The sequence below is a fragment of the Elephas maximus genome, chromosome 10 (assembly GCF_024166365.1).
Source record: "Elephas maximus indicus isolate mEleMax1 chromosome 10, mEleMax1 primary haplotype, whole genome shotgun sequence".
NCBI classification, from domain to species: Eukaryota; Metazoa; Chordata; class Mammalia; order Proboscidea; family Elephantidae; genus Elephas; species Elephas maximus.
The window spans coordinates 81,964,904-82,036,089 of record NC_064828.1 but is presented as its reverse complement, the minus strand read 5'-3'; the positions used below and the strand labels follow the sequence as shown (position 1 = coordinate 82,036,089).

Genomic DNA, 71,186 nt, shown 5'->3' with positions numbered 1-71,186 from the left:
AACAGGGGCAGTGTATGCACTGCATAACAAGCAAATCTCTTGCCAGTTGGGTTTTGAGCAGAGTTGGGAAAAGGCAGTGGTGCCCCACTCAAAGATGGTGGCTGACCACACTGCTTTGAATGTGTGTGGCTCTCCACAGTCCTGCCAATAATCCGATCTCACGCACCAGGCTCCTGAAAGGGTTCACTGCGTCTCTTCTGAATCTCCCATTCCAGGGCTTTGACCCATAATTTTTCTCGTTCTGTTATGGTTCCAGATCACCCAAATTATAAAAATTTGGATCTGTTTAGGTTTCGCTTCATTGGCCACGACTGAACCGGTTTGAATGGATTCAAAGCCCTGTGAAAAATCCTCATGCTTAGAAAAGAGAGAATGTGAAGTGGGATGAGGAGAAGGCATGGGAACGGTTGGAAGAAGCTTTTGTTTGCTGTGTTACCGAGGAAATGAGCAGGACAAAACCATTTCAGATGGAATCACCAGCAAAGCTAGTCCATCCAGGGTTGTGCTCAGGCAGTAACCAATGCCTATGTCATGTCTGATCGAGAAGATGGAAGTTTCCCTTGGAAACACTCAGACTGAGTCTTCAATGGGAGTGGCAACTAGGATTTGCCAAAGATGAAGAGCCTGGGCAATGAAGATATATGAGGGTGTGGTTTGTGCTCATTTGTAAAGTCCATCATTCATCAATCCCTCCTCTGAAAAAGATAGTTGGAACAGAGGTGAATTCACCTAAGTGGCTACATTGAATTTACCACTGAATCCCCTGTATCCCATGGTTTAGCACCTCACATGTGGTAAGCACATAAACACTGAGTGGAGAGGGGTAGACGAGTGATGCATGGAGGACAAATGGATGGTGAATGATCAGAGGATATCTGTACTACATAGATCAGGTGGGTAGACCTCCATCCATTCAATAAAACTTTATTGAGCACCTGCTATATCCCAGGTATGGTTCTTGGTGCTGGGGAGATAGAGCCTGATTATTGGACCTGGGAATCACTTATACTACAGTATCATGAGCCGACTCCTTGATTTCCCCTATTGAGCTTAACTACCTCCCCACCTCAGTATCCATCCACAGGCTGACCTAATGGTCCCTCAAAGCACTGACTTCAAGATTTCACTTTCCTGGAGACAAGCCATCCACCCAAACAGTCATTACCTGGTCACTGTTGCTCTCCTTCCCTCTGAGGAGCCTTGACTAATCAGTTCAAATTTGTAAGACCATGCACTTAATCAGCTTTAAGTTACTGTAAAAAGAGAGAGATGTTAAATCATTTTCAAGGGCAATATCTGTCATACCTTTCACAATGGCAGCATAATGATTGTTGATCTATACAACTGAACCTGAGGCCCTGCAGAGTCCTAGGTCCCCAAACAGGGAACAGTTCCATCACTCCATTGTTGTTGCTGAGGCAAGAAGGTCAGTGTTGCAGAAGCATTTCCAATTTAAAAGCCCTGACAAAAAGAGGTTGCTGGTCAATACTGAATTGATGAGAAAGTTTGGTGAAACAGAATATCCCACTTCTTAGGCCTTCCAGTAATTGAAGTGACCCTTATACTGATATGACTACATCCCTACCCTGCATGTCCTAGGGAAACATCTGGCAGAGAAATGTAAGGAAGACTGGCACTTCTGGGCACAGCCTGGAAAGGGCCTTTCAGGGACTCAGCAAACAACTCTCAGTTCCAGAAATGTTGCTTAGACCCTATATGTAGCACATTTGGCTTTGGAGGTCTGACATGGCAGTCCCTGCAGTATTACACCTGATCATGGGCTTTGGTTACATGTCTGTTTACAGAGAGCACCTCGTGGGCTCACATATGTGTTTGTGCTCTGTTGGCATGGAGCTCTGGCTCTCTCTACCTGTGCTTTCTCCCAGCCCCATGTGCCACCACCCCAGCCAAAAACAAAAGCCCAGCCCTTCACTACTATCTCAGGTGCTGCTTTGGCTTCACATAGGTCAGGGCTGGGACAGGTGCTAGAATACGGATATGAGGTGGTTTCCTTCTGAGGAACACCAATAACATCATCAATTGAAGCGTTGTTACTTCCAGTTCACCAAATACTGTCATGTCCCAACATGAGCACAAAAACCGAGTGCAAAAAGAATTTTAAATTAACTGTTATTTTGAAGTGTTCGTGCCTTTCTTCTTCTCCACTAGTGCAGTGTTGATAACATAGTTTTGTGTCACTTTCACAATTCTCTGGACCGTTAGATGATCCATATCCACTCCTGTGTTTGCACGCACACACACACACAGCACACACATACCCAATACAAGGATTAGCATTCTTGCTGACAGAGAGAACCTGTAGCCATCTTATTCTTCCAGGAAAGGGTAGCTCTGGGGAAACTGAGATGCCCCTCTGTGGAGGTCTATTGCTTCCACCCATCTCCAGCCACAAGGCTGCTTCAGGCTGTGGCCTGTAAGCATGGTGTTCCTATTTCCCAAATCCATCACTGGGCCACATGGCTGACAAAGGATTTTGATGTTGCTACTACTCTCCTTCCCCCCACTCAGTGTTAGAGTTTGAATTTGAAGGCCAAAATGTTGACATTCAGAGAAATCTTAATGGGGCAGAATGATTGACACCTAGCTAGCTCCGAAAACCCAGTCCATGTGGTTACCATATCTGCAAGGCAAAGAGTTGGGCAAAGCAGCAGTGTCTTGACTTGTTCAAACTATTACATAGTCTTCTATGTGTCCCTCTTGTTTGTCTTGTTCATTGGAGCCCTGGTGATGTAGTGGTTAGGAGCTGGCCTGCTAACCAAAAAGTTGGCAGTTGGAATCCACCAGCCACTCCTTGGAAACTCTATGCGGCAGTTCTACTCTGTCCTATAGGGTCATTATGAGTCAAAAGTGACTTGACAGCAATGGGTTTTGTTTTTTTTTTGTTGTTGTTGTTTACTCATCTGTAAAATGGGGACAACAGGTCCTACTTAGTAGTTAACAAGTAGGTGCATTGTTAAATGGGTTAATGCTTAGAAAACATTTGGCACATGCAATTCATTGTTACTGGTATTCTAAACTGGGATGGATGGTGAAAGAAAAAATGAACGGAGTAAGCTGAGCTTAAGCCAGGTAGTGGGGATGCCTCAGCTGGACTGGTTAACATTAAGCTTGGATAGCAGCCCTTTGGGGACTATTTGTATATCTTATTATGTGTTAATCTCCCTGTCATTCCAAAGGAAAGTGCTCTGGAATAACTGTTCCCCCAGTGATGTGTAGTGGTTTTGGGACTGGGGTTGGGAATTACCTTGTTTACCCAATTTTTTTTGCAATAAAACTGACACCCAATGATAACTCTGAAACTTTTATTTTAAGACTTTATAATTGGTGACTAAAATAACAGAATGCTTTAAATTTTATGTCTTTGTTGGGGAAAGAGGGTGTGCTTCTGTCCTGGTAAGACCCAAATTCTGTGATAGCATCTTTGGCAGAGCCAGGTACAAGAGGTTGCAGGAGAACTACTGTTCTGGGAGCCCATGATATCTCAGGATGTGGCAATACCTGGCCGGGATTCCAGGACATGAAGCCATCTCTGCTATGGCCACATGGGAGAGAGGATAAGGGTCTGGGACAAGCCCACCCTGGGTGTGTGTGCTGATCGGTTCATGGTAGGGGCAGATGTTGGAGCAGGTGGAATGGATTTGGATGCTGCCACTGCTCTCTGCCTCCCATACTCAGTACTAGAGATTGACTGGGAAACAGAATTTAGATACCACAATGTTGGCATTCAGGGGAATCTCAATGGGGTAGAATGACTGACATCTGGGTAGCTCTGAAAAACCCAGTCCATGTGATTTCCATACCTGCAAGGCAAAGATCTTGGCAAAGGTGTACATTAGCATTGCTTCTGGAAAGGGAAGCCGTGGTGCTCCCCTGGTGCATTCTCAAAAAATGCCTTCCTCTAAGAAACCTCAACAAATGCCCTGATATCCTTTCTTGCCCCCGGCCCTGCAGGATAAGGTTTGCAGAAGTTCATTACTCCCTCCGGATGCAGCTCAGTGCACAAAGGCACAAATCACTGTGCACAGGGAAGTGAGGACCAGGAGAGTGTGGCAAGCTGCCGGGAGCTCTGCTGCTTCATCACCTTTCTTCTGCCCTTGAGGGAGGCCTCAGTGGACCTCAGAGGCCTCCTGAGCTCAGAGGAAAATAGTGGAGTAGGCAGAGTATACCTCCCAGGAGCACCTGCTTGTTGAAAGAGAACCAGCAAGGTGAGCAAAAGGCATAGCCAAAACCAAAAATCCCAAACCCGTTGCCATGGAGTTGATTCTAACTCATAGCGACCCTATAGGACAGAGTAGAACTACCCCGTAGAGTTTCCAAGGAACACCTGGTGGATTCAAACTGCCAACCTTTTGGTTAGCAGCCATAGCACTTAGCCACTACACCATGAGGGTTTCCGCATATAATATATATATATATTATATATATATATATAAATTTAAAAAAACAAAAGCATACTGTTTTAAGCAATGTTGACAGTTTTAAGCACTTAATCCTTACAAATTTCTCTATGGGGTAGGTACTAATATCATTTTACAGATGAAAAAATTGAGGTACTGAGTTCAAGTGACTTGCCCAGGGTCACACAGCTAGTATTGGGCAGAGCTGGACTTAGACCCGATTAGTCTGGCTGTCCAGCAAATGCTTTTTACTAGTGTGTTCTGCTGCCTCTTGGGAATCAGTGGGAAAGACTTTTTTTTTTTTTAAAACAAACAGGGCCTCTGGAAACTCCCAATGCCAGCCATTAGAATGACTGCCCACTCTGCCCACGTGTAAAGGCTCTGGGAAGAAAACCAAGACCTCCGATAGACCAGGTCCCACTGGCACTGGTGGTGGACAGGAGGCTCAGTGCCTGGAGAAAAGATGAGAGACTCTTGTGCTGATCCCAAAGCCCACCACATCTAGGATGGTACATGCTCTAGAGAGCAAAGGTTTTCAGAGGATAGCCCCTGGGCCAGCAGCATCAGCTTCAGAAATTCTGGTGTTTAACAAGCCCTGCAGGTGATTCTGATGTGGAATTAAGTTTGAGAACTTCGGCTCTAGAACTGTGCTTTCCAATTCAGTAGCCACTAGCCAGCCACATGTTGTTGTAGGTGCCGTTGAATCGGCTCCAACTCATAGTGACCCTATGTACAGCTGAACAAAACACTGCCCAGTCCTGCACCATCCTCACAACCGTTATGCTTAAACCCATTGTTGCAGCTGGTATGTCAATCCATCTCGTTAAGGATCTTCTGCTTTTTAGCTGACCCTCTAGCAAACATGATATCCTTCTCCAGGGACTGATTCCTCCTGATAACACGTCCCAAGTATGTGAGACGGAGTCTCGCCATCCTTGCTTCTGAGGAGCATTCTGGTTGTATTTCTTCCAAGACAGATTTGTTCGTTCTTTTGGCAGTCCATGGTATATTCAATAATTCTTCCCCAACACCACAATTCAAAGGCACCAATTCTTCTTCGGTCTTCCTTATTCATCCAGCTTTCACATGTATATGAAGCAATTGAAAACACCATGGCTTGGCTAAGGCGCACCTTAGTCTTCAAGGTGACAATTTCGCTTTTCAACATTTTAAAGAGGTCTTTTGCAGCATATTTGCTCAATGCATCTTTTGATTTCTTGACGGCTGCCAGCCAAAGGCCTAGTGGCCACCGTATTGGACAGCATAAATACAGAAAGTTCTATTAGGTAGCGCTCCTCTAGATAGAACCTTGCTATTCCAAAGTAGTCCACAGAGTAGCAGCATTGACATCACCTAGAAGTTTGTTAGAAATGAAGACTCTCAGGCCCACCCCAGACCTTCTGAATCAGAGTCTGCGTTTTGTAAGATCCCCAGGTCATTTGTAGGCACATTAAAGGCTGAGAAGCATTTCTCTAGAAGGCAAGTCCAATTCACATTTATTTGCATGTGTAATTAACTCCCATTAGTAAATTCTCCCTCCCTCCTTGTTCCTTGGCAACTCTTTCCTTCCTGGCAGACTTGTGCTGTTTTGGGGCTAGGCTTCAACTTTCTAGGCCACCAGATGACGATATCTTAGAGCTGAAAGGGAAATTGGATGCCATCCTTCCATGTATCCATTTGACTGATAGGTATAAGGCTCCTCCTCTGGCCATTTTTTTTTTCTGGCCAGGCATGGTCTTGGGGGCTCCCAGTCTAGACACAGCACTCATCCTGAACTTTTGGGGGTGGCTTTAGGTGTCCAGGACTTGGCTTCCCAATTATCCCTAGATATGTAGTTTCCTGGAAGACTTCCTCCTGTTGAAGGCAGGGGGCAAAAAAAAAAAAAAAAAGCTTATCTGCTTGAGTGCTTTATCCATTACAGCAGTTTAATAAAAATATTCTCTTTGTCCTCTCTACCACTGGGCTGCTGTTTCCTTTGCAGAACGTTGCTCGTATTCAGTATTCCTTATTGTAATCACTTGTAATGGTTACCCCTTCTTCATACCTAGGTTGGTGCTTGTTTTAATTACTACATGAAGCCAGGGGTTTATGTGAGAAAGTCTGGGGGTCACCTGCTTCCTTCCTGCAAAGAGGGCTCCACTGGAATGGACTTAATCTCACCTGATACATAGGTGTCACCAGACCAACTCTTCCTGCCTCTTGCTTAAGATTCACAACAAAAGGATTTTAGACAGGAGGGGAGCAGTTTAATCATTTCATATGGGCCTGGCCAAAAGCTCTGGGCCTAGTTTTCACAGTCGGCCTCTACTCCCATAGGTGGGTGGAGAATTCAACCTGGCCTCCCATGACAGGCTCTGCAGCCACTAAAAGTCCCATGAGAAGAGAGATGCCCCACAAGGAGCTGGCACAGACAAGTCAAGGGCACGTTGCTGGCATGCATGGGACCAGGGCAGCTGTCCTGCCAGTGTGAAGCACAAATTTATATCAGTGCATCTAAATGTCCAAGAGCCCAGTTGGTCTCTCCCCACAGGTTGGGCTATATGGCAATTCATTTCCCTAGAATCTGCAAACTTCCGGCAGAGGCTGTGCCCTTCTGTCTGACGCAGGCTCCCAGGAGTCCTGCAGGAGCCAGAGGGAGCAGCACGTTGCTGCCTGCCCGGAATACCAAACAGCACACAGCATTGCAGGCTCCTGCCCTCCGCTGCAGCCGGCTTCCCTGGCACAGCTCCGCCCTCCAAGAGCCCTCTCTCTCCCTTCATTGTTGCTTTTCTACAAACCCACTCGTTTCCAGGTGGCAGAAATACTCCCGCAGCCCAACAATATGCTTCTAAAACCTTCTCCATGACAACGCAGGGTGGTGAGCAGGCTGCCAGCTCTGAGCTAGCCAGAGAGAGGCCCTGGGGGCAGGCAGTGTAGGGCCAGCACACGGCAGCCAGGATGTGGAAATTCTCCTTAGCAGTAAGGCAGTTGGGGTGAACACATGCCGAGTTTGGGGAAGTGGTCTGAGTAGAACAGAGAAGCAATGAGCACATGTCTACAGATTCCCAACAATGGTAAATCATAAAACTTTATGATAACACAGAAGCCACATTGTCCAGTTCACCTCGAACTTCTTATTAAAAGATCGTTTACAGTTGACCAAAACCAAACCCACTGCCGTCAAGTCGATTCTGACTCATAGTGACCCTATAGGACGGAGTAGAACTGCCCCATAGGGTTTCCAAGGAGCACCTGGTGGATTTGAACTGCCGACCTTTTGGTTAGCAGCTGTAGCTCTTAAACACTACACCACCAGGGTTTCCCATAGTTGACCAAGAGAAGAGAAATTATGAGAACCCAGCAAAGAAGGCTTTTAAATGGACTGCTGGTGCTTGTTTTGTTTTGGATGAATTCATTATAGATCTAAAGTGTTTATCCATATAGTGTGACTCACAGATGTCCCCCCACACACACACATACACACACTCATGCACACACATTGCCCCTAGTCCCAGCTGAGCTCACAGTGGCTGGAGCCTAAGAACCAGGTTTCCTACTTTTCCTCCCTCTTGAATATTTGATGCCCAGATTAATCCCTAGGTCAGAATGCCTGGGCATAGCAGGGATGGCTGCTTGCGACCCAACCACCGCAGGGAGGCTATCTAGGAGGATGCTTATAGTTAGGGGAAGGGGTCATCAAGAAAAACTATAAACAAATGAGAAAGACAAAAGAACGCGTTGGGGGCACATTTGTGAGATGAAAAAAGGGAGAAGATTGGAATCCAACTAGGTGGCACCAATTCTTCCCAATTATGCCCTTCAATTTAGTTCTTTAGGAGCTCTGGTGGCCCAACGGTTAAGTGCTTGGCTACTAACTAAAAGGTTGGTGGTTCAACACCCCCCCAGCAGCTCTGCAGGAGAAAGACCTGGCAATCTGCTTCTGAAAAGATTACAGCTTAGGAAACCCTATGGAGCAGTTCTAGTCTGTCACACGGAGTCATTATGAGTTGAAATCAACTCAAAGGTACCTAACAACGATGTGACTAAAGCAGAGGCAAGTTCTCCAGGCCTCCAGGTAGGCCTTTAGTGGGGAGCCAGGTGCATTCTCTGGCAACTTCCTGTGTTTTGCTCATGCTGCACCCCTCCTCACACTGGTCTTCACCCCACCTGCTTAAGCAGAGCCCTCTTCAATGGTTTGGTGGCCTCCCCTTTCAAAACAGGAGGTACCAAAGGCTCTAAGCTCCAACCTGGGGTCAGGAGGACATATTCACCTCAGAGAAATCCAAATCAGACCATTTGTCACTAGTCCAGGTATCCGGCAAACTCAGGGAGCCTTGAACCACCTATTGCCATTCTTCTGAGATTTTCAAGTAGGATCAGGCCTCCCTCCATCTCTGCGCCCTTCTACTCTTCTGATAGGTTCAGTGTTGAGCTCCACCTCTGCCTCCAATACCCGCTCTCTCTGCAGGGAAGAGTGAGTGGACAACTCCTTGGGGTTGCTTCCTATAGTCACTTACTGTCTATACACAGAGAGTGACTTGACAAGGAGGGATGGTCCACAGGCATGTCAGCTTTGGCTCTGGAGTAGACCATGGCTGCAGCTACTCTATGTCATAGCTAATGATTTTTATTACCTAAACTGCAGGACCACCTATATAACCTGTAGGGCCTAGTGCAAATAATGAAAATTCAGGGCCCTTTGTTCAAAAATTATTAAGACTTTCAAGATGGTGGCAGATGGTCATCTAAGTGTAGGGCCCTATGTGACTACACAAGTTGCACCTCAGTGAAGCCACCCCTGCCAGATTGTTATACCTGGTAGAAGATGCTGTAGTCCAATCAGGAAATGAAATGTTCAGAGTTTTTAACTTTGAGAGTGATTAGGATTTTTACAGTTGCAAAACCAGGCTTACACTGGACAAAAGAAAGACATTCAGACACCCCCATTTTATCTTTTTCTTTATCTGGTTCTGTCAGATCTTTCCCTACACAGGAGTACAAGTGTTAGGGAGTGTTTTCTGGGACCATCAGGCATGGGTGGTAGGACATACCGTTTCCCAAAGTGGGAGAACCTGGTTTCTGCCCATCTCTTTGAGAATTTTTCTCTTGCCAAGTTGCTTAGTGTTTAGAACTATAGAGTCAGGCACACCTAGCCTTTGGGTTACCTTTGGCCAGTTACATAATTCCTCTGAGCCTCAGTTTCCTCATCTGCAAAGTGGGGACAATAAAGGTACCTACCCACACGTTGTTGTGAGGATTTAATGAGATAAAGCAGGCAGAGAGAAGAGCACAGTGCCTGGCATGTCATGTGCTCAACAAAGAGCTTTTATTATTAATATCCTGATTTTTAAAAGTAGGTGGTTCTGAAAGTTGAGCTCTGTTGAAATAGAGGTAACCATGAGCTAAACTACTTCCTTTAGCTTTACTCTATGAAGAAAGTGCTGGAAGAGGTACAGAGAGGCTGGCTTGGGGTGTCCACGTTCATCCCAGATTACAGACCCTAATAGTCCATTAGGTGGGATTGCTGACTCTCAGTTATGTTCCAATAAGTGTGCTAACCTCAGATGTCTGCCCCAAAGCTGAATAAACAGTTCCCTTCCCAATTCACAGACCAAATTTTTTAATTTTAGATTTTCCCCCATGATGTTTTTTCTTAAGACCTTGGTGGGTGCTGCGGCAAATCCATACTAGAATGTGGTATAAAATGATGACTGTTTAGAACCAACGTATGTTCAGGATTTGTTTCTGTTTTTAAGTTTAGGAGCACAAAAATATGACTTCCACATGCATTGTCACCTAAACAAGTTCAAGATGAACATGAACTTTGGAACAGTGAACTTGCCTTTGCATCACCTTAGCTAATGTGAACCCATGAGGAGTCAGCAGAGGGGACTAGTGGCTCCTGAGGGCACCCCTGTTTGATGAGATTATTTGAGGTGGCCTCCCTTTCCCTCCTACCCCACCCTGTGCTCCACAAGGGAGGGAAACCGAGTTTGACCCCTTAAGGGCAGAACTGCAGGGCTCCTGCTCTAGGAAGCTCAGCCCTTTAGAAGGAGAAGAGGGGGTGATTAGTGTGTCCACAGATGTGTGGAATTCTTGTTCTAACACCAGGAACAATTAAATCACAGTAACCGCCTGGTCACTGTAGAGGCCTGAGGTGAATGTGGGTTCTGAATCCCTGGCTCTGAGATGGCTCTCTCCTTGTTCTCAAAAGCACAAATTACTTTCTTTTTAGGCAAGAGAATACAGCCCCCTGCTCTGGGACAAACTCAACCCCTAAAGCCCTGCTGATGCCCTTCCTGAGGGCTCCTGGGCTGCAGGTGACCCGCTCCACTGAGCAACTGGGAGACATGGTTTCCAACCCCAGGGTGGTAGCATCTTAACTGCATGTGTTTGGAAGGAGGGTTCTCCTCAGGGCAGTTTAAGAGCGTGGATGTGCATTTGGTCGTGCGGCAGGCATACTGTGCTCTTCTGAACTCTCAGGCTGTACTGAGAACCTCTGTCTGCAGAAAGAACCCCAAATAAGGGTCTGGCATAAGAGAAGGAAGCGCCAATACAAAGCAGTGGCATCTGGCTGCTGCCAAAGCCAATACTCTTGGGCAGTGTCTCAAGGAAGGGTTGGCCCTGAGCCTGTGCCCTGGTTTCCAGGTCAGCTGTCAGCCTTTGGTCTATTGGATGGTGCATAATTTCCTCTACACACTGGCCAGAGAAATCCACGAGGACTGCCCGGTCCCAGATTTGTAAACAGACCTCCAAGCCTCTACACAAATTGAAAACAAATTATAAAAGAGTTTGTACAATTTTTCCAATTAAATTTGATGTATGGATTTTTCCCTTTTATCAATGTTGTTGTTGTTGGGTACCATCTAGTCAGCTCTGACTCATAGTGACCCTACGTACAATAGAATGAAACACTGCAAGATCCTGCACCATCCTCACAATTGTTGCTATGTTTGAGCCCATTGTTACAGCCACTGTGTCAGTCCGTCTCATTGAGAGTCTTCTGCTTTTTCGCTGACCTACTTTACCAAGCATGATGTCATTCTCCAGGGACTGGTCCTTCCTGATAACACATCAAAAGTATATAAGATGAAGTCCCTCCATCCTTCTTTCTAAGAAGCATTCTGCTGTACTTCTTCCAAGAGAGATTTGTTTGTTTTTCTGGTAGTCCATGATATATTCAATATTCTTCACCAAACACCATAATTCAAAGGCATCAATTATTCTTTGGTCTTCTTTATTCATTGTCCAGCTTTTGCTTATGTATAAGGCAATTGGAAATACCATGGCTTGGGTCAGCTGCACCTTAGTCCTCAAATGACATCTTTGCTTTTTAACACTAGAAAGAGGTCTTTTGCAGCAGATTTGCCCAGTGAAATCCATTGTTTGGTTTCTTGACAGCTGCTTCCATGGGCGTTGATTGTAGATCCAAGTAAAATGAAATCCTTGACAACTTCAATCTTTTCTTTTTCTTTAATTGTACTTTAGATGAAGGTTTACAAGACAAATTAGTTCTCATTAAACAATTAATACATATATTGTTTTGTGACATTGGTTGCCAAACTCACAACATGTCAACACTCTCCCCTTCTCGACCTTGGGTTCCCCATTACCGGCTTTTCTGTCCCCTCCAGCCTTCTCATCCTTGCCCCTGAGGTGGTGTGCCCTTTAATCCCATTTTGTTTTGTAGGCCTGTCTAACCTTTGACTGAAGGGTGAACTTCTGGAGTGATGTCAGTACTGACTTAGAAGGGAGTCTGGGGGCCATATTCTCCGGGTTTCTCCAGTCTCTGTCAGACCTGTACACCTGGTCTTCTTTTGTGAGTTAGGATTTTGTTCTACGTTTTTCTCCAGCTCTGTCTGGGACCCTCTATTCTGATCCTTGTCAGAGCAGTCAGTGGTGGTAGCCAAGCACAATCTAGTTGTGTTAGACTCAGTCTGGTGCAGGCTGTGGTAGTTGTGGTCATTAGGCCTTTGGACTAATCTTTCTCTGTGTCTTTGGTTTTCTTCATTCTCCCTTGCTCCGGATGGGGTGGTACCAGTGGAGTGTCTTAGATGGCCACTAATAGGTTTTTAAGACCTCAGATGCTACTCACCAAAGTAGGATGTAGAACATTTTCTTTATAAACTATGTTATGCCAATTGAGTTAGATGTCCCCTTAAACCATGATCCCCAGCCCTCAGACCAGTAATTTGATTCCTTAGGGAGTTTAGGTGTGTCTATGAAGCTTCCATGACCTTGCCTTGGTCAAATAACTTCCACCCTTTCTCCGTTTATTGTGACGTTGCTTATTGGTCCAGTTGTGAGGGTTTTTGTTTTCTTTATGTTGAGGTGTAACCCATATTAAAGGCTGTAGTCTTTGTTCTTCACCAGTAAGTGCTTTAAGTCCTCTTCACTTTCAGTGAGCAAGGCTGTGTTATCTGCATATCATGGGTTGTTAATGAGTCTTCCTCCAATCCTGGTCCCATGTTTTTCTTCATATAGTCCAAATTCTTGGATTATTTGCTCAGCATACAGATTAAATATGGTGAAAGAACACAACCCTCGTGTGCACATTTTCTGATTTTAAACCACACAGTATCCTCTTGTTCTGTTAGAAGGACTACCTCCTGGTCTACATACAGGCTCTGCATGAGTGCAATTAAGTGTTCCAGAGTTCCTGTTCTTAGCAATGTTATCCATAATTTGTTATGATCCACATAGTCAAATTCCTTTGCATAGTCAATAAAACACAGGTAAACATCTTTCTGGTATTCTCCACTTTCAGCCGAGATCCATCTGACATCAGCAATGATATCCCTCATTTCAAGTCCTCTTCTGAATCCAGCTTGAATTTCTGGCAGTTCTCTGTCAATGTACTGCTGCAACCTCTTTTGACTTATCTTCAGCAAAATTTTACTTGCATGTGATATTAATGATATTGTTCAATAATTTCCATATTCTGTTGTATCACTTTTCTTTGGAAAGGGCAGGAATACAGATCTCTTCCAGTTGGTTGACCAGGTGGCTCTCTTCCAAATTATTCAAATTTATGTACCAACAACTAATGCCAAAGATGAAAAAGTGAAGATTTTTACCAACTTCTGCAGTCTGAAACTGATCAAACATACAATCAAGATGCATTGATAATTACTCATGATTGAAATGCAAAAGTTGGAGACAAAGATGAAGGATCAATAGTTGGAAAATATGGCTTTGGTGGTAGAAACAACCTTGGAGATCAAATGATAGAATTTTGCAAGACCAACAACTTATTTATCAGAAATACCTTTTTTTTTTTTTCAACAACGTATACAAGGACTATACATGTGGACCTTGCCAAATGGAGCACACAGGAATCAAAATGACTACATCTGTGGAAAGAGACCATATGAGAAGCTCAATACTATCAGTCAGAACAAGGCCAGGGGCCAGCTGTGGAACAGACCATGAATTGTTCATATGCATGTTCAAGTTGAAGCTGAAGAATATTAAAACAAGTCCATAAAAACCAAAGTATAACCTTGAGTATATCCCACCTGAATTTAGAAACCATCTCAAGAATAGATTTGATGCATTGAACACTAATGACTGAAGACTTGTAGGATGACACCAAAGACATTAAACATGAAGAAATGAAGAGATCATTAAAAAGACAGGAAAAAAAGACTAAGAAGGACGTCAGAAGAGACTCTGAAACTTGCTCTTGAACATAGAGTAGCTAAAATAAATGTAGGAAATGATGAAGTAAAAGAGTTGAGTAGCTCGAGAAGACAAATAAAGTATTATAATGACGTGTACAAAGACCTGGAGTTAGAAAACCAAAAGGAAAGAATGTGCTCAGCATTTCTCAAGCTGAAAGAACTGAAGAAAAAATTCAAGCCTCAAGTTGCAATACTGAAGGATTCTATGGGCAAAATATTGAACGATTCAGGAAGCATCAAAAGAAGATCGAAGGAATAGAATACACAGTGTCACTGTACCAAAAAGAATTGGTCGACATTCAAACACTTCAGGAGGTAGTATATAATCAAGAACCTATGGTACTTAAGGAAGAAGTCCAAGCTGCACGAAGGCATCGCAAAAAACAAGGCACCAGGAATTGATGGACTACCAATTGAGATGCTTCAACAAACAGAAGCAATGCTAGAAGCGCTCGATTGTCTATGCCAAGAAATTTGGAAAACAGCTACCTTTATTAATAGACTCCATTTTTATCCAGGCTTTCAAGGGAAAGTAATCTAGTGAGGGTAAGTCCTGCCACACCTCACAGACCTGATAAAAACACTCCCAGTTCTCACACTGGGGTCTGATAGCAGGCATCTTACAGGTACTCACCCCTACAGGCTAGGGCCCAGCACTGGGGGCGGGGGGGGGGCTTTGGCCATAGTCAATGAGCCGCCGTAGGGGTCACTTCTTTCCGGGGCCTGGCCTGGCAGACTGGATGTGTAAGGAAGTCCTGGGTGTGTTTGGAGGAGGTGAGAAAAGAATGGAAGTTCTTCTTCAGTTTTTGCTTGGGATTAATCATGTGACGGTGGCTAGTATTCCTTTAGACAAGAGCAAGGCATTTTGTGAGTATGTGGCACTACCATTGATTTATTCAGCATTTACTAAGGGCCAACTGTATTCCAGATCCTGAGAAAACAAGGGCAAATGAGATTGTAGCCCCTGTCTCATGGCTTCCAGCCTGGTGTGGGTTCCAGTCACGAAAATAAGTCTTTATCAGACACTGTGATTGATGTGTATGGCAATGAGGACATGAATGAAAGTTCAAAGGAAGGAGGGTCAGAGACAGTGTCCTAGGCGAAGTGATATCTAAGCTGAGGCCTAAGGAATGTGCAGAAAGCTGAAAAGTGGCTTATTTCTCTCTTGCATAAGAGTCTACAGGTAGGTGTGTGGTCTAGGGGAGGTAGGTAGTCCTGTGCCATGAGGTTGTCCAGGATCCAATTTCCTTCTGTCTTGCTTTGCCATCTTCTAGGATGCTTTCTCCATTTGCATGATCAAAGGTGTGTCACCAGCATCACTTCAACATTCAGAAAAAAATTGTGGAAGGCAAATTTTTTTTTTTTTTTTTGCAGAAGTTGTGTGAGGTGCCCAGCTATCTGTTTAGATGCTCTGTCCATCGAGATGGCCTCGGATTGAAAAGTTCAGGGAGGGCAGGTTTCCTGTATACAACATTTGTCTTCATTACGCTTGTCCTACGGCCTCATGAGACTAAGTCGCTGGACTATGTGGGTCCTGACAGCATTTCTGACCTCCATGAATGCTAGACATGTTCATTACTCCTTTCACCCTTTCCCAGCCACAACCTTGAAAAGAAAAATCACTCTGAAATTTGCAGTAGATTTGGCCTATGAATAATTCACCATGGCCCTGCATTCAGGGGAAGTATTTGATTTCTGATACTTCTTAACCTAGAGGAAACAAACAATAGCATGCTATAGGATGCATCTGTTTAGATTTAAATGAATGAGTGGAAGAAAGGAGAGAGGGAAGAAAAGATTGGATTAAAGGAAGAAAGCCAGGGAGGGAGGCGGGGAGAGAAGGGAGAAGGAAAGTTAGGTATAGAATAAATTTCCTCCTTTTGGCAGTTTTAGAAGTACCCAAGGGCTTTAGCTCATGCTGGAAATGGGCTCTGAGTAAAGAGCTGGGTCAAGTTTGGGAGCTGCTACAGGTGACAGGTCACCATCTGCTCCAGGACAGCTGCAGGAGTGTAATGGTTGAGCAGTTGAGCATGGAGCTCCTCCAGCCACTGGTGGAATCCTGACAAGTAGGAACCCAAAACCGGCATGAAAACTCCTCCCAGAATGCCCGAGGCTACAGGGTCATCTCCCCACTTAGACTTAGCATTCCTAGAAGAGGTAAAAGGAAAGAGATGGGAGCCTGGATGGAAAGGCTGAGTTCCAACCCGAGTTATACCTCTCAGGGGCAGTGGGACCTTGGGATAATGGTATCTGGCCAGAGGCCCTGTATGCCCCAGTCCTGCCCCATCACAAGCCAGGCACATGCCAACTGTTTATTACTGGAATGTTTTGTCCTGGTGGACCAGGCTGCCCCTCGTAAACCAGCTGCTGTTGATTCCGACTCATGGCAACCTCGTGGGTGTCAGAATAGAACTGTAGGCTTTTCAGTGGCTGATTTCTCAGATCATCAGGATTTTCTTCTGAGGCACCTCTGGGTAGACTTGGACCTCCAACTTTTTGATTAGCAGCCGAGTATGTTAGCCATTTGCAGCACCCAGGGACTCTGTCCCATGTAAGAGACTCCTTAATTTAAGCTAGGGGCTCATCTAAGTAGCCTATTTTTCTTTTTTCTTGAATTCCAAACCTACTTAACGCTTCCACGGTGAGGGAGTCTCCCGCGTGGCAGGCAAGAATTCTCCCACTGAACCGCCTTTGCCTCACTAGCTTTACAAACCAGCCGAATCTCCGAAAACTGCCCCCAGCCCTAACCCGGGCTTCCAGCACTCCGTTCTATGATCAGCCAGACTGTAGTCACTGCCCCAAGGATCAACTTTTTCTCCAAAGGAGATGCCACCCACACTACCAGGGAACTTACCAGCAAACCGTCTCTCAGGGCCTGATCCTCAGCATTTTTTAACCCAAATCCCACCCACAAAGGTTTGATTAAGCTTACCTACATGGAAACACTGGTGGCGTAGTGTTTAAGTGCTACGGCTGCTAACCAAAGGGTTGGCAGTTTGAATCCGCCAGGTGCTCCTTGGAAACTCTATGGGGCAGTTCTACCCTGTCCTATAGGGTCGCTATGAGTCGGAATCGACTCAATGGCACTGGGTTTGGTTTTTGGTCTTTTTTTTACATGGGGTTTAAATGGCAACAATGTCCATATATTATTATCGCTATTATTTGAAATTACATTCAAATATTGAACCTATTTTCAAACCCTGCCCTGACACCCCACCCCCTCCCAGGAGTATGTTCCCTTTCACTCCCACCTGGTTGTGAATCACTGTTTTTGGGGTGCCCTCTTCAAATGGACCGCCTTACCCAGGCAACAGTGAACTAGTTCCACAAGCATTAGGAGTGCCAGCCTGTTGTGGGTGGAGGGGGGTGGAGAGAAGAAATAGCTTCTACAAAATTCAATAATAAAATGACTTTTTTTTTCAAATTCTATTTTTGAGTTCTGAGGACAGACATTGGGGTGAGGGGTGGCACCCACGTCCCTGGGTGGTACAGATGATTAATGTGCCGACTGCTAACTGAAAAGTTAGGAGTTCAAGTCCACCCAGAGGCATTGCAGAAAAAAGGCCTGAAGATCTACCTCTAAAAAATCACCCATTGAAAACCCGAGAGAGCACAGTTCTACTCTGGCACACAAGTGTCACCATGAGTCAGAATTGACTTGAGGGCAACTGGTTTTATAAAGCTATAGAAAGAAAGATGATTCTGAGACTGAGCCAGACCTTCAAAAGAGAGCTGAGAGTGAACTGGGGCAGGGTGCCTGGCGCCCCCTGTGGCTGGACCGCCCAGTGCCCCAATGGTAACCAGTTGTGTGAAGTAAATTTCAACTTACGGTGACCCGTGTGCTTCTGAGTAGAACTGCACTCCATAGGGTTTTAAGAGGCTGTGATTTTTTGGAAGTAGAGAGCCAGGCCCTTCCAAGGCACCTCTGAGTGGATTCAAACTGCCAACCTTTCAGTTAGCAGCAAAGAGCTTAACCATTTTCACACCCAGTGTCTGCTCCTACACTCTAAACAAAGAGCAGCTTTTTTCCCAGCACAGATTCCTCACAAGGCAGACAAGAGTCTTTAGTCTTGTAACTAATCATGTCCCTTTCTGGCGCATTATAGGGCAAGCGGAGCATCCCTGGGAGTTTTCTTCTTGTTAATTATGCTGTGAAGCCACAAGGCTTTGGAGCTACCGCGAGTGAGAAAATGACTCCTGAGCATCTTCGAGGCCATGTGATTCCTGTGAGAAAGACTGAATCTGTTTCCCTGTGGACCTTGACAAAGCCACACTCCTGTACCAGTACGGGGTGCAAGGAGTGGGGAGCAGGGAGCGGCGAAGGCTGAGGCTCTTCTGGCTAGAGCTGAAAGGAGATAAGGTCCTTAGGAGGGGATGGCAGCAGCTTATGCTGTGGTGGAGCGAGCCAGGGGGTTGGGGGGCGGGTCTGCCAGCAACGGACCTACAAGGAGCAGGGAGCTGCAGGGAAGGCCCCTCATCAGGTAGATCACAACTGGAGCAAGGTGGAGAAGGAAACCTCACAGGGGTTTGTCCTGACCTTGCAAGCTGGAAATCAGAGGATGAGCAAAGTAAGGCCTTCACGTTCTGATCTCAGATCTTTATGCCTATACAAAAAGATTCAGGATTTGAACGCATGGAAAAACTCTTGGCCACAGCATAATAATCAGTGGATAGGGCATGAAATGGACCATGTAAGTCCTTAGCACTTTTTAATATACTACAGTGAAACCTGTGAGAGCCAGAACTTGACGAGGCTGCCTTGTTTTTTGAGGTCTCTCGAGTTTTCTGCCTTTGACAAGGTGCAGTCTTACCACTTTTCTGTTTCTCTTTTTAGTGGAAAATATTTGAGTTTTCCTTCTCTGACAGGTTCTTGCCTTACACAGGTTCCAGCTTTCGCAGGTTTTACTATATATGTGCTGGCTAGTTTTATGTGTCAACTTGGCTAGGTTCATTGTTTATTCAAACACTAATCTAGGTGTTACCCTGAAGATGTAGATGTGGTTAACATATGCAAGCAGCTGACTTTAAGTGAAGAAGATCACCCTCAATAATGCGGGTGGGCCTCATCCAATCAGTTGAAGGCTTTAAGAGCAAAACCGAGGTTTCCCAGAGAAAAAGGAATTCTGCCTCAAAACTATAGGGCCGACTCCTACTGAGTTCCCAGCCTGCCTTACAGACTTCAGACTTGCTATTCCCCACAACTGTGTGAGCCAATTCCTTAAAATAAGTCATATCTGTATACATATAATAACATATATGTATGTAAATATTCTGTATCTATAAATATTTATATACACACATACACATGTATATTCTGGTGCAGTGGTTAAGAGCTATGGTGAGCTATGGCTGTTAGCCAGAAGATCAGCAGTGTGAATCCACCAGCCACTCCTTGGAAACCCTGTGGGGCAGTTCTACTCTGTCCTATAGGGTCACCGAGTCAGAAACAATTCAGGCAATGGGTAATGGCAATTCTATCAGTTCTGTTTCTCTGGAGAACCCTGAATGATACCCTATAAACTTTGTTTTTTCCTTATGTTTATTGTTTATTGCCAATCTCCCCTCACTAGAACATAAGCTCCATGAAGGCAAGTATTTTTGTCTGTTTTGTTCACTGATGTATCCAAGCACCTAGAACAGTGCCTTAAAGTACATAATACGCATTCATCAAAGCTTTGTCAAATGAAGGAACGACTCAGCCTTCTCAAAGGTGCAAAAGGAGTTACGGAGAGGTGTCTGCTCCTCTCTAAAGGGTAAGCAGCTGTCATAGATTGAATTGTGTCCCTCCAAAATATGTGTTGTAAACCCTAACTTCTATGTCAGTCATTATAATTCTATCTGGGAATGGGATCTCTTTGTTATGTTAATGAGACAGACAGCATTAGTATAGGGTGTGTCTTAAATTAATCTCTTTTGAGATATAAAAGAGATTAAATGTAAGCTAGCAAGCAGAGATGGGGGAAGACAGATGCTAAGCTCCTGGAGATCACCCAGGAGCAGAAGCTCAAAGAGACAAGGACTTTTCTCTAGAGCCAAAAGAGAAAGAAAGCCTTCCCCTAGAGCTGGCACCCTGAATTTAGACTTCTAGTCTCCTAAGCTGTGAGAAAATAAATTTCTGTTTGTTAAAGCCACCCATTTGTGGTATTTCTGTTATAGAAGGACTGGATAACAAAACAGAATTTGATACTGGGAATGGGGTGCTGCTCTAACAAATACCTACAATGTATAAGCGGTTTTGGAATTGAGTAATGGGCAGAGGCTGGAAAAGTATTAAGATGCGTAGTAGTGAAAGCCTAGATTGGCTTGAAGAGACTGTTGGTAGAATTTTGGACATCAAAGACAGTTGTGGTGAGGGCTCAGAAGGAATTGAGGAGAACTATGGAGACTATTTTTTTTTTTTTTATGGAGACTATAGACAACTGTTGTCTTAGAGAATGCATATGGCACCAGCAACAGAATGTTGCTAGAAATGTGGACGTTAAATGTGCTTCTGGTGAGGCTTTAAAAGGAAATGATAAAGCATGTGATGGGACAATGGAGGCAGGGCGATGTTTTTTATGCAATAGCAAAGAACTTGCCTGAATATGTTCAGATGTTTGGTGGAAAGTAGAACTTGTAAGTGATGAACTTGAATATCTGGCTAAGGGAGATTTCTAAGCAAGATCTTAAAGGGGCTGCATGGTTTCTCCTTGCCACTTAGAGTAAAATGTGAAAGGAAAGAGAGGGACTTAAAAATGAACTGTGCAAAATGAAAACAAAGCTTAAAGATTTGGAATTCTGTTGTATAAACTAAGGACATGTGCCCTACAATGTGTACCAAGGATGTGACTACACAACCTTTTGTTAAAGAAATTAAGCCTGTGACTGATGGATCTCACCAACTGCCAGAGCAGAAAACCCATCGGCTTAAACTGAAGGGGACAGAGAAAGAACAAAAACAAGAATGCTGTCTGCCTCTTGGAATTCTACAGGCAGAAAACTGGTCAAAGGAGTTATATCTGTTCTCTAAGGAAAGAAAAGGGCCATCTCTGGAGTAGCTTGGAGATCAGCAGAACTGTTGGAAGGATCACGGGAAGCAGAGCTGCTTTGGTCTCTAAGAGTGGGGCCACGGTCTTCTGGATCTCAAAGAGTGGGGCCACAACCTCCTAGGTTTCAAAGGGTCAGATTTTTGAAAACTTGTTTCCGGAGTGTGGGGCTGCCATTCAACAAGTGCCAGAGGGATGGGGCCACCATCCAAAGCTGAGAGGTCCAGGCTGCCATGCCCAAGGGGCAGAAGAATGGGGCTCATAGGGTCCAAAGGAGTGGAGTCATAGATGGACTAGGAGAATGGGGCCACCCAGAGACAAGGGAGCAGAGTTGCCATCTCAGTGGGTCTGGAGGGTGGCGCCATTGCCCAGATGGTTCCAGAGAACAGAGGATTATTTTCAAGGCTTGAGAGCTAATGTAAATTGTTCTGCTGGTTTCTGGAGTTGCTTAGTGCTGGTTATCCCTTCTTTCCCTCCAGTTTCTCCCATTTGTAATGGAAATGTCTATCTTGTTCCCATTCCACCACTGTATTTTGGAAATAGATAACCTGTGGTTTAGGTTTCACAGGTTCACAGATGAGGAGGAATTTTGCTCCAGGGTGGAATATGCCTAAAGTCTCCCCCATATTCGATTTAGATGATTCAGAAGATGAGATTTCGGGCTTGGAGTTGATTTAAGGCTTTGGGGATAATGTGATAGGGAGAATGTCTTTCGTACGTGGCAAGAACATAAATTTTGGGGGGCCAAAAGGTGGAATGTTATGGATTGAATTATGTCCCCTCAAAATATGTGTTGTAAATCCTAATCTCTATGCCTATGGTTAAAATCCAGTTTGAGAATGGGTTGTCTTTGTTACGTTAATGAGACAGGATTAGTGTAGGGTATGTCTTAAATTGACCTCTTTTGAGAGATGAAAGAGATTAAACAAGCAAGGGAGAGAAGCAGAAATGGGGAAAGAGAAATGCGAAGTCACATGAAAACTGCCCAGGAACAGAAGCTCAGAAGAGACAAGGCGCTTCCTCCGGAGTTGACAGAGAAAGCCTTCCCCTAGAGCTGGCACTCTGAATTCAGACTTTCAGTCTCCTAAATTGTGAGAAAATAAAATTCTGTTTTACACCACCCACTTGTGGTATTTCTGTTGTGATGGTTAAGATTGTGTGTCTTCTTGGCTGGGCCACGATTCACAGTGATTTGGCAGTTATATATAGTTACCCTCCATGATGTGATCGGATGTGATCAGCCAATCAGTTGTAAGGGGAGTTTACTCTGGGGTGTGACCTGCATCCAATATGTACGTGGATGTTCTGACAAAGATGTCGTACTTGCTCTGATCCTGTATCCGGCTTGTCATCATCTGACCTCAGGTTCTTGGAACTTGAGTCAGCTGCTTGCCGTATGGCCTGCCAATCTTGAGATTCATCAATCTCCACAGCCCATGAGCCAGTGGCTTGCTATCTGACCTCCAGATCTTGGGTTCATCAGCCTCTGAAGCTATGTGAGTCAAGAGAAGATTCCAGCCTGTCGCCTCACCCACGGACTTGGGACTTGTCAGCCTCTACAACCATGTGAGCCATTTCCTTGAAATAAATCTCTCTCTCTCTGTATATGCTTCAGTGGTTTTGCTTCTCTAGGGAACCCAGCCTAAGACATCTGTCATAGTAGCCCTAGATAACTAAGACAGCACCCCAACCTGGGGGGGTGGGGGTGGGCACAAGGACCAAGCAGGCCTACCATTGGCCTCAGGCAGCCAGAGGGGAAAGTGTGATCCAGGCGCTCAAGGCAAGGACACTTGGTTGGTTCCCTCCTCATCTGGAGGGGTGCCCAGACTGAGGAGGACTGCATCTTGTTTAAAGAAGGAGCCGGAGTTTTCCAGTGGAAACAGGAATGTCTATTCCAACCACACAGCATGTGCAAAGGCATGGAGGCATGACATAATCTGAGAACTACAGATGTATAAGAAATGTGAATAGGGGAGCGTGACAACAAAGCAGAGAGGCCAGAAGAGGTAGGATCATGAGGACAATGAATGTTCATCTAAGGTACGTGAACTTCATCCTGTCAGGAATGGGAAAGCCTTAAAGGATTTAGGCAGGGAAGGAAGCTTTATTGAATTTACTTGTTAGAAAGATCACCTGGGCAACAATTGAGGGAGAGGCTGGGAGACTACTTGGGAGGATATTTCATGTGTACCTCATTTTTTTTTTGTTAGCTGCTGTCGAGTTGCCCCTGACTCATGGTGACCTCATGCACAATGGAACAAAATGCTGCCTAGTCCTGCACCATCCCATGACCAGTTGCAGATCAGACCATTGTGCTCTGTAGGGTTTTCACCGGGTTATTTTTGGAAGTGGATAGCCAGGCTTTTCTTCTTAGTCTATCTTAGTCTGGAAGCTGTACATCATAGTAGCTCCAAAGCCACCACTGACAGGTGGTGGCTGGGCATGAAGTGCACTAGCTGGGAATCAAACCCAGGTCTCCTGCATGGAAGGTGAGAATTCTACCACTAATCCACCACTGCTCCCTTGTGTATCATGGCAGGATGCTTTTTTGTGCATTTAGTGAGAAACATTGAGAGCGGGATCACACATCTTTGTTAACCTCTAACTGCCACACACAGCAGAGCTAGCACTAGCCCTCTCCCATAACCTCGGGCAGGAAAACCCAAACTCGGCACCACAAAGTACCTCTGCTGATCCCTCTGAGAGCGTTGCTGCTGTTGTTAGCTGCTGTCGCGGACCCAAGTTACTGGGCTTTGTCTTCCTTTGGCTCTTAGCAAGACAGGAACTCACGTATGGGAAAGTATCATTCAAAACACTCCAGCCCTTCTTTTCCTTAAGACCCGCCCACCAGGCTGTTGCCATGACAACGGCGACTGACCCAGCCTTCAGGAAGCAGCCGCTGGAGTCCAGAGACAATGTGGCCCTGCTCCTGCCGCTGTTCCTCATCATTGCTCGTCCCATGATGCAGCAGTCAGTCCTGGCAGGTGCAGATCTTTCTCACACACTCCTCCGCATCTATTTGGAGTCCTTCTTCTGCAAATATTCTTCTCACTCCCGCTCCGAACAGTAGATTGCCTGGACAATTATAGAACCTCATCCTCCCCACCCCCAATAGTGATTCAACCAAGCAGTGGGCGCCTGACCTTCAGGGCCAATTCACAACCTGGACGAGTACAGACAACTCGGAGAAAGGGGCTCTTATTTTCTCTGGGATTGCCAAGCTAGGGCTGCCAGTGGCCATGTTCTCTCCCAGGTGTTTGCAATGGGAGAGACCCAGGGCGACACACAAAGAGAATCAAAGACCAGCAGAGACAAAGCCAGTGCCTGATGGCAGTGAGTCCCCTGTTCTAGGCCCTGAGGCCCAGGTTTCTGTGGCTAATACTTTGATTCAGAGGCTTCTCCAGCTTTGTAAGCCACTATGTTCTGTCACTGCCACCAGCAGGGTCCTCACTGACCCTCCCTCTTTCCATGTAGATTTTCCTCAGTTAGTTCCCACCTACCTCTCTGGTCCGTCTGAAGAAATCACTTCCTGTAGTGCAATGGATTGCTTTTATATGGCCTTTCTTGCCATGATCTTGTAACTCCCACCAAATGACTGGATCGGGCTACGCAAATAAGGTGCTTGTGGCCTACCAAGGGGATTGGATAGCTTGCTAATACTGCGAATAAGGTACATGGAACCCCTGTGGGGTGGACCATGAAAATAAGGTGTATGGAACCCCAACAAGAGGATTGATCAGTTTTGCCATCCTGCTAGGCTTAAAATGAGCCATCCCAGAGGCAGATGGAGGGACCACACTACTACCAAGAAAGAAGAGCTAGGAGTGGTGCATGTCCTTTGGATCCAGTATTCCTGTCCTGAGAACCTCCTAGACCCAAGAGACAGGAGCTGTAACACTGAAGACAGCTACAGAGATGGCAGTGCAGCAGGAGCAAGAGTAATAGTGGTGTGAGATGGCAGGAATCAGGAGACTGGTGTGAGACAGCTGCAGTGGGGCTTGCCACTCCACAGAGTGAGAGAAGTAAGCACCTTCGGGCAGGAGGTTTGCTGGCAGAGTGGAGTGCCTCCGGGCACTTGGTGGAGCTAACCTATGAATTGAGAGAGCTAAGTGTCTTTGGAAAGAGGCTTACTGGTTGAGTGGGGTGCTCCCAGGCACTTACTGGCAGAGCTAAAGAGCTTTGTAACACTTGCCTGAGCAGGGCAGAGGCCAGGCCTAGGAGCCAAGGGCCAGAGAGAGGCCTGCCTGTGGGCACAGCTAAGAGGTTGTCCTGATAGAAGAATTGTATCCTGAGTTTCTGATCCTGAATTGTAAACTCTTATTTCCCTAATAAACCCCAGAACTTTGAGTATGGTTTGTGAGCTCTGTGTGGTCATAGCAACAAATTACTGAACCCAGCAGAGAAGTAGAGAGTGCCATGAGAGGGATGGCTGGTGTCAGAATTAGTAAAAAGGTTGAAGAGAGGAGGTATGCCTGACTCCTGCCTCATAGGAAATCAGCCTTGGGCTGTTGATCTTGATTATTCTTCCCCCTGGTGATGTTAGAGGAGGTCAGATGCCTGTACCACACCATTTGTACACTTCCTTTCTCTTTGCCTTAATTTTCATAGCTTTAGAATGGTGAGGAGGATGATGATGGTTGAATTCTCGCCTTCCATGTGGGAGACCCAGATTTGATTCCCAGCCAATGTACTTCACGCATAGCCACCACCCATCTGTCGGTGGTGGAGAGCACGTTGCTATAATGCCAAACAGGTTTCCAGACTAAGATGGACTAGGAAGAAAAGCCTGGTGATCTACTTCCAAAAATCAGCCAATGAAAACCGTATGGATCACAATGACCCAATTCCCAACCCATCATGGGGATGGTGCAGGACCAGGCAGCATCTTGTTCCCCTGTGCATGAGACTGCCATGAGTTGGGGGCCGACTCCATGGCAGCTTGTAACGGCAACAGCAGAATGGAAAGAATGCATCTTGTTTCCAATCTCTCTTCACTCTAGAAACTGTTAGGAGAGCAAGAGGAGACAGTGAAAGGCTTAAATGGCCTCCAGAACTCAGGACTATATCACAGGATTCAGGCTAAGGAGAGATGAAGAGACAGAGAGGACCAACCTACAAAGCTGGCCTGAGGAGGTGAGATGAAGTGCAGCACCTGGCATATGGGCTCCTCCTGGCACTCTCAGACACTGCCAGGCCCCTGCCAAGGAAAAATACACTTAGCTGCCACAGGGGGTGAGAGGGCAGCCACGGCCCCCAGGTCTCCTGCCTTTCCCCAGGATTTCTCAGTAATATCAGGCCTCATTTCCTCAGCCCAGACTTACAGGCTTTACCCTGAATCCCAGAGGGCACAGGTTCTTCTCTGTTGGGTGTGTGTGTACACCCCAAAGGGGCAAGGGTGGAGGTGGAAAGACTTTCAAACAAGTGACTTTAAAATGCCCAATGAGATGTAGCAAGCATGAGCAGTACCATCAGCCACTCATTCACGAGTCTTCAGGGCCCTCCTTAGTGCAGACACTGTGCTCTCATCATCAACAGGATACAGTGTCTGCATAAAGCTTTACAAGTCACCAAGGTCTCCCCACTGGAAACCCTCATGGCATAGTGAGTGGTTAAGTTCTATAGCTGCTATCCAAAAGGTTGGCGGTTCAAATCCACCAGGTGCTCCTTGGAAACCCTATGTAGTAGTTCTACTCTGTCCTATAGGGTCGCTATGAATCAAAATTAACTTGATGGCTTCGGGTTTGGTTTGGCCTTTGGAAGGTCTCCCCATACTGCAGCTGTCTGGATCCTCTCAACAACCATGAGGTAGTAAGGCAGGTATTACAGCCACATTTTACAAATGAGGGAACCAAGCTCAGAGAAGTTAGGCAAATTGCCCAAGTCACAAAGCCTTTACTAGTTCTAAGTGACAGCTGCTTTGCAAAGTCCTTAGGATGGGAAGCTTGAACTTCCTGGCCCTGCTCTGCCAGACCAGCCAGACTTCTGGAAAGAAAGTATTCTCAGGAGACTTTCAGTCGCCAAACAGTTGAGTCATTCCTTTTGGAACTTGTGGTAAAAAAGAGCTGAATGGGGACCCTTGGGGCCTAGAACATCGAGGGGCTTAATATATTTATAATGAACGAACGGAGGAAACTCACTAGAAAAAAATATATCAGTTTTTGAGAGAACACTGGTCTTGAACGTAAATATCTGAACTGTCATTTATAAGCTCTGTGACCTTGGTCAATTCCTTCAATTAACCTTTGTGGGTTTCATTTTTTCCTGTAAATCAAGGACAGGGGTATGAGGATATAAGAGAGAACATCCATGTGAAAGTGCCTGGTATATAACAGACCTTGAATAAATGATAGTAGAAGCAGTATCTTTTGTTTCATTTCTTAAAGTGGAGAACAACTGGGAGATTCAGCACCAATAGTGCAGAGCCTGGGCAGTGTCGCAAAGCTCTCCCCCTTCTGTGGGAGCCTCAGCCCACTTCCCACCGGAATTTGCAGGTACGGCTCAGAGTATGCTGCCATCTGCTGAGCGGAAGGAAGAAGTGAACACCAAAAGCAGCCATTATCACCAGGTGGCAAAAGAGAAAGACAGGGGCCCAATTTCCCCTCGGCTATGATTTTCTTAACCTTTAAGAATTTTTTTTTTTTTTTTTGAGATACGCAGGGCCCTCCCCACTGGCCAGCTGTTTGTCAGATGAACAAGGTTTCAATCAGTTTGTCTTTTTAAATGTAAATGGTAGGTATGAGCGTATGCCAAGTGCTTGACTTCAAACAATAGAATCACAAGAAAGATTTACTGGATAAAGATGGAAAGTGAGCCTGATTAATAGTCTCAGATGCCAGAATGGACATGAGTCTGGACATTTTTCCTTTACTAGGAAAGCCTTCCCAGGGACCATAATCAGTCACAATTACCTCTTCCCTGGGGTGATAAATCGGTTATCATCTTTCCTGTTCCCATCTCAAAATCAGAATCTTCTATTTTCATCCCTTCTGACCATGGCATGGCACTGAGTCAACCTGAGCCAGAATGTCCTCCCAGAGAGCTGTGTTTTCTTGATTAATGGTGACAATGGCAGCCACGCCTGGGTTCTCTACTGCTTCCAGGGCTGGAATCATAGAGCTTCAGGCTCACAGAATGTTTCCATTGTCACAGAAAGTTCTGTTGGATAGCACTGGTCTAGATCCCTTTGAAGGAGAAGAATTGGTGGAAAATCATGCTCCTGCAAGGTTACCATGCTGGTGGATTTTAGACCAGCTGAGGATAGGAGAGGTTGAATGGTGATGATAAAGGAGTCTCCCTCTCCCAGGAAAGGGAGCAGTCTCATAAGATTTAAAAGACTTATTTCCTACCCAATAAAAATACATAAATATAGAAAGCATTTTAAATAGTGACTTGCTAAAAAGCCACAGAGCCAGTCAGTGGCAAAGTAGGGGCCAGCCTTTTATCACCAGAGCCCTCACCAGCCCTCCAAAGCAGTAGGCAGATTGTGCAGCAAGTTCCAGGTTCTTGTGATCAGTGGCAATCCAAGACCCATCAGTAGTAGTTTTTGCCAGGACAACAGAGGTAGGTGGACTCTCTTCACAGCAGGATGCTGGCTGCAGAACCAGGTGTCAGATCCTCTGGGAGAAGCAGAGGGCATGAGCCCCAAATGCACCATCAGCTGCTCTGCAACTGCCTGACCTCTCCTGGAGCTCCCAGCGTTGACCTTCCATCCTCGAGCAGCCCTGAGTTACCTCACCTTCCCTGTCTGATCATCAGGTCTTACCCAGAGCCAAAGCCAGAGTGGCATATAGAATGCTAGGCTGTATTTAACGTTCAGTGGCAGTCGGAGGTAGAGTTCACCACAAGGAGATATAGTTTATTTGGACCTCTAACCAACAGGATTCCTGGGCTTGAACTGCTTCCTAAATATCCCCTGAATATCTTTAACCCAGCAGGATGGAGCAGTTAGGCTTGTTTAGGGGTCAGAGGAGCTGGTAGCCATGAATGGTAGCCCAAATCCAGGGAAGAGAAGAGGAAGTGAGACGTGCAAAGAGTCAAGAGAATTGAACCTGAACATTTACACTACGCCCATCCACACCCAGTTGGAAGTTTGAATTGGAATAACCGGTTTCTCCCAGTTGCTTTGAATGTCTGGGAGTAGAGCTCTCTTTTCAAGAGACAAGAACAACCACGATATCGTCTCCCAAAGTCTTGCACAGAACATCCTTTTATGCCTGCTTCATCCAGGGGTGGGGCGAGATCAAAGAAGTCGGTAACTCAAAGCCACAGGGCTTCTGACATGGGGTGGGGGGGGCAGCGGGGAGACCTTGCAGGCACCTGGGAATCTGAGCAGCTTCATCCTGATCTGAGGGCTCTAGAGCAGCTGCATTGTCGGGGGGGTTAATAACTACCTTCCAGTTAGACCAAACCTGACACCACTTGGACTGGCTGAGACTTGAGCAAGTTTCTGTTTCACTATTAAGACAGAGATCCCTAGGCTGCGGAGAATTTCACTGCCTCAGGCAGCTTGCTTGACATGCCCCATAGCTTTACATTAGAATCCTGGTTCCCCTCCCCTTTACTGCTGCCCAAACTAGGGGAACTTGTGGAAGCTGGTTTAGGTGCCATGTTGACATTCAAGATAACCTTTTAGCTCATTAAATACCTCATACATAGTAACTCCCCTGCCTCCGGGTGGAGTTTAACCACCATTTTCTGAATATTGCACCTACATAGTATGATTAAGAATGTTGCTGATGTAACTTGTATGAACTTAAACCCCTTAAAAGTAACCTTCCCCTTCACCCTGGCTGAATAGTTTCGGTGGCAGCAGCCCTGACCGTTCCTTTTCTTGCGCAACAAAATAAAGGCGCCTTTCCACTCTCTCACCTCGGTTTCTTGTTTATTGACTGACAAGTCGCTCTGAGCAGAACCTGGGGTTTCCACCCAGCGACACTGTTGTCATTCATGGGCAGGCTCCAAATATACTGGCGATGTAGGTCGACCTCAGACAGCACCTGACCACCGCAGGCTGCCTGGATCAGGCTAAGCTAGCCGGATAGGTGCAGGTGGGGCCAAGGATGACATGCCTCCAGAGACAAGAGAAAGGCTGTGGATCCTCCCCAGGGCCTGGGAGCTGGGAAGTGAGGCAAAATCCAAGTGTTTTCCACATCAACATCTCCTTGGGGAAAGGCATTACAGTGTAACCACAGAACTGCCACCCAAACTGGGACACTTATAATAGTGAAAGCGAAGTCATTAATAATTTTGCTGAGACAGCCTAATCTAGGACAGTCCCGGGCAATGACAGGTAGGAAGTAAACCCAATAGGAAGGAAGATAATCCAGCCATTACTGTTTCTCACTAATTTCTGGCTCTCCCTTATATGATTACAAAACAAAAAAAAAATCTCCCATCAGATCAGCTCTGTCAACTTCTGGTCGGGATATTGAAACTAGCAGGTCATAAAAGTAGGTATCCTTTGTCTCCCTGAGGCAACTCCCACTGGCACAGTCTGTCCCATTGGTCCGAGCTCAAATCAGAAGAAAATCCAGCTGAGAGTTCTTGTTACAAGGGGACAGCCAGGACCTCGGGGTGGGAACACAGATTTTTCAGTTAATTATTAAGAAGGCACTGACAGGAGGTGCAGCTGTGGGGAGCATTTCCTCATATATAGAAGAGAGAAGCGTGTGCGTGTGTGTGTGTGTGCGTGTGTGCGTGTGTGTGTGCGCGCACGTGTGTGTGTTCGTGTGTGCGTGTATGTGGAGCAGAAAGTACAAGCAGGCGACTCTCATTCCACATTTGGCCTGCAGGGGGCAACACCTCTCTGGCAAAGACTACACACCCTGTACTGAAAGAGATACTCAGGATACATCACATTTAATAGGCCAAGAAATAAAGGTTTTGTTAAAAAAAAAAAAAATCAGATCAGATCAATATATTCCAGTAAGTAATTTTCACCCCTACATATTTTGGCATAGAGATGTTGGCTCTTTTTCTATTTACAACGGTAGGTACAGAGTAAGCTTTTAACAAATACATACTTATGGATTGATCAAATGGCTGAAGATAACCCAGGCTTGCCTGAGACATAAGAAGCATGGGGTGAGAATAGGAGGAAAGGAACTAGATAGTGGTAAATGTGCACTTTCTTTTTGGTTAAGAGCTTGTCTTGGGGGAGGGGAGGTGCATTTGAAAATTTCCAAAAGATCTTTCCCCAAAAGAAAGCCATTAATTTAATACCTTAACAATAAATAAATAAAATTATCTTGGTTTTATAAATCTTCTCCCACATTTCAAGGTTCATCACACATACATATTTGATAAGCTAGCTCCACGGTTATGCAGGTGTATACATGTTTAAAGTTTTGACATTCACACTCAGCCCTCTCAGATGCATTCTGTCTGCCCTCATCCCCACTTTACCCCATCCCCACCCTTGTCCCCACCTAGACTCTGCAGAAACTGGCTGCCCCCATCAAAGTCCACCCATCACTGAGAAGGGACCATGGAGGTGGGTCTCAGCAGGCAGCCTGGAGCACAGAAGTACCTGTGCTCTCAGAGGACAGGACTCTCCTCTCCCCACAGAATAGGCTGCAAACTTCCAGGGGCTGGCACCTTCTGCCAGGCTTCCCTGCAGCCATCTGTCCATCTCTCAGACCCAGCACTTCTGTCAGTATTCCAAGCATCAGAGAACAGCACCTTTAATACCACTAGAGTCCCAAGAATGCTGGTGCCTGGTAGATGCCTTTTTTGGAGAGATGAAGAGACACAGGTAGCTTCAGAGGGTAGGGCTGGAGGAAGAAGAGTAGGGCAGACTTTTCTGTCCATGGGTGAGGAACACACTCCACAGCTGTCAGCCCCTGGGGGGTGGCAATCTTCCACAAAAGCTGCAGATGGGAGTTCAGCCTCACCCACAATGGCTCTGAGATGACTAATGGCTATTGGCCTTGTCATTGGCCCAAGCTCCCCATCTGACAGGGTTCATGGTCATATTATGTCACTGGTAAAGCCTCTGCAGGAGGAGGGGACAGCAAGGAGGTCAAAGTAGGGGCAGCTGGGAGGGAGACATCTGTGACCACACAGAACAGTAGGGTCGCTATAGCCAGGGGCAGGTGCCTCCCAGCCCGACTAGAAACGAGGGCCACCTTCTTCCATGCCCTGAGCTGGCTAGACACCCTCTGGGAGAGCCTTCAGTGTCTCTGCTAGCCTCCTTGAGTGCAGAGGCTACATGTGGTTGAGCTCACCTGAGGGGCAGGGGTGTCAGGGAGTGGTCCCCAAACCTCAGGAAAGGTGGTACCATGGCAAGCATGGGGTGCTGTGAGCCCAGAAGCTGCTTCCTAGGTCCCTTTTTTTCCTACTCCATGATGTGCAATGAGGGGCCTCAGCTGAGGAATGTCCAGTTAGTGTCAGAAGCAAAGAAAAGGTTAGGAACCCTGGGGGGCAAAGGGAGTGTTAAGATGGGCTGGGGGGTAGGGCCTTTATACTTGAGGACCAGGGGCAGGTAGGCCAGCAGAGTCACATAGAGAGGGGCAGAGAGGCACAGTAGGCACAAGAGAGGGCTGCTGTCTCACCCAGAGGGGCGGGCCCTGCCTGCCCACACCGCAGGGTACACAGCACTCCCTCCCCACACCACTTCCATCAAAAAACATCTCCACATACAAACAGGACCCCTCACCTCTCCATGGCTACCAGGCACCCCAGCTCAGGCCTGCATGGGCCTGGTATAGACCCAAGGTTAGGGCCTGGGGTGAGGGCAAGAGTGAGGCTGGCCCCGAGGTGGAGCTGTGGCCCAGAGGAGAGGCAGTCCCCAGACAGCTGAGGGGAGCCAGGCTGGTCAGGCCTCCCTCTGCGCCTCTTCCCTTCTCCCAGCCCATGGGGGAAAGACTTGGGAAGCAAGGGAGGAGAGCCCATCACTTCCCACTCCGGGGAAGCCCAGCAGGGCCTCCGGGCTGGGTCACCATGATGTGGTAAATGGATTCCCGGAAGCGCTGGTCTCGGCTGAGACGCTTGGCCACCTCCTTGAGCTCCTCCATGTTGTTGGCTTCCAGCTGAGAGGTCATGAAGGATTGAGATGGCTTCACTGGGGAGACAGTGGCCCGGACCAGTGTTAACAAGTGCTTCCTCCACCAAGACCTGGCTTTTCCCAAAACCAGCCACCCACCACCACGGCCTCACAGTCAATCCTATGCACACCTGCCTCAGTCACCGAGCCTCTCCCCAGCCCCTCCCATCCATGGGCTCCAACATCCTGTGAGGAAACTAAGGCTCTGAGAATTCTGGTTGAGCCAGATTCAAGGTCACAGTGTCTGGCTTCAAGGCCACACTATCCAGCCCTTGCGCTTCCCAACCTGCCCTCCTCTTGCCTTGACGCGGCTGGCACACTCACTGTCATTCCAAGAGGCACTGGAGCGGCGTCGGTGGAAGCGGCAGCTCTTGATGCGGCGTGTGGCCGCCTTGTGGATATACACGGAGTTCTTCATGATGACCGGCATCTTGGCCTCCAGCTCAGCGTTGCGAATGCACTCCTCAAAAAACCCTGTGCGGTAGGCCCAGAAGGATGCAGCACCACTGCTCCTGCCCCTCCTTCCCTCCCAAGGACGCAGGAGGTGTTGATAGGAAATCTTGACCCCCATCCCTGAGGAGACCAGAACCACCTTTGCCCCTCAAACTATAATCTGCAAACATCTTGTGGGAGGGCTGCTGAAAACAAAAGCTCTGAGCTCCCACTCCACATCCCACAGCTAAAGGAAGCAGCACCAAGGAGGCATCTGTAGGCAGGTGTCTAGGGAAGAAACTGTCAGAGAAGGCCTTTCCCTAGAGCCAGCACCCTGAATTTGAACTTCTAGCCTCCTAAACTGTGAGAACACAAATTTTTATTTGTTAAAGCCATCTACTTGTATTTCTGTTATGGCAGCACTAGATAACTAAGACAGAATTTGGTACGGAAGAACGGGGTGCTGCTCTAACAGATACCTAAAATGTGGAAACAGTTTTGGAATTCAGCAATGGGTAGAGACTGGAAGAATTTTAAGGGGACTAACAGTAACAGTAAAAGCCTAGATTGCCTTGAAGAGACTGTTGGTAGAATTACGGATGTCAACGGCAATTGTGGTGAAGGTTCAGGAGGAAGTGAGGAGACCTATAGAGAAAGTCTCTATCATCTTAGAGGATACATATGGCACCAGCAACAGAATGTTGCTAGAAATGTGGACGTTAAATGTGCTTCCGGTGAAGCTTTAAAAGGAAATGATGAGCATGTGATTGGACAATGGAAGAAAGGTGATGCTTTTTATGCAGAGGCAAAGAGCTTGTCTGAATTATGTTCAAATGTTTGGTGGAAGGTAGAACTTGTAAGTGATTAACTTGGATATCTGGCTGATGAGATTTCTAAGCAAGATCTTAAAGGGGCTGTGAGGTTTCTCCTTGTTATTTATAGTAAAATGCAAGAGGAAAGACATGGACTTAAAACTGAACTGTGCAAAGTGAAAACAGAACTTAAAAAAAACTTAAAGATGTGGAAAATTCTGTTGTACAAACTAATGACACGTGACCTAGAATGTTCACCAAGGACATGGCTACATAATCTTTGCTAAAGAGATTAAGCCTGTGACTGATATATCTAACCAGCTACCACAGCAGAAAACCCATGGCTTAGACTGAAGGGGTCAGACACAGAAAACTGTCTGCCTCTTGGAATTCTATACCTAGAAAACAGGCCAAAGGAGCTACATCTCTTGTCCTTCAAGAAAAGGACCATCCCTGGAGAAGCTTCAAGGTAAGCAGAACTGTTGGAAGGAGGATGGGGAGCAGGGCCTTCTTGGTTTCAAAGGGTGGGGCCATGATCTCCTGGATCTTAAAGGGTGGGGCCACATCCTACTAGGTTTTCAAGTGTCAGATCTTAGCCAGCTTGGTTCCATAGTGTAGGGCTACCATTAAGGTGTGCTGTGGGATGGGGGCGCCACCCAAAGTTGAGCAGGCAGGGCTGCCATGCCCAAGGGGCAGAAGGACAGGGCCAGCCCAGGCCAAAGGGGCATGCCAGGGTCGAGCGGCTGGGGTCACCAATCAGATGAACTAGGAGAATAAAAACTGCTCAAAGCCAAGGGAGCAGAGTTGCCATCCCAGTGGGCCTGGAAGGCTGAGCTGAAGCCCAGGGCCAAGGAGCCTCCACCCAGAATCCACAGAGTTGGTCAACACCCAGAGTGTGCAGGGCAGAGCCATTTCCCAGGTAGTCTCATAAAACAGAGGATTATTTTCAAGCCTTAAGAGCTAATGTGATTTGTTCTGCTGGCTGCTGGATTTTGGACTTGCTTGGTGCCTGTTATCCCTTCTTCCCCTCCAATTTCTCCCATTTGTAATGGAAATGTATACTTTGTGCCTGTTCTACCATTGTGCTTTGGAAGCAGATAACTTGTATTCTAGATTTCACAGGTTTACAGATGAGGAATTTTGCCCCAGGATGGAATATGCTTAAAGCCTCACTCGTATTTGATTTAGATGCTTCAGAAGATGAGATTTTGGACTTGGAGTAGATTTAAGACTTTTGTGATGATGTGAAGGGGTGAATGTGTTTTATATGTGGAAAGGATGTGAATTTGGAGGGGCCAAATGGTGGAATGTTATGGATTGTATTATGTCCCCCTAAAATATGTGTTGTAAATCCTAACCTCAATGCTGTGGTTATAATCCCATTTGGGAATAGGTTGTCTTTGTTATGTTAACAAGGCAGGATTAACGTAGAGTGTATCCTGAGTCAATCTTTTTATAGAAGAGATTAAACACAAACTAGCAAGCAGAGAGGAGGGAGAAAGGTGTCAAGCCACATGAAAGCTGCCCAAGAGCAGAAGCTCAGAAGAGACATACACCCTCCTCTAGAACCAACAGAGACAGAAAGCCTTCCCCTAGAGCTGGCACCCTGAGTTTGGACTTCTAACCTCCTAAACAGTGAGAAAATAAATTTTCCGTTTAGTAAAGCCACCCACTGTGGTATTTCTGTTACAGCTGTACTAAAAAAAAAACACTGTGGTATTTCTGTTACAGCTGTACTAGACAACCTCAAATGACAGTATTGAACACCTAACGCACATCAAGCCTTGTGCTAGACACCAGGGCCTCTTCCAGGTACAAGATGGGGCTGAAATCCAGAGCTGAGGGCCCCAATACCTGGGGTCAGGACTTACTTTTCAGATGGCTAACATCAGCCCGCATCCTCTCCTCCTTCTCCTTGTTTCGCACCTTGGAGTTGAGCCCTTGTTCCAGGCTTCGCAAGGCTCCCTCTGCCTCGCGCAGACGCCTCTCCAAGTCCATGCGGACCTTCACCTCAGCCTGGGGGGAGAGGGAGTCAGTCCTGGGAAGCAGCTGCCATCTCCCCGAGAAGATTTCCTTGGTCACCTCTGGCTCAAGTGGGCTTTCTCATCTCCAGGCTTGGATGGAAGTTACCACATCCTGCCTCCATGTCTTACCCCCTCAGCTAGGTGGCCAGAACTCAGCCCATGCACCCAGCAGGTGTCTATTGACAATGCCCCACTGAAGTGCCAGGCTCACTGCTACCCCTCATGAAGGTTCCATCGTTTATACTTGGCCATCTGGGAAGAGTGGCAGAGATCATTCAGGCATCTGCCAGGTAAAGTGTAGGGGTGTCAGGGGCCTGTGTGGAGGTCTGTCTCCAGGTGAAGAAAGGGCCCCTTAGCACATGTATGCCCCAGCAGGCATGGGCTAGCACCTTGAGATCCCGCTCAGCCTGCTGCTTCTCTGCTGTCAGCTCCTGCAATGAGTTCTGCAGTGCCTGGGACTGGCTTGAGTAGAACTCACGCTCCTCCTCCAGGGCCCGCGAGCGCTCCTCATTCTCCTTCATCCTGCCAGGGCAGAGGAAACACTCAGAGCTCACCTGACTTCTGTGAGTCAGTCCCTCTTAGAGACCAGGGTGGAGGAATCCTGAGGCCCATGCTTTGTGAACCCCAGAACTTCCTGGAGCTTGTCACCCAGGTGATGAGAGGGATGGTGTGGTCAATGATGGGAGTCCTAGACTTAGGAGACTAGAGTCTGAGCTCTAGGCTTTGCTAGCTCTGTGACCTCAGGTAGGTCATATACCCCCCTAAGCCTCAGTTCCCTCATCTGTAAAAAGGGGCTAAGAGTACCTGTCCAGCCTACCACAGAGCATTGCTACAATAGCCTAGTTGCAATCTGTGTGGTTCACACCATTGCAAGGGATTATTATCAAATCAGCTATTTCATTCTTCCACCCTTTGCCTGGTGGGGAAACCAAGTCCTAGGCAAAAGGAAGTGAGTGGCCTATCTGGTCAGTGGCAACTGAGTCCAGGCGTCAGTTTGAGGAAAGTTATCAGATCCTAAGATGATCATGGACTTGGGAGTCTTGGGCTGCTTCACCTCTTCTCTGCCAGGAGCTTCTCCTCCAACAGCTGCTGCATCTTCTCCTCAATCTGCCTTAGGTTACTATGGAGACCCCCGCTGGGAGGGGACTGCTCACTCTGATTGGCCAGTGTCTGCAGCTGGTTCTCATTCTTCTCCAGCATTTCCAAGGTTTTCTTCTTCTCTATGGAGAGTTCCTGGAGTTAGAGGGAAGGAAGAGAAAGAGCCTAATTGAGGTTCTCCAACATGGCTGCCCTCATTTGCCTTCCAGTTCCAGGGAGTGATGCCCTCCTCTCTCAATCCTCTGTGAGGAACACTTGAAATGTATTCACTCTTCCCTCAGTTCCATCAAGAGAGTCAGGGAGCAGCCAAAGGCAGCCTCCAGTGGGAGGTGGCACCTACTAAAATTAAGTCTCAAGGCCCAAGGGCACCATGACCTTCTGGGGTCCTTGTTCCTCCAGGGTTGACTGAGGAAGTATGTTGGGCTCATGTGAAAAACATGTAACAGGAGCCAGCCCAAGAGCAGATTTAGATGTTCTCCCCATTTACCAGACTGGGATTTTGCACGGCACAGACATTCTGGAGCTGAAAATATCCGTGAGAACCAACTCCCAGACTGTGAAACAGGGAAAGATAAACAAATAAAGGCACCAAAACAAAGCCCCAGCAAGTTAAGGAAGAATGGAAAGGAAACCCTCTCAGCCTTCAAGGCAATTCATGGATTCTGTAAACACTTATGGGTTACCCATGAAGCTCTAAGTGGTGGGCTTGGAGAGGCCACTCAGACGCAGTCTTGTGAAGTTCATAGTTTGGAAAACACAACCTTGTATGTTAAGTCCCATAACAGACATACAAAATCCTGTGGGAGCCCAAAGCTCTGTGAAAATATCTGCCTAGAAGAGTCAGGGAAGCTTCGCTGAGGCTATATTTGAGCTGGTTCTTAGAAGAATGAGTAGGAGTTCTCCAAGCAGAGATGGAAAGGTCATTCTGTGTAGAAGGAGCAGTATGGGCAAAGGTATGCAGGAATGAAAGATCTTCGCTTTTTGGGGGCACAGTGGTTTGGAATAGGGGTTGGGGTGTCTTTGTGTGGAGTGTAGGGGCAGCAGATGGAGAGCGGAGCAGGAGAAGAGGAGAGGTTGGGACCAGAGATGGCACTTTCTTGCCATGCTGTGGAGTTTGCATTTGTGCTCAGCACATGCCACCTCCTTCTCTCTTCCTAGTTTCTGTGGTATCAGTTGGAGGTGACCTGGTAATTAATTTCCCTTCAGGCTCAATTTTGCCTGGGAGCAGCTAAGTGAATAAGCTACAAGCAGGAAGTGGTAGATGCCCCCCCCCCATCAATTTTCCATGTGGTATAAAAATATAAGCACTAAAGAAGGCAGATTTCCTGAGGCGATGGTCATAGCAAGGACAAGCTTGACTTTGTCCTTCCAGATCTGGGAACTTCTGCTTTGGGCCTCATGCACAAGTTGGAGTTGCCAAAGGTCCACAGAGAAGAGACCCTTTAGGTCAGCTTCTCTTCCTGCCCCTTCCCCTCACAGATTAACTCGCTGGGAAAACACTTCTGGAAAAAATCAGTATCACATAGCCCACCAACCAGCATTCCAGTCAACCAGCCCAGCAGTGGTCCCTCACCTCCAGCGTCTGCTGCAAGGACTCTGTGAAGCGCCTCAGCTCCTTTTTCTCTTGCTCCACGCCCTTGAGGCATCTTGCTGTCAGTTCTAGCTCTCTGCAGGGATAGAGGACTGGGTATGGCAGTGGCCACCCACCCCCCTCCTCCAAATACAGAAATGCTTCTCCTGCACCTTCTGGTATGGCTCAGAGTGCTCTTAAAGGCCAGCTCCTCGTCATCATAGGTCCTAACAAAAGCTGTAGGGGCCTGGGTCTGAGAAAAGCAGCTGCTGACAAAGTGGGGTTGCCGTCGCTTGCTCCAGGTGCATATGCCATCTGTCAGTTGGGACAAACCCAGGGCCACCCCACAAGCAGAGGTATGTACTGAAGGAGAAGCAAAGGGGCTCACCCCGTCTCCCCCATACAAGCTCCTGCTAGATCCCAAACTCTGACACTGAGACATGGCTGAGGTCCCTCTCAGAGGTGACAAACTCCTTACTGCCTTAACAAGGCTTGGTCACCTCAAGTCTTTACTCCTGTTTCCACTTCTCCTGCTTGGAATGCCTTTCTCTTCTGCCCAACTTTCCAAATCCCATCCACACTTGAAGGCCCAGCTCCATCTAACCTCTATTTAAGCTACATGGATCGTACATATTTCTTAATTCCTATAACAGAGAAAATCCGCCTATGCCTTGTAACACCTGATTATATATTATTGCATTGATGTTTCCTGGGTGTGAGTCTGGTTTTCCCAACTAGACTGTAAGATCCTCAAGGGAGGGGACTTGTCTTCTACTCCAGGGTCTGGCACAATTCTGGAAGCTGAGGAGGTGCCTGGCAATTCACTTGGTAAGAGCCCCTGAACGTCTCCCTTCCCAAAATACAAGTCTATTTGACTTCCTTCTCCAAGGTCGTTGCAAGAAAATTCTTTCTGAGCTATCATTGCTGATCGACGGTGATGATGACGATGACGACGATGACCACCAACATTACCCAGAGCGGTAGTCCCTAAATCCCTGGGCAGCTAGGAAGCTTTTCATAAATATAGATTTCTGGATACCTTCAATTCAGTAAATGCTCATAAAGTACAACTAGATTTGCAAACCATATGTGGGACTAAAGATCCCAAGCGTCTTCACTAGCCAAAATGTGGAAGGACAGTGCAGGAAAGACGGGGAGTGTTGGGGTCTTGGTTAATGGCACCTCTACGGTAGCTGGGTATTGTCTGGCCTTGGATAAGAAAGGCTTTCACGGAGGCAGGAGGGGGACTTGTTGCTTGGAGGGATGCCTGTCTGTACCTGCCCACGCCTCATATTCCACAGTGAGCAGAGATGGCCCATTTGTTGGGGTCTACAGCTCCTTCTGGACACAGCCCAAGACCTAGAGCATTGAAAACGTAGACCCGAATCAAGTCATTGGCTAGTGTGTATCCCCTGGGTGAAGGTCTCTTCAGGCCTGACCAAGAACATGGGCTCTGCACACCCTAACCTAGACGTACCCTCCTCCCCACTCCCCTCCTGGGCCACTTCTACCACCTCTTGATCTGCTCCTGCTCCATTCTCAGCTCCTGCACCACCTCCTCAAACTGCTGCTTCTCGGCCTCCAGGACCTGGTTAAGGCGCTCAAGCTCCTGAAGAGAATCAGAGAGAGAGAGTCATGGGAAGCCCACTGGAATCCAGGGCACCCTCTGGATTTAGCACTGTTTGGAACATACACTGGACCAGACTTGCAACAAGTCCTTAGGAGCCCTGGTCCCACCTGACGACAGTCTCAGCAAAACCAAAACCTGTGATGAGCATGGCGCATTAAAAAAACACTGTTAGCCTGCTGAAGGCGGGTTTAGAAATGATCCTAACATAATTTTCCTGCAGCTGCATATGATTATAATTCTGATGTCTACTACATTGGGAAATTCCAATCACTAACACCCTAAGGCAGGCTGGCTGGCCCTCAAGCCCTGGAGGAGAAAGTGGTGTTTATTTCCAGTAAAAAGCCCTGGAGTGGTGTTGGCTAGAAATGGCAAAAATAATAATAATAATAATAAGGCAAGCCATTTCCAACTCAGGAGTCTGAGAATAAGGAGTCTTTTTGCTCAAGGCATCTGGAAAGCAATGAGCCCAGATGGCTGCAGCTTCCCGGGTTTTCAGCCCCAAGGGTGCAGGAGACACAGAAAGCCCAGAACAGGCCCTGGGGTAGGTGAGAGGAAGGGGAAAGAAACCAGTCCCTTTATGAACACTGGTAACGAGCCACTATGAGCTGCGAGTACGTGCCTTCAGGGGTCCTATCTTCCTGGGGTTCAGTGGGAGGTGGTGTGGGGGAACAGTCGCATGTGAAGCTTGGCTTGCAGCATTTTTGTGACAATGCTTTGTTCGTCCACATTTTACATTGTGGGAGGATATTATTTCTTTCTCATCTTCTACCTCCAAATTATACTGTTGTTTTCACCAGCAGCCCCCAGCTATGTCTCCAAGAATGAGAAGGTGAAACTGACCCACCTGAAAATAGTATGGTAAAATAATCATTTGGCTTTTCTTATTCCCATCCACCCCCACAGTTGGCCCCAGGCATACGTGATAAGATGCTGTTTTCTACCACGGCCAATACTAAGTGTGCCTACTGAAAAAACCAAACCCATTGCTGACGAGTTGGCATTTATTGCTGAGTGACAGGATCAGAGAAACGGGCATTCATGAATTGGAGCCTTCCAGGGTCAAAGGAACTTTAAAGGCAATTTGGTCTTCATCAGGCACTTGAATTCCCTGCTCAGTTTTCCTGCCAGAGATGATCTAAGCACTGCTTGAAGGGGCTCTCCTGACAGGGAATTTCCCCTTTTTTTAAGGTAGTCGGGTAGTCCCTGGGTGGTACAAATGGCTAATGCCCTTTATGGTTTGAATCCACCCAGAGGCACCTTGGAAGAAAGGCCTGGCGATCTACTTCTGAAAAATCAGCTGCTGAAAATTCTATGGTGCACCATTCTACTCTGATATAGATGGGGTTGCCTTGAGTCAGTCAGCTCAACAGCAACTCGTTCTAAGGTAGCCCACGTCATCCCTGAACAAGCTGATAAAAAATTCTTCCTTTCAGGCCCAAACCCCTGCCAGGCTCAGCACTGTCACTCTCTGACAGCTACAAATACACACTGTTGAGGTTGACTTTGCTGAAAGTTTTATGGGGTTTGGATGAGAGGGTTACATCTCATTCATGGAGCAAAACTTCCCTCCAAAACCCCTTCGGCCGTCTCCATCCTTTGCTCAAATTTTCTCTCCCTTCGGCAGCTGCCTCACTCCCTGGAACGTTCTCTCTCCCTGGAACGTTCTCTCTCAGCGATACCTTCCTCCCCTGCCCTCTCCTCAGCCCTGAAGCTCATATATTCCAGTCAGCTGGTAAACAGCTCTTAGGAAAACAGAAGACTGGCCACGCCAAGGATGGCAGCCAACTCCTGGCCATGCAGAGTTCCTCAGGGACGCTTCAGGGCAGGGACATCCCATTTCATCCCACCAGTTCCATTTGAGTCAAAACCTGCCTCCTCATAACTTCCATCAGTGGGTCTGACGTCTCCCCTTGGGGCCAAAGAACAAGACCTCTTCCTTTCAAGCATTTGAAACAGCTATTCTGTCTCCATGTCTCCTCTCCTCCAGGCCAAACAATCCCTGTTAACCATGCTTCACAGAATGTGATTTCTAGTTTTCCACAAAACTAATTATCCTTTTGGGAAAAAAAGGGGCTTAGTTCCTGATTGGGGATGTGGGGCTCACATTAGACCATTAGCTCTGTGACAGAGCCACATTTTTGCTCATCAAGATATCCTTAGTGTGTAGCTCAGCAGGTGCTTGGCACATACTAAGCACACACGCATAGCATGAATGAATGGAATTCAAAAAAGATCTCATTTTTTTTTTTTCTGGAATTGCATTGAGACTATAAATTAATTGGTTAGAATCTTCACTATATTGACTAAATTAACACCTTATACCTGTCTTATATTAACTGGGGCAGTGCGGGTGGCAAGAACCCTGTGAGGCTGGCCCCAAGCATTTCTGGTTTCTCCCTGTGCATGTTCACATGCAAGGCAGAGCCCTCATAGCTTAGCCAGAAAAGGAAAGGTGGGCAGGAGGCTGCCCACTTCCAGGGGTGAGGGAGATGAGGCCACAGGGGCCGGACAGTCCTGGGGAACCTGCGCTCAAGGAAAGGCATGCCCTTCTGGGTCCTGGCAACTGAACCCAGCATGGCTCCTCAGCACGCTCTGCTCTGGCGCCCAGAGTCCCAGGCCTTCCTGCCACATGGAGGGATCAGGGCTGCACCACCATCACCTGGCCCACACCCACGCATGTGCCTTTCCAATGACCAAAGCACTCGCTGCATCCTGTTTCACTGACCCTCACAGCAAGCCAGGAGGGTGGCAGGACAGACATTAGCTTTATCAGAGTGTCACAGAGGGAGAAACTGAAGCTCAGTGAGGTCACATGGCCAGTGACAGAGTTGAGACTCTAACTGAGGGCTCCTGACTCCAGACCCCGAGTCTTCCTTTAGGCTGCCTCTGAGACCACACAAATGATCAGGAGAATATTTATCTTATCACTGGGCCTTGGACCAATGCACAAGAGGCCCAAGACACACCTACACGATCTCTGGGGCCTGGAGTGGAAACGGGAAAAGTGGACCCATACTATGGATGAGCAAATTGAGGAAGGAAAACCCCTGGCAGGATGACTCAGTGGCAAAGCCAGGAATAGAACCTGAGTTCTATTCCTCATCTAGAGCACTCAGCTGACAGGCGAATGGAACCTGGGCACAGTTCTCTCTCTTGCCTGCCCGGGGCAGCCTTCACCATAATACCAGGTGGGCCTGCATGAGTCTCACCACATTCTGTACCAGGAGTTCACAGCTGACGGGCCTCCCTCCTTCAGCGTGCTGTGGCTTTAAGCAAGGCCTGTGTGCAGTGGGTCTCTGCTGCCCTCATTTCGTGGTTAAAGACCTAGATAGAGTGTCTAAATTTTCCTCCGGCTTACTGCTGCCCCAGATCTCGCCTCTCTGATGGATAAGGCTGTCTCTCTCCCGGCCGGTGGCTGTGTCAGTCACTCCATCCCACGCCCGGCTTCCTAGTTCACCTGTCTTCATGTTACTGACAATCCCCTAAAAGTCTCACTTCTTAAATTGTACAAAAGTGTATGAAGAAAACGCCAAAACTCTAGCACAAGACCTAGATGAGGGCCTGCAGACACAGGACACCCACGACACTGCTGAGGGGAAGAGGGCTCAAGGCCATTAGGATGCTGGGCCTCCTCACACCCCTGCAACCCTAACGCAACTCTGCAATAGATTTGGTCTTGGTGACTGTCAAAATGGCTATGAGGTCTAGCTGGAAGAATAGGCAAGAATGTCTGAAAAAATTTTGGAAGAAGAATAATGAAGGTGAATTGTCCTCTTGGATTAAAATCAAAATGTAATGTAAAGGTGTGAGAGTCCAGTCACTGATTCAGCCCACACATACCGACCAAGCACTCATCCTGGGCCAGGCGATGTGCCAGACACTGGGAAGGTTTGGGGCACAAGGGGAACATGATGCTTCTTGACTGTAGGGCCTGTTTTAGAGCTCAGTGTGAGGTGGTCTGGGCTTTTCCTGGACTAGCCAGGAGGGGTGAGGGATTATCAAGAGTCAAATCGGAGAGTCAGGCATGGAGCCAAGGCAGAGCCAAAGACGCACCAGCCCTATGACTTGCTTCGGAGGGGACAAAGGAAAACAAATGGGCAAAGAGAAGTGGACTGCATCAGGCTGTCTCTGCAGGCTCCTCTGGGCAAGACGCCTGCAGCTTCAGGCCCCAGGCAGCTCCTGTGCAGGATGGGCCTACAATTAATAATAACACGATTGTAATACTAACAGCCACAGATATTTATTAAGCACGTTAGCATGTGCCAAGCATTTCATATGCAACATCTCACTCCTCACAACGTCTCTAGTAAAACGGAATATATTATTTTCCCCATTTTTCAGATGAGAATATCGATATTCAGAGAGGTCAAGTAACTTGCCCAAGGTCACACAGCCACAAGTGGTGATGGTCAAATACAAACACAGGCAGACTGGCTTCAGAGCCCACATCATTAACCACTGCTCTCCCCTGCCCTCCAGGGTGGTGAATGACTCCTCAGAATAGGTGAGGCCTGATGATGTGGGAGGTTCCAAATGAAATGGACTTCAGTGGTTCCCCCCGCCCCCCGCCCCGGTCAAATGAGGCAAGGGGCTCCTTTACCCCACAGGCTAACTGATTGTCGTCAAGTCAATTCCAACTCACAGCAACCCTACAGGACAGAGTAGGATGGAGTAGAACTGCCTCACAGGGTTTCCAAGGCTGTAATCTTCAGGGAGCCCTGGTGGCACAGGGGCTAAAGCAACTGACTGCTAACTGAAAGGTCTGTGGTTTTGAAACCACCAGCAGCTCTGCAGGAGACAGCTCTGCAGGCTGCTTCTGTCGAGATTTACAGCCTTGGAAACCCTATGGGGTCACTACGAGTTGGAATCAACTTGATGTCAGTGGGTTTTTTGACAAATCTTTATGGAAAGAGACTGCTTCCCCCAACCTTTCGGTTAGCAGCTGAGTGCTTAACCACTGCGCCACCAAGGGCTCTCAATGCTTGGCCCTCTCAGGACTTGTATCGCTGACATTGAGAGAATGAACGGACCTCTGAGATGATGAAAGCCAATCACTTTACAGTGCCAGAAGCCCATCTATGGATGACAGAGGCCACCTACAGCCTCCCCGTGAACACCACCGTTGACAAGCAACTCATCACCTACTGACACAGCTAATAAAATTTTTGGGTGGCTCTTACCCTAGAAGGGGGTCGCCACCCTTTGACTTTCCTCCCAGGGGTTGGTGAGGAGAAATACATTTCTTGCCACGAAGCCGCAGTGTTCCAGGCACTGTCATCTTACTTGGCCCCCTGCTCTGCCCTGTCTGATTTTCCAGCAAGTTCTTTGGGTGTCCAGCTCCCCTACACCATTCCCTAATGCTAGAAACCCAAGCCAGTATACCCTGTCAAGGGCCTCACAGGGTGAGAAGTGGGTGGGGAGGGGCAGCAGTTCTGAGTATGCACCTACCTCTCTCTGCTCCCTCTGCAGACAGAGTTCTTCCGTCTCCTCCATCAGTTTGTCTGCCAAAGCAAGCAAACACACTCTCACAAAGAGCTTATTTCAGTGCTGAGGTCTGAGGGGTCACCCCCAGCTGCTCCCAGAGAAGAGGCCAGCACTGCCACGACCGTGTTAGCCAGAGAGTGGGGCCAGCTCCTGGGGATGGATGCTGCTTCGCTGGCCTGAGCTGCCACCCTCCTTTCCCATCATCGTCCTTGCTTCGGGTACTCACGAGCAATGGCAGGGTCTTGGCCTTGGAAGCTCAAGTGGGTCTCTGTGCCCCCAGGGATGCCATTAGCTGCAGAAGTATCCCTGGGCTACCTCCCACCTGCACTAGTGTCTGGCTAGTGGGAGAGGGCAGGGTCTTGGGAGCAGAGGAGAACCAGTGCTGGGGCCTCAAATGTCTGTGAGGACGTAGGGACCCCAGGCAAAGGACTAAATCCCCGGTCTCACTTTCCCTCCAAAACAGAGTGTGTTTACCAGTCATTCCGGGGCACAGGGACCTAGAACCCTGTAGTCAGGTCTAAAGTGGACTGGGAAGGGGGACCATGGAGGCAAGTCCAGGACCTGAATGTCCAGGGCAGGACAACAGCATCAACTCCATTTATGAAGCCCTTACCACGTGCCAGACACAAGTGCCTACACTCATTTTCTCATTTCATCTAACCGCCCTAATCCCCACACCACCTCTCAAAGGTAGGGACTATTTTTATCTCCATTTTAAGCATGAGGAAATGGAGGCTCAGAGAGGCTGAGCTACCTAAAGACACACAGCTAACAGACAAGTGACAAAGCTGGATCCAGAATTCAGGCTCTTAACCGCCAAAAACAAACCAAAACCTGTTGCCACCAACTCGGCCGCCAACTCGTGGCAACCCCATGTGTTACAGAGTAAAACTGCTCCATAGTGTTTTCTTGGCTATAATCTTTATGGAAGCAGTTTGCTAAGTCTTTCTTCCACCACAGTTTCCAGTCCACCCCTCCAGCCAACCTAAATACTCTTGCTTTTCCTTGGCCAACTGCAGGCCCTGGGCCTCCAGGCTTTTGATCATGGCTTCTCCTAGCTGGGCATTCTTCCAGGTCCTGGGGAGGGAGGGCAGATGGGAAAGAGGAGAGAAGAGGAAGAAACACAACATCATTAGAACAGAAGGGGAGAGGAAAAAGAGAATGTGCATGTTTTTACTTGTCTATCCTTTCTCCTCCAGAATCCCGGCTTGAGCTCTTCCTGGCACCCAGGGCTCTGGGCACACCATTAGCATTGATGCATTACAGTAACTGGAGGCCAGCCTGAGCTGCAAAGTGGGCCACTGGTGGCCGGGCCAACAGCACTCTCAGAGAAGGGACGAGATTGCTTCCTGGGCTGCTCTCTACACCACTGAATGCCCACCACCCAGCCCAAGGCCTGGCACGGACACACTCAATGTTATGGGTTGAACTAAAAGCACATCCCAGCTTGAACAGGCAGGTGCCAGGGCACGGGGTCATGTGCAAATGGACTGTGCTGGGCTTGGGTTTCTGTGATCTGGACCCTGATTTACAAGCTGCAGCTCCAGTCTTTAGTAAGATTAATTACGGGACTAGGGAGGTGAGGTGAGTACGGAGAGGTGGCCAAATGCAAGGAGTGATGCTGGATTGGCTCCCAAGAGTTGGAGACAAAATGGTGGCGCATCTGCCACCTGTGACTCTAGACAAACAGTGGCTTTCAGTGCTCACGTAGGAGACCCCTCACAGATTCGCTGGAACTGCCTGTCTCCTCTTACCCATCCTTGCCCATGCCCTGTCCCCAAGGAGGGCCAGAAAGCTCCCTCCCTACCTTGCCCTCTGCTGGGGACCTCAGTGCCCCCCGGATCCCAGCAGAGAGGAAGGGAGCCTGGGTGTGGCCCAGCCCCTACCCCTTCCCCTCTGGGCCCCCGGGCTGCCCCTGCTTCCTGAGAGCACTTACACCTTCCCGGACTCCTGCAGCATCTCCAACCACTGGGTCTGCTCAAACTCGGACTCGGCAGCCAGCACGATGTTCCCCTGGCAGGAAGAGGAGCCACAGGGCCTGGGGCGATGGAGGCTGTGCCCGCAGCTCTGCTCTCCTACCCCCACCCCACAGACCTAGGGCAGGCCTCAGGCATGGTCACCCTAGGGAACCTGGGGGTCTGGGGAAGGTAGGTGAGGAGGGAGCTTTACTCACATGGAAGTCCTGGTGGGAGATCTTCATGGCATAGGGCATGCTGGGCTCTTCCTTGGCCTCTACCAGGCAGCCCCCCAGAGGGATGACACCCTGAGGAAGAACGAGAAGAGGCAGCCCTGGCCCCATCCACCTCAGGGCACTCAGTGTCCCTGGGGGCCTCAGCTAAAGCCAGGTCCTGCCAAGGGCCTCAGGTTGGAAGTTAGACCCTGGGCCACCAGACGGAGGCCAGTTGACTCCCAGAGAGGGGGTATGGCTTTGAGGCACAGCAGGGTGGGGGCCCAACCCAGAAGGGAGACACGGGGTCTCTCTCCTCCAGAAGAATTTGCTTGTCAGACTCTGCTAAGCCAGAGCAAGACCACAGACAGTCCCCATCCCCCACTCCCCCCACTGGGCCCTCCCCAGTTGTGGCCCCAGAAGAGGCTGCCTTACCTTAGGATGTATATTGAAGTATTTATTGGTTTCAAAGCTCTTTTTTTCACTCTCAGAGTAGTAAAGCAGAAAGCTCTCTTTGATGATGAAAAACCTATAGTAGGGGGTAGAGAAGAAGGAGCATTCAGGAGAGAAGGGGTGAGGCTTCTCAGGACAACACTCATCCTTGGGGGCCTTGGACTCACATGGGGAGCCCCTGTGGATGCCATCCTCACCAACTCAAGTTCCACATCTGGGCAAAGGCCTCAGCTGGCCAGCTGCCCTCCCCTACAGGCTGCCTGACTCTCAGACCAGTAGGCAGCTGAAGTGGGAGACCCATGGCTGGCTTCTGGGCCTGGTTGCTCCCATGGCCTCTGAACCAGCAGCCTTAGCAGGGCATCCTTAGCCCTTCCCCTCTGGTACCTTCAGCTCCTTGAGCCAACACCTTCAGTCACTTATGGTCTGCCCCAAGATGGGAAGGAGGGAAAGAAGACTTGGGATTCCAAGACGGGTTTGGCAAGTAATGGTGAAGGCTGACAATCAAATGGAATCAGGATGCCAGGCTGGTGAGAGCAGGCATTCTACATGGTGACACCTGCATGCCCATTTGTCTCAGATAACTCCACAGCCTTCTGGGACTCAGGTCTGACTTAGGATTTCTGTAAACTGGTGCTTTCTGGCTGTTGGAGAGGCGAAGTACTTGATGCCAGTGTATGGCGCACTTGTAAGACAGGGAGCAAAGGCCCTGAGATCAGAGGATCCCTGTTTGAGAAATAGCGAAGAGACTGCTGTGGTTAGAGGAGAAGCAAGTAAAAGAGAAATAGGCTATACTATCAGGGAGGTAACAGGGGATTGAGTGAGGAACCTAGAGACTTAGTAAGACAGAGGACAGAGGGGCCCCCAAATCTGCAAACAAGGTAATAAGAAATGGGCCAGGGCTCAGAAACAAAGCCATTCCCCAGAACAATGGGGTAGGGTATCTAAAAATAGCCCACAAATTTTTTTAAAGTTGCCTTTTAGAAGCAGCTGGAGACCAGGCCCAGGGACATGCACAGAATATCCACCTGTGACGGCTGTGTGACCTTCCATCAGGAGCAGTGAGGCGCTACAGCCCCAGCTAGGGAATGAAACCCAGGGAGAGAGAGGCTGTGCAGGTGTGACACACAATGATAAGTGCTGCTACGAATTCCAGAGGCCTCCAGGACAGGAGCCATCTTGGAAAGCTGCTGCATGCGTACCTTAGTTAACATATCACCACCTGTGTCTATGAATAAACATGAATCTTTTCCTGCCCAAGAACTTTTAAAAACTCAGGCCCCTCTCTTAAACGCTAGCAAGCAGCCATCTAAGATGCATCAATTGGTCTCAACCCACCTGGATCAAAGGAGAATGAAGAACACCAAGGACATAAGGTGATTATTAGCCCAAGAGACAGAAAGGGCCACATGAACCAGTGACTACATCATCCTGAGACCAGAAGAACTAGATGGTGCCCGGCTACAACCGATGACTGCCCTGACAGGGAACACAGTAGAGAACCCCTGAGGGAGCAGGAGAGCAGTGGGATGCAGACCCCAAATTCTCATAAGACCAGACTTAATGGTCTGACTGAGACTAGAAGGACCCCAGTGGTCATGGCCCCCAGACCTTCTGTTTCCCCAGGACAGGAACCATTCCCGAAGCCAACTCTTCAGACAGGGATTGGACTGGACAATGGGTTGGAGAGGGATGCTGGTGAGGAGTGAGCTTCTTAGATCAGGTGGACACTTGAGACTGTGTTGGCATCTCCTGCCTGGAGGGGAGATGAGAGGGTGGAGGGGGTTAGAAGCTGGCAAAAAGGACATGAAAAGAGAGAGTGGAGGGAGAGAGCGGGCTGTCTCATTAGGGGGAGAGGAATTGGGAGTGTGTAGCAACGGGTATATGGGTTTTTGTGTGAGAGGCTGACTTGATTTGTAAACTTTCACTTGAAGCACAATAAAAATTATTAAAAAAAAAAAAACAAACTCAGGCACCACTTTTGTTCTGTGAGATGAGGGTAAGCATTGCTCTAGGCCCTCCTCCTCTCCGCTTGCAAGCCTCTTCAATAAAGCTTTGCTTGTGTGGAAAACTACGTGCCTTACCTGCTCGTTCTTGACCAGTGAGAGGCAAGAACCTTATTCCAGTAACACTTGGACTCACCCTGCGAACTCTTTTAGGGCTAATGAGTGGGGCTGACTGCCACAAGACACCAAGTGTCCCCCAGGGGAAGACTGATCAGCCCTGCAACTCAGGGACACATAGGGTGGCTGGCTCCTTCCTCCCAGGGCCCCTGCCAATGTCCCCGTTGTCATGATGGAATGTGAGCAGAATTTGGTGGAGGCTCTGAAAGTTATTGAGTGTGTGTGTGTGCACGCACGCATGTGTGTGTGCCCTGCACACGTGCACACTTGAGGTGGGAGTTGAAAGACATGGTGTACTGGAGCCAGCTTGATTGGGCTCTCGACGGCCGACAGTGACTCTCTTTCCCACTTTGCATTCAGCAACATCACATTGGTAGCTTGATATTGGCCATGGTGGGAATAATTACAACATGAAAGTGTTCGAATGCTACCAACAGTGCTTTGACCCCCAGAGTTGGTTGTTAAACATTTACCAGCACACCACTGGTTGAAAGCGCACTCTTGTGAAGGGCGAAAAAGTCATTGGTGGGCACGACAACACCAGTGAAGTTTCTCAAGGCTCTACCCGCCATGTGATTGCTCCTGAGGCTACAGCTGCTGTGGGGGAAGTCCCTGGGAATGCTGGCAGCTGACATTCCTCTCAGCAGCAGGGAAGTGAACCACAGCTTTGCCCTTGGGTCTAAGCCTCATATCAACCCATTCTTTTATTCCCACTGATCCTCTGCCCAGTCAGATAGTAAACGCAGCCCTGTGGACTCTGCTCAGTGGGCACACACTGCTAATGCCAACTCTTCTCCCAGGCCTTCCTGCCCCCAGTGGGGAAAGAGCAGACTGATAGTACCCACTACACAGCTGCAGCGACATGCTGGGCTCTCCAGTGCCACAGCCTGGCCCACCTTCTCAGCTTTTCTACCAGTTCTGCCCTTTGGCCTCTCTGCTTCAGGCAAACCATTGAGCTCACTAGGTTTTGCCCTATCCTGCAACATAGATTGTGTTGTTCTGCCTGGAATGGCCTCCCCTTGCTCTTCACCTGGCTGAACACTTCTCAGCTTTGGTGACCAGCCCAGTCCATGCTGATGTCCCAGCTCCTCCTGCACTTGCTCACTGGGCTGTGAGCTTGGCACTTAGCGCCCACTGCCATGTGCCATGTACTCACCTTAACCCGAGGGGATGCTAAGCTCCTGGAAGATGGTGGCCATGACCCCTCAGTTCAGTGGGTCTCGGTAGACATCCCCTGACTGTTCCAGGGGAACTTCAGAGGGTAGACAAAAGTATGAGCTTTGTCATCAGACAGACCTGCCATTTCCTATGAGAAGTCTTGGCAATTAACTTCACCTCTTTAAGCCTCACTTTCTTTACCTGTATGATGGGGATAACAACACCTACATTACCTGGCTGCTGTGAGGATCAGATGAGATTGTGACTCAAAATGCTCATCACTCTGCCAAGCAGGGCTTCGAGCCAGTTCATTCCAGTTTGAACCCCTGCTGATAATTTGCATTTCCACCCCAGATATACTCAATCAGAATCTGTAGTTCAACAAGATCCCCAGGTGATTCTTATGTATAACTTCCTGGCAACTTGTTAGAAATGCAACGACCAGGCCCGGTGGAGGGTGGTGGGGGCTGAGCGATGCATTCCCACAGTCTAAATATGCATCACCTGTAGGACCCTCCTGGCCAGAGGCACAGGGCTGCTTCTCAGGGCCTTCCTCCTCCCTCTTCAAGGGCTTCTGAAATACCTCCTTGTCCTTCTGCCACTCCGGAGCCCCTCCCCACTCAGGGCAAAGTGCTGTGCCAGGGAGTTGGGCAGGAGGTGGGCAGACAATCATTAGACACATGGGAGGGGAGAGAGCAGGGGCTCTGGAGTCAGACAAGCCCCTCCCTCACAGGGCCAGCCTCAGGCAGGACCGTCTTGCCGAGCCACCCTTTCCTTCGCTGTAAAATGGGGGTGCAAGTGTCTCTCTTGGGACTGCTGAGAGGATTGATTTGTTGATTCAACAACAATTACTGAGTGTTGACACTTCGTGAGGTTGGCAACCAATGTCACAAAACAATATGTGCATTAATTATTTAATGAGGAACTAATTTGCTCTGTTAACCTTCACCTGAAGCACAATAAATAATAATTACTGAGCTTCCACTCTGTGCCAGGCACTGTTCTAGGTGCTGGGGACACCGCTGTGGACAAGAGACAAAAGTCTCTGTCTCCATAGAACTTACACTCAAGTGTGTGTAGTAGGGAGTTGTTAGTTGCTGGCGAGTCGATTCTGACTCATGGCGAGCCCATGTGTGCAGAGTAGAACTGCTCCACAGGGTTTTCAAGGCTGTGACCTTTCAGGGGCAGATCACCAGGCCTATCTTCCGAGGCGCTTCTGGGTAGGTTCAAACTGCCAACCTTTCAGCTAGTAGTCCAGAGTGCAACTGTTTGTATCACCCAGAGACTCCCATTTGGTGGGGAGGCAGACAGTAAATAAGAGAAATACATCATGTCCCAGGTACAGATAAATGTTATGGAGAAAAATAAAGCAGGGTAAGGGGGACTGGATGTGATAGGGGAAGGCGGAGGAAGCAGGATTCAACATTAAACAGGGTGGTCAGGGAGGGCTTTATTAAAGAGAGAGAAGATGTTCCAGGTAGAGGAGCCGCAGGTACAAAGGCAGGAAGTGTGCTTTGACGATGCCCGGTAAGGCTGCAGCAAGCAAGCCAGGCTGAGCAGGCGGCCAGGCATGAGGCCCTGTGGGCTATTGTAATCACGACAAAGATAAAGCTAACAATTACTTGGCACTTCCCACAAGCCCTGCCTTGTTTTAAGCAGCTCCCTTTGTTAATGCATTTAACACTCACAATTATCTGAGGCAGCTGCTCCCCTTGCAGGTGCAAAGCAGAGAGGGGATGTGACTCGCTGAAGTCGCACCGCCAGCTGATACAGGCTGGCTGTTTCTGTGCTCTGTAAGAGACAGCCGCTATAGGATTTTGAGTAGGAATGACATGATCCATCTCACACTGTAACAGGCCCATGCTGGCTGCTGTGTTGAGATGTTGGGGCAAAGGCAGGCGGCTTGTTAGGGACTACTGCCACAACAGGGGACAAGATCAGGTGAATGAAGGCATGTAAAGTCCTCAGCTCTTGCTTGGCACATAACCAAAAAAAACCTGTTGCTGTCGAATCAATTCTGACTCATGGTGGACCCCATGTGTGCAGAGTAGAACTGCTCCATAGGGTTTTCTTGGCTGTAATCTTTATGGAAGCAGATCTCCAGGCCTTCCTTCTGTGGCACTTCTGTGTGAATTGGAACCGCCAACCTTTAGATTAGCAGTCGAATGCAAACTATTTGTGCCATCCAGGAATACCCAGGTGTCTCCAATTGTCACACACCTACTTCTCCTCTTGTTCTCTGAAGGAAGGCAGAAAGAGGGGCAAGGGAAGATGGATGGATGTCCAGGGCAGCCTTTGCTCCATGTCAGCCAGACTTCAGCTGGCTGAGGAGCCCCAGTGGGCTGCAGGGTCCATAGGCCATATATGCCAAGGCCAGCCCAGTTCCAGCTTGGTATGGGTGGGGTGGTGGAGGGAAGGGGAGGAGGAGGAAGACCACTCCCTGGCTAGCAGGGCTGTATATCACCCAATGAAGGGCGTGCTTGACAAGCATACTTCCAGGAGCCAAACACCAGCAGTGCTTATAAACCTGTCTCAGTGACAACTCCCTGCTCCAGCTGCAATTTCCTCCTTTCTCTCACCAGGTTGGGGGGAGGGGGCCAGGACCTGAATGCCCTGCAAAGGATACTTTCTCTCTCATCCCTTCCTACAAAGCCCCCTTACCTGCACCCTCCCAGACTCTCTCATTCTGACTGCAGACCAGGGGCCCCTTCCTCTGAGCCCTGCACGGTCTGGCTGGGCTGTGCAAGGGCTGGAGATAATCAAGTTTATTGAGTCGATTCCACGTGTCAGCTACTGTGCTAAGTGTTCTACATGTATCTGAATATTTGATCCCTGTAACAATGGGAGGGAGGGGAGTAGGGCTTTTTACTCCCATTTTACAGATGAGAAAACTGAGGCTTAGTAGTTAAGTAATGTGTACAAGGTCACAGGGCTAGGACAGAGATGGAGCTGGGATTGGAACCCTACTCCTACTCATCCCACCACACTGCCAAAGCAGTGTTTCCTCCTTCCTGCTGGCACCAAGGCAGGAAAGAGATGGCCAGAGGCTATGGGTATAAGGGCTGAGGTGGCTAGGGTTAGAGCTCTGCCACTCAGCAGCTGTGTAGCCAGGGGAAGTTACCTAATATCTCTAAGCTCAGGTCCCTCATCTGTAACTTGAAGATAATAGTATCTTTCTATATCTCATAGGGTTGTTGGGATGAGTAAATAACAGTGAAACCTGTAAGATCTGGAACTTGATGGGACTGCCTTGTTTTCCGCCTTTGACAGGGTACAGCCTTACCACTTTTCTATCACTTGTTTATGTGAAAAATATTTGCGTTTTTCTTCTCTTACAGGTTTCCATCTTACACAGGTCCCGGCTTTTGCAAGTTTTACTGTAGTTTGTTCACGTAAACCACCACCCGTCTGTCAGTTTGTTGTACTGTGGTAGCTTGCATGTTGCTGTGATGCTGGAAGCTCTACGTTATGGATTGAATTTGAATTGTATCCCCCAAGATACGTGTTGTAAATCCTAACCTCTATGCCTGTGGTTATAATCCCGTTTGGGAATGGGTTGTCCTTGTTATGTTAATAAGGCAGGATTAATGTAGGGTGTGTCTTGAGTCAATCTTTTTTGAGATATAAAAGAGATTAAACAGGCAAGTGAGCAAGCAGAGATGGGGGAGGACTGCTGTCAAGCCACATGGAGATCTCCAAGGAACCAGGAAACAAGCTGAAGATACAAGGGCCTTCCTCCAGAGCTGACAGAAAGAGTAAGTCTTCCTCTAGAGTCAGCACCCTGAGTTCAGACTTCTAGCTTCCAAATTGTGAAAGGATAAATTTTTGTTTGTTAAAGCCACCCACTTGTGGTATTTCTGTTATAGCAGCATGCATTGGTCATCGAATGCTGCTATAACAGAAATACCACAAGTGGATGGCTTTAACAAAGAGAAGTTTATTTTCTCACAGTCCAGTAGTCTAGAAGTCTGAATTCAGGGTGCCAGCTCCAGGGGAAGGCTTTCTCTGTCGGCTCTGGAGGGAGGTCCTTGTGATGCACCAGTCTTCCCTTGGTCTGGAGCATCTCAGGTCAGGAACCTCAGGTCCAAAGGACATGCTCTGCTCCCAGCACTGCTTTCTTGGAGGTATGAGGTTCCCCCCACCCCCCACCCCGCGCTTTCCCTTTCCTTTTAATCTCTTGTAAGATAAAAGGTGGTGCAAGCCATACTCCAGGGAAACTCCCTCTACATTGGATCAGGGATGTGACCTTAGTAAGGGTGTTAGTGTTACAACCCCACCCTAATCCTCTTTAACATAAAATTACAATCACAAAATGGAGGACAACCACACAATACTGGGAATCAGGGCCTAACCAAGTTGATACACGTTGTGGAGGGACACAATTCAATCCATGACATTCTATTCTTTGGCCCCCAAAATTCATGTCCTTGCCACTTGTAAAACATGTTCACCCTATCATATCATAGCAAAAGTCTTAAATCAGCTCCAAGTTCCAAATCCAAAAATTCCTCTTCATCTGTGAAATCTAGAATCTGCTTCCAAAGTACAATGGTAGAACAGGCAGGCACAAGCTAGACATTTCCATCACAAATGGGAGAAAATGGAGGGAAAGAAGGCATCACAGGCACTAAGCAAGTTGGCAGAACATGTTACATTAGCCCTCAAGGCTTGAAAATAATTCTTTGTTCTCTGAAACCATTCACAAAATGGCCCTGCCCGCCAGACTCTAGGTATTGGCCATACTCTCCAGATTCTTAGTAGAGGCCCCTTAGCTCTGGCCTTCAGCTCCGCCTTCCAGGCCCCTGGCTCAGCAACTCTGCTTTAGGTGCACCATTCTCCAAGTCCATATGAGCGGTGACTCCTCACTTAGAAACACCGGAGGTCATGGCTTCACCCTTTGAAACCCCAGAGATTGTAGCCATACCTTTTGAGACTGAGGAAGCTCGGCTTTCTGTTCCCTGTCCTTCAGCTTCTGCTTCCTGGTTCCTTGGCCTCTTGGCCCTCGGGCCTCAAGCTCACATCTGCCCTGCTGGGGCAAGTGTTCCAAAGCTCTGTAGCTCTACCAATAACTGCCTGGGGGCACCCCACTCCACAAGTAAACTCTGGCCAGAAGGCACTCAACTCTCTTGCTCCCTGGGTCTGCAAGCCTAGCTCCACCGATAAGTGCCCCAAGGCACCCCACTCTGCCAGGAAGCCTCCGTTCTCTCGCTCTGTGGTTCAGCTTCAGCGTCGTCAGGCACTGGTCTCCTGGGTCTGCTGCTGCCCTGCTGTTTCTCACCATCTGGACCTTCTCCGGTGTTAACAGTTCTCCTCACTTCCTTCTGAGTCTTCTATCCATTCACAGTTGGAAAACCACTTCCACATTTTAGGTATCTGTTAGAGCAGCACCCTACTCTCTTGGTACCAAATTCTGTCGTGGTCTTCTAGTGCTGCTATAACAGAAATATCACCAGTGGGTGGCTTTAACAAAGAGTTTATTTCCTCACAGTAAAGTAGGCTAAAAGTCCAAATTGAGGACATCAGCTTCAGGGGAAGGCTTTCTCTCTCTGTCGGTCTTCTCATCAGTCTTTGCCTGGACTTGGAGCTTCTCTATGCAGGGAACCTCTCTGCACGTGGACCCCAGGTCCAAAGGACACACTCTGCTCCTGGCACTGCTTTCTTGGTGGTATGAGGTCCCCCACTCTCTGCTTGCCTCCCTTTCATCTCTTGTAAGGTAAAATGTAGAGCAGGCTACACCCCAGGGAAACTCCCTTTACATTGGATCAGGGATGTGACCTGAGCAAGGGTGTTACATCTCACCCTAATCCTCTTTAATCACAGGCAGAGGTTATGATTTATAACACACAGGAAAATCACAAAATGGAGGACAGCCACGCAATACTGGGAATCATGGCCTAACCAAGTTGACATATATTTTGAGGGGACACAATTTAATCCATGACACAGCACTATGCTATTGGTATTTCAAATACCAGGAGGGTCACCCAAAGTGGACAGCTTCCAGACTAAGATGGACTAAGAAGAAAGGCCTAGCAATCTACTGAAAATTAGTCAATGGAAACCTTATGGATCACAACAGAGTACTGTTCATCTTGCTTGCTTTGGACATGGTATTAGGAGGGATCAATCACTGAAGGAAGAAATCATGTTTGGTGAAGCAGAAGGGCATCAAGGTGACCCTCTATGGTGCGATTACTTACCTTTTTTTGTGGCCTTTCTAGCTATGGTGTTGTAACTCCCACCCAGGTGATTGGGCAGGACTGTGTGATAATTGCGGCCCACCAAGGGGATTGGTCAATTTTGTCTTAAAAGAGAGCCAATTCCAGAGCAGAGAGAAAAGCCCTCCACCACCAAGGAAGGAGAGACCAGCAGGAGAGACCTAGCAGCAGGAAACGGTGCAGTGGGCTTCCTAGCCCCCAGAAAGAGAAAGCTGAGCGCCTTTGTCCAGAGACTGACGGCCAGGGAGAGGCGAGCCTGTGAGCACGGATGGGAAGAGGCAGTCCTGATGGAAGAATTATATCCTGTGTTCCTGAGCCTGAATTATAACTGTTACTTCCCTAGTAAACTCCATAATCGTATGGTCTGTGAGTTCTGTGCGGCCATTGCAATGAATTATCAAATCCAACAGAGTGTTGTGGGAGTGACAGTTGGTGTCAGAATTAGCAAAGATGGCAGAGAAAGGAGGCATGTCTGACCTCGGCCTCATAAAAATCAACCTTAGGCTATTGATCTTGATTCTCCTTCCTCCTTATGAAGTTAGAGAGGGTCAGGCACTGCCCCGAAGCGGGTTTTATACCCTTGGAGACATGAATTGGCACAACAGCTACAATGATGGCCATCATGTGAATAATGCAGGACCAGGCAACAGTTCATTCTGTTGTACATAAGGTCACCAGGAGTCAGGGTTGACTTGATGGCATCTGTCTACCTACCTGCCTGCCTGTCTGCCTATGTATGTGTGTATGTACGTATGTATGTATCTATCTATACACATAGACTTACAGCACTGTCTGACACATGGTAAACATTCAGTAAACGTTTGATGTTACTATTATTGATGTTGTTAGGCTCAGTGTCTGCTGCAGCCTCCCTGACCTCCTTTCCCTTTTGTGCTCACAGGAGGCTCTTGGCTCCACCCCAGCTGGCCAGCTCCCTGTCCTCCAAACAAATGGCAGGTTCCTGCATCTGCCCTCCCTCCTGTCTGAAGCCCATCCCTCTTTCCAGGCTTAGCTTCATTCCTGCGAGAAGCTTTGTCTAACAGCCCTAGCCCTTAGGACCCTCCTCATCTGTCCCATTTGGTGAAGGCAGGAGAGTGTGTATGAGGTAAAGGGACTCTGGTTTTAAAGAACAGTGTTTGTGCCTCTAGATTAAGGAGCATTTGCGAGGTGCCAAGACACACACTTTGCATTTTGTTGGCAAAATTTTTGCCATTGTTGGCAGGTTCTATTGGTGTTATCTGATTTAAATCTCTCACAACAACTCTAAGAGGTGGAGGTATGGCTTTTTTTCTTTTTCACAGGCAAGGAAACCAAGGCATAGACAGATTAAGCAACTAGTAAGTGGCAGAGCTGGAAGCTGAACTCAGCTCTTTCTACTGACAGAGCCCATGTTCTTCTCTGCTGTGCTCTGATGCCTGGTTGTCCTCATCACTTTTGACCTGGGATTGTCCTTCTAGACTTTATCTCCATAAAGTGGCTGTAAGCTCCTGGTCAGCTCAGCTCAGAGCACTAATGAATCCCCTGGCACAGCCAGGTACTTTCTGCAGATGAGGGAGCCCCGGAAGTTTTCTAATGGGGCACTTGTGAGGTCAGACTGTAGTTTTAGATGTAGGAGTGTGGCCTTGTGGGGGGGCCACAGACAAGCAAAGGGGCAGATTAGTTATTGGGGGATAAAAATCAGCAGGGCCTGTTGAATAATTACACAAAGGCAGGGTGAAGGAGATAAATTTGGGGTGACACAATGACCAGGACTCCAGCTTGGGTGACAAGGTGGACACAGGTGCCACCCGCTGAGCTAGGGAATCCAGGAAAGGTTTTCCTGAGCTTTGCACCCAGCTTGTTCTACCTTCCTTGATGCTCTGAATGCAACAAGGGCTCAGCTACAGCTTAATTTTTAATACTGACCTCTCAACAAATCCAGCTGGAGCAGAGGAAGAATGCTACTTGGACCCACAGGTACCTTCTAGGGGGTCCTGTTAAAGAAAGGCCTGTCCACTCTGCTGACTCTTTCAGTGTCTGGAGATGCAAAGGCTGGGTCTAGGAAAGGGTTGGAAAGGGCTTTGTAACACAGTGAAAGAAATCTGGAGTTCCAGGGAAATTCTGGAGGCCAGTGTGGAGGAGGAGTGATAGGAAGGGGCAGAAGAGAGAGAATCAGGGAAAATGTAAGAGTCTGGCAACACACAATACAGGGGACGTCAGCACAACTGGACTAAACCAAAAGCTAAGAAGTTCTCTGAACACAACCAAACACTCTGAGGGACAGGGTGTCTGGGACAGGGGTCTGGGGACCACAGTTTCAGGGGAAATCTAGGTCAAGTGGCATAACAAAGTATATTAAGGAAATGTTCTGCATCCCACTTCAGCAAGTGGTGTCTGGGGTCTTAAAAGCTTGCAAGTGGCCACCTAAAATGCATCAGTTGGTCCGAACCCATCTGGAGCATAGGAGAATGAAGAACACCAAAGACACAAGGAAAATATTAGCCCAGGAAGCAAAAGGGAGACATAAACCAAAGACTCATCAGCCTGAGACCAGAACTAGATGGTGCCCGGCTACCACCAATGAGCACCCTGACGGGGAACACAACAGAGAGTCCCTTACGGAGTGGGAGAAAAGTGTGGAGCAGAGCTCAAATTGATGTAAAAAGACCAGACTTAACGGTCTGACTGAGGCTGGAGGAAACCCTGAAGCCAGGGCTCCCAGATGCTCTTTTAACACAACCATTCCCAAAGCCCACTCATCAGACAAAGATTAGACTGGACTATAAAACATAAAATAATGCTCATGAAGAGTGTACTTCTTAGTTCAAGCAAATACATGAGACCAAATGGGCGGCTCCTGTCTGGAGGCAGGATAAAAATGCAGGAAGGGACAGGAGCTGGTTGGAGGACACGGGGAAACCCGGGGTGGAAAGGGGGAGTGTGCTGTCACATTATAGGGATTGCAACTACTGTCACATAACAATATGTGTATAAATTTCTGTATGAGAAATTAACTTGAGCTGTAAACTTTCACCTAAAGCAGAATTAAAAAAAAAAAAAAAAAGTAAGAGTCCGGGTCGTACAGGGTCAAGAGGCCATGGTGAACCATCCCATCCCTGGTATCAAGGTGTGCACGCTGGACAGCAGATCAATCCATAAACCAAGAAAGCAAGAATTGAGTCTTTTAGGGATTAGCAGAAACCCTGGCTCAGGTTTTAGACTTCCTTGGATACAGGATAGGAGACCTGGTGGAGCAGTGGCTAAGAGCTCGGCTGCTAACCAAAAAGTTGGCAGTTCGAATCCACCAGCCACTCCTTGGAAACCCTATGGGGCAGTTCTACTCTGTCCTATAGGACTGCTATGAGTTGGAATCGACCGGACAGCAATGGGTTTGGTTTGGTTTGGTTTGGTTTGGTTTGGTTTGGTTTGGTTTGGTTTGGTTTGGTTTGGTTTGGTTTGGTTTGGTTTGGTTTGGTCTGGTTTGGTTTGGATGCAGGATTAGGCCTTGGGCCAATCTTATCTCCCTCTCAAGGCGGCAGGGAATTACATGTAGGTTACGTTTTACAGGCAGCCTGGCAGCCCTCTTCCCCAGGGATAAACTTCGAGAATAAGACAAGCACTCAGGAGTTTCACGGGGCCTCCACACCCACTCTCCCTTACCCCTGAGCCCTCAGACACTGAGAACGGGTGTGTGTGGGCGGGGAGGGGGGTGGAGACTAAAAAACTGGAGCCAGGGAGGACAGATTTCTTAAGTGTCCTTTTCAGAAGCAGAAGAAGGAAGGCAGAAACAACATAGCCCTGAGTGTGTCCCTTTTTGCCATTCCAGGTGGCCTGGTGTACTCAGGGAATGCTCACTTGCTGTGCTTCCTGTCTTCATCAGGCTTGAGGAGGAAGGACAGCAAGAATCCAGAGAATTTCACAGGACATGAGCCACAACACGTTAGAGTTCATCGCGGGACCATCACGTCCAAAAGCAAAACCAAACCCCTTGCCATGGAGTAGATGCCGACTCCTAGCAACCCTATAGGACAGGGTAGAACTGCCTCATAGCGTTTGCAAGGCTGCGATCTTTACAGAAGTAGGCTGCCACATCTTTCTTCCGCAGAGCGGCTGGTGGGTTCAAACTGCTGACCTTTCAGTTAGCAGCCAAGCACTTAACCACTGTGCCACCTGGGCTCCCAAAGGTTCATAAGCTTTTAGCAGGATTCTCTGAACAATATCGTAAGAGCAAGCTTAATATGTAAAACAGAGAATAGTGCAGAGGCGCTGACTGAGTGGGAGGGTAGCCTTGGAGCACCACCATCTGCTCTCCACTCTCTTGTGGTGGCCTCAAGGTGCCTCTAGAGTCCTCTGTGGGCCACAGTTTAAAAACCACAGATTCGCAGATGAAGCACTGCAGGCCAGAGAGAGGACAATTCAGAGGTCCTATCTCTCAGCCCGACTTCACTTTCTACCATACCCACAGCTTCTGACAGAATAAATTGCATCATTCTTTTCAAGTCCTGGACATAAGGAGGTTGTCCCTTGGTGGTGCAAATGGCTAAGCCCTTGACGACTAACCAAAAGGTTGGTGGTTCACACAGAGGTGCCTTAGGAGAAAGGCCTAGAGATCTGCTTCCAAGAGGTCACTGCCTTGAAAACCTTACAAAGCACAGTTCTACTCTGAAGCATGTGGGATGCCAAGAGCTGGAATCCACTTGACAATTGGTTTTCTTGTTTTAGTTGGACATAAGGAAGCTGAACTGCCTGCAGGTGTTTCTGCTTGAGGTCGGCCCAATGCAGGTGAGACTTACTTTCAAACAGGACATCAACAGCCTGCTAAGAACAGCTCCTTTGCACAATTAACTTAACTTTGGCAGGCCTGATTGGGGCAGAATCATCACATGAGCCCAGTGAAGCCTGAAATAATGAGTGTTGTTTTATTTTATGTGATCCAGAAATTGTGCCCATCTCCCTAACCAAAGGGCTCATTGTAGCCTCAGGAAGGGCTGGGGGTGATGGACAGACTGACAATCTGGGGAGATCCAGACCAGGTACTTCTCCTGGCTTTGTGCCCTAGTGCTCCTGCAGTGGGCTTGGAAGAACAACAGCTCTGGAGCAAGAAGGTGGAGCCAAAGTGAAAAATATTACACCATCTTCAGTAAGGTGGTCATTACTTTATTTTCTGGGGGCAGTGACACTGGCCCCCAAATTCTTCCCCTTCATCAATGCTGAGAGAGCCTTCCTGCTTCATCACCCCGTTTTGGATTGAATTGTGTCCCCCCCAAAAGGTGTTGAAGTCCTAAGCTCTGTACCTGTGAATGTGACATCGGGTCTTTGAAGATGTTCTCAGTTAAATTAGCATGAGGTCATACTGGAGGAGTGTGGGCCCTAGTCCCATCTGAGTGGTGTCCTTAACAAAGAGAAGAGACACAGATAGGGAAGGGAGCCATGTGAGGGTGGAGTTATGCTGCAGCTGCAAGGTAAGGAACACCTGGGGCTGCCAGGAAAGATAAGAAAGGATCTTCCCCCAGACCTTTGGAGAAAACATGGCCCTGCTGACACCCTGAATTCAGACGTCTAGCCTCCGGAACAAGGAGCCCTGGGAGCACAATGATTACGTGTTCGACTGCTAACCTAAAGGTGGGCAGTTTGAACCCACCAGCCGCTTTGTGGGAGAAAGGACCTGGTGATCTGCTCCATAAAGATTACAGCCTAGGAAACCCTATGAGGCAGTTCTGCTCTGTCCCATAGGTCACTATGAGTCAGAATCGACTTGAGTCTTAGCCCTCAAAGCTTTGCCAATAATTCTCTGTTCTCTGAGATCATTTATAACAATGGCCTGCCCTCCAGACTCTAGGTATTGGCCACACTCTTTTGGATTCTGAGTGGAGGCTCCTTGACTCTGGGCTTCAGCTCTGCCTTCCAGGCAACTCATTCCCTCAGCATTAGATGTACCGTTCTCCTAGTCCATCTGAATGGTGACTCCACACTTAGAAACACCAGAGGCCATGGCATCACACTTTGAAACCTCCTGTGTTCCTTGTCTCTTCAGCTTTTGCTTCTTGGTTCCTGGGCCTCTTGGCCCTCAGGCCTCACACCCACATCTGCCCTGCTGGGGCCAGTGTTCCAAAGTTCTGTAGCTCTAATGATAAGTGCCTGGAGGCACCCCACTCCACCAGTAAACTTCAGCTGGAAGGCATTCAGCTCTTTTGCTCCATGGGGTCGGCAAGCCAGCTCCACCAGTAAGTACCCAGAGGCACCCCACTCCACCAGGAAGCCTCTTGTGCAAAGGCACTCAGCTCTCTAGCTCCATGGGTCAGCTCCAGTGCTGTCTGGCACTGGTCTCCTGGTTCTGCTGCTGCCAATTCTCTGCTGCTGCTTCTCACCATCTGTGCTGTCTCAGATGTTAACAGTCATCCTCACTTCCTTCTGAGCCCTCTATCCATTCACAGTTTGAAAACTGCTTCCACGTTTTAGGTATCTGTTAGAGCTGCACCCCACTCTTGGTACCAAATTCTGTCTTAGTCATCCAGTGTTGCTATAACAGAAATACCATAAGTGGATGGCTTTAACAAAGAGAAATTAATTTCCTCACAGTCTAGTAGGCTAGAAGTCCAAATTGAGGGTGTTAGCTCCAAGGGAAGGCTCTGTTGGCTCTGGAAGAAGGTCCTTGTTATCAATCTTCCCCTGGGCTAGGAGCTTCTCCACAGGGACTTTGGGTCCAAAGGATGTGCTCTGTTTCTGGTGCTCCTTTCTGGGTAGTATGAGGTCCCCACTTTCTTCTTGCTTCCCTGTCCTTTTATCTCTTCTAAGATAAAATTTGGTACAAGCCACACCCCAGGAAAACTCCCTTTACATTGGATCAGGGATGTGACCTTAGTAAGGGTCCCACCTTAATCCTCTTTAACATAATCTAATCTTGCCTCATTAACCACAGACAGAGATTAGGATTTACAACACATAGGAAAATTACAATCACAAAAGAGGACAACCACACAATACTGGGAATCATGGCCTAACCAAGTTGACACATATTTTGGGGGGACAAAATTCAATCCATGACAACTCGATGGCACCTAACAACAGCCTCCAGAACTGTGAGACAATAAATTTCTGTTGTTTAAGGCCACCCACTTTGTAGTGCTTTGTTATAGCAGCCCTAAGAGACTAAGACATTCCCAAAGCTTCCCCTACCCCTCAGCTCCCTCCTGGCACTGTCCCCACCCAGGCTGCCGCTATTTCAGAAGTCTGGAGAACACAGGTAGATTATTTTTCAAAGGGGGTCTCCAGCACTTCCCACAGCTGTAAAACAAGCAGAAATGCTACAGTTGTGTTTGTGGGGCAACTCACACAGCCAGCTGTGGGGAATGCTACACGAGCAAGAAACTGAGACCCAAACCCAGGGTCACTAGGGTGAGGCTACGCCCGGGGCTGTGGAGGTGACAAACTGGGCCCTTCCCCTCAACCCTTTGGGAAGGCTCAGTGTTGCAGTGAGCCAAAGTGGTGCTCAGAGCCAAAAAGCAAAACTCACAGTCCACAAGCCTCCTGTGGAAAGAAGGTCTCCCTGGCATTTTTCGGTATGGTGGCCAGCCGCACAGGTACTCTATCCACACCTGTGCAGGTACTTGTCCAATCATGTGGCTGAGATTTCAGAAATGTGGCTACTGTCTCCATGGCTCCCCTGGCACCCAGTGCGTACTGTGAATCTAAGCTCCCTGGGGCAGAGGGCTGCCCTTTCTGCAGCCCCAACATTTGCAAGAGTCAACTGCTTCCAGGCTGGTCTTTGATAAAGGCCCCACCAACCCCCTTGTATCTGGGGACAGAAGGCAAGAAGGAATATGAACGCCCCCCCCCCTCCCCCCGTGCAGAAGGGCTTTGGCTGGGCCCTCCTCCTCAAGATGTTCAGAAGAGGATTGGGGGAGGGGCTGGAGAGCTGGAGGAAGTGTTAAACCCTGGGAAAGGGCAAGCCTGGCTACAGACCAGCCCCATCATGGTGCTGACACTGGCTGTGCTGAAATCCCTACTCCTTTCCTCCTTGTCTCTGAGCCACGCAGGTCTTCCCCAACACACCTGTCTCCACCGTTCACGGACTAAGCAAAGGGCAGAGTCATAAACCTTACATTCTAGACACTGCTCCTGGATCCTTTTACCTCTGCTGGTTAATGCTTTTGACAAATTCTCTTCCGTTTTTGTTGCCCTTAAGCTCAAGGGCATCTTTCCACCCCAGAAAAGCACAGAGTTGCTTCAGCAGTAGGGGAAGGACCATGGCCCTAGCCGGATCCTGAATAGAAGCGGTTTTACAGTACCCAGCTAGCCACAGCCGGTTCCATCCTGCCCATTCATTATTTATGCAGCACAGAGCCTTTTCAGGCCCCCTCCCCTTAGCTGCCCCAGACAGGGCATTGATCGCCCTAATGGCTAGGCTCTGCAGTGGTGGGCCGAGCTGCCCCCTCCCCAAGCCTTCCTGTGGCCACTAATTAGCGGAGGTTTAGAGACTCCACTTCACAAGTGGGGAACTGGGGCCCGGAGGACCCTGCTGGGAAGCAAGAGCGAGTTGAGCTTAGCATCATGCCTTTCATACCCAAGAACCAATGGCTGGTTATGTCACTGACCCAAGGCTAGATTGTGTGTGTGTGTGTGTGTGTCTGTGTGTCTGTGTGTGTGTGTCTGTGTGTGTGTCTGTGTGTGTGTCTGTGTGTGTGTGTGTGTGTGATGTATTCCCAGAACTGCAAACATGGACAGAGGCCTAGGGCAGGCAGTCAGTTCCTTCCTGAGTCCCAGGGTAGGGAAAGTCTTTGCACAGTGGCAGCTCCAGAATTCCTACACAGGAAGGGCACAGAAGTGACAAGCTCATTGGTGGGGGCTGGACGACTTGATCTGATGCTGCATTCGCAGAGCATACGTGCCGTTCTGACTTACGTTAGATGATTATTTGGGTGGTTCTGGGGGCTACTAACGAAGATTCTCGGGGTGAGGGTGAAAAGAGCTTTCCAAGCTTCCCTTGGCTCCACCACAGTGCTGGAAGCTTTTACCCGCCCCCCTCCCCATACTTCCCAGATCTGGAATCACCTCTGGGTACAGAGGACAGGCTCCCACTCTACCTGTGGTGGCGAGAAGCAGCGCAGGGGCATATGCCGGGAGTCACAGGCCCCTAGCATTTACTAGGGACGCAATCAGGCGAAAACGCTTGGCAAGAGAAGTCTAGATAACAAGACCCAAACACAAAACCCAGGGACAGCAGCCAGACCCAATGAGGGAGGAGTGTGGGCTGCCTGGAGCAGCTGGGGAGAAGAGAGCTAGAGTGGTGGTGGGGGCATTCTTGCTGATGGTACTAGAATCTGGAAGCAACCTCTCCACCCCTACTTGGTGCCCTGGTAGAGACAAGGCTTCTTCTGGCCCTCTGGGACTGCAGTTCGACCAGCTCAACCCTGGAAGCCCCTCACACAATGCTCTATCTGCTGCTCCAGGTCTTCATTTAGGGGATCAGAAGTAACCCTAACTTTGGAGGGACTCAGGGAGCCTGTATCCCATTAAATCCTAGAGAGAAGCCTGGCAAAACTAACAAAAGTACATGAAACCAGTCCATGAACAACTGCCTCTGTTGCCATGAGATCAGGTGAACTGGAAGGTGCCTGGCTACCATTACTGAACATTTTAATCAAAGATTCTACAGAAGAATCTTGATCAAAAGGGGGAAAATGTAGAATAGAATTTCAAATTCTCATAGATTCCAGCCTTTCTGGAGCCAGGGAGACTGGATGAACCCCTGAAACTATCGCCCTGACAATCTTCATACCTTATACCAAAAATATTCTCAGAGACACATCCAAACTCCCCAAGGACTGAATTACTGGGCTGAGGGCCTTGGGGACCATGGTCTCAGGGATTATCTAGCTCAACTGGCATAACATAGTTTATAAAGAAAATGTTCTACAGTCTATGTTGGTGAGTAGTGTCTGGGGTCTTAAAAGCCTGTGAGTGGCCATCTAATATACTCCACTGGTCTCACCCCTTTGAAAGCAAGGGAGAATGAAGAAAACGAAAAACACAGGGAAAGATTAATCCAAAGGACTAATAGACCATAACTACCTCAGCCTCTACCAGACTGAGTCCAGCACAACTAGATGGTGCCCAGCTACCACCACTAACTGCTCTGACAGTGATCACAATAGAGGATCCCAGACAGAGCTGAGGAAAAATATAGAACAAAATTCAAATTCTCACACACACACACAAAAACAGACTTAATGGTCTGACAGAGACTGGAGAAACCCCGAGGGCATGGCCTCTGGACAACCTTTTAACTCAGTACTGAAGTCACTCCTGAGGTTCACCCTTTAGCCAAAGATTAGACAGGCCCATAAAACAAAGCGAGACTAAAGGGGCACACCAGCCCAGGGGCAAGGAAGAGAAGACAGGAAGGGACAGGAAAGCTGGTAATGGGAAACTCAAGGTGAAGGCAAGAGTATTGACATGTCATGGGGCTGGCAACCAATGTCAGAAAACAGTATGTATATTAATTGTTCAGTGAGAAACTAATTTGCTCTGTAAACTTTCACCTAAAGTAAAATTAAAAAAAAAAAATTCTCAGTTTTCTTAAAACCAAGTAATAGCTTAGCTTAATTAGTAAAGAAAATCTGCCTTGAGCATTGTGCTCTTTCAAGATCTATCTACAAGGGCTCAAATTGACAACAGCGACTCGAAAGATTGGATAGGAGCTTTACAGGGCAGTGAGTTTATGTTAATGGGTGAGGGACACCTCAGAAATGAAGGGTGAGAATGGCTGCACAACTCAAAAGAATGTAATCAATGTCACTGAGTTGTACACGTAGAAACTGTTCAATCGGTATATGTTCTGCTGTGTATATTCTCAACAACAAAATATACAAAAATTTTTAAAAAGTATGTGAAACCTGCTGTATAAAATGTAAAGCATCGTCCACAGCTCCATTTGTCCTGCAATCTTGTAGAAATATTATTTATCAAAATAGAACATCAGGGCCAATCACAACCATATCCATGTGATCTGTGGTTCTGAGAACATTCGAGACACCCTTCATTCAGGGACAGACTCATGGTGTGGAAAGAGAAAGGGGCCCAAAGGTCATCTGGACCCATCCCCCCTCTCCCAGCAGGTCACTCCTCCAATGAGGGGCCCAAACAGGTCTGAGATTTCTAGGACATTCCAGGAGGCAAGCATGGGGCTGTGAGCTAACTCCTTCCCCAATACCTAACAGGTCCATCAATAAGCCAAAAGTGGCAACTTTTGCCTCTGAGTTGGGGACTAGGAGGCTGATGCAGAAACAAGGGGACCAGGGCTGCTCTGACAGTCCAAGCTGTTCCTCCAAAGAATCGTTCCTCATGACAGGACCAATCCATCCCCTCCCCTACTCCCTTTCCACCCAGCTTCATCTGTCCTTCTCAGGTTTCTTCTCTCCCTCACAAGCACTGGAATCTTTTTTCCCTTGAGCCCAGATTTTTTATTATTTCAGGGGGTAGTTGGAGCGGTTGCAAGCAGGACTCCTCCAAGGACAGGCACAGACCCTCTGGCCCTTCATCTCTTCTCTGGCCTAAGCCTTTCTGAGGGGCCAGCCACTAGCTCCTCAGTGTGTGGCGGGGCGGGGGGGTGGGTAAGGGAGGGGAGGAAGGTGCCCCACCTCTAAGCCTGCTCCCCAGCCAAAGTGTGTCCTCTGGTGACCCCGTACACTTTGCGGGGAGGGCTTGTAAAGATGATGGAATCGACGGTCGGGGTCCTAAGGGGATATCTGTGGCTGGGGATGGAGCTTCTCCCTCCCTGGCAGACTTTGCCCCAACCTGACCCAACTGCGCTCCTACCACAGCCTCGTAAGGTCTCTTCAGCCAACTCTTAACCTTCCCGGTTGGGAGTAAGGTCTACTGCATCCCTCACCCAGTGGTCCCATCCCAGCTGTCTGAGCCCTCGGGACAGAGAAGACCCTCAGGCGGGTCCACATCTTCCAGGAGGAGCCAGCCTAGAGAGAAACGGGGCGAGGCCAAGGTCACAAAGGAAGGTAGAGGCAGGACGGTGACTGAGGGGGTGGGAGGGGGGTCCTCAGGCCCTGGTGCAGGGGGCGCACTCACCGCCGGGACCACTTGGCGGACGGCCTCCCGAAGGGCCGCTTCCACAGCACCCCGTAGAGCTGCACTTTGGTGCTAATGTCCAGCGCGTCCGAGTCGGCCTGTTCCATGGACGGCGAGGGCGACACCGAGTTGGACTTGGAGGTGAACATCCTGCCTCCACAGGGCTGCCCCTGGCTCGGCCCAGGCACTCCCCCGGGAACTGGCAGTCCTGGAACAGCACGGACGGCAACCCGCGGCGGGATACGGGACACGGGGGAGGCTGCGGGGAGGCCGTGTCCCAGGCGGCTCCGGCCGCCGTCGAGGCGCGACTCAGCAAGCGGACACCAGGAGCGGCCCCAGCCGGGAGACGCGGCATTAAAGCGCCTTGGCACCGAGCGCGGGGCGAAGGGGGCGCGCAGCCTGCGGCTCCCTGCTCCGGCTGCGACAGCGGGGCAGAAACTGGCGGGGAGGGCGGCTCGGCCACAAGCCTGCTGCGCGCCCCCGCCCTCCCGCGACAGCCCGATTCTGGTGCCCCCGATTGGCTGGGAGGGGCAGGTGAGTCGGGATGGAGGCCTGCGGGGTGCGCCAATCAGAGCGGGCGCCGGCTGGAGGGCAGGGCTCCTGCGTCCGGAAGGACCTGGCGGCCGGCTGGCCGCTCACTCCCGGGATACAACCATGACACTGCCCGGTCTCCGCCCCAGTGCCCAAAGCTCTCCTGTGCCTTGCCTACATCGAAACTGGCACACCTGCTTTGAAATATGCTTTTAGTCACTCCTGCAGATTAGCTGCTTGCCTCTGGGTAGGTGAGAGGAAGGAGCAAGGGTTTGATGTCA

At 48.4% G+C, this 71,186-nt stretch overlaps 1 protein-coding gene across 1 annotated transcript; it reads right to left on the bottom strand.

Annotated features, from left to right (window-relative positions):
• Positions 1 to 30,996: 30,996 nt before the first annotated feature.
• PLEKHD1 (pleckstrin homology and coiled-coil domain containing D1) lies at positions 30,997 to 70,812 on the bottom strand. Its single transcript, XM_049898861.1, has 13 exons — positions 70,375 to 70,812; positions 48,801 to 48,894; positions 48,372 to 48,461; positions 48,135 to 48,211; positions 47,184 to 47,275; positions 46,163 to 46,215; positions 40,599 to 40,693; positions 39,088 to 39,181; positions 37,471 to 37,649; positions 36,806 to 36,938; positions 36,264 to 36,408; positions 33,473 to 33,622; positions 30,997 to 33,166 (listed from the first exon to the last, which is right to left on the bottom strand). Exons 1-13 carry the CDS (start codon positions 70,521 to 70,523, stop codon positions 32,997 to 32,999), a joined length of 1,521 nt encoding a protein of 506 aa, XP_049754818.1. The 5' UTR covers positions 70,524 to 70,812; the 3' UTR covers positions 30,997 to 32,996.
• Between the last annotated feature and the right edge of the window lie 374 nt (positions 70,813 to 71,186).

What these genes read in the sequence shown, in the direction of transcription:
- PLEKHD1 (XM_049898861.1), bottom strand. Translation starts at nt 70,523, where the DNA reads ATGTTCACCTCCAAGTCCAACTCGGTGTCGCCCTCGCCGTCCATGGAA. An exon ending in TCCGCCAAGTGGTCCCGGCG is followed by an intron (nt 48,895 to 70,374) that starts GTGAGTGCGCCC and finishes CCCCTACTATAG; the next exon opens with GTTTTTCATCATCAAAGAGA. An exon ending in TCTCCCACCAGGACTTCCAT is followed by an intron (nt 48,212 to 48,371) that starts GTGAGTAAAGCT and finishes TCTTCCTGCCAG; the next exon opens with GGGAACATCGTGCTGGCTGC.